The sequence below is a fragment of the Chionomys nivalis genome, chromosome 22 (genome assembly GCF_950005125.1).
Source record: "Chionomys nivalis chromosome 22, mChiNiv1.1, whole genome shotgun sequence".
Lineage (NCBI taxonomy): Eukaryota > Metazoa > Chordata > Mammalia > Rodentia > Cricetidae > Chionomys > Chionomys nivalis.
In genome coordinates this window covers 7,362,750-7,434,084 of record NC_080107.1, presented here as the reverse complement: position 1 = coordinate 7,434,084, position 71,335 = coordinate 7,362,750, and the positions used below count along the sequence as shown (strand labels likewise).

The 71,335-nt window shown below is 44.1% G+C and overlaps 3 protein-coding genes across 5 annotated transcripts in view; 1 reads left to right on the top strand and 2 right to left on the bottom strand.

Annotated features, from left to right (window-relative positions):
• Positions 1-17,545, bottom strand: part of Pde11a (phosphodiesterase 11A) — a 270,583-nt gene extending 253,038 nt beyond the window's left edge. Inside the window, exon 1 of the mRNA XM_057754935.1 lies at positions 16,595-17,545. Coding sequence (XP_057610918.1) covers positions 16,595-17,506 — 912 coding nt within the window. The 5' untranslated portion in view covers positions 17,507-17,545. The remainder of the gene's footprint in view (positions 1-16,594) is intronic.
• Positions 17,546-33,482: 15,937 nt separating this feature from the next.
• LOC130864482 (cytochrome c, testis-specific) lies at positions 33,483-42,315 on the bottom strand. Its single transcript, XM_057754941.1, has 4 exons — positions 42,217-42,315; positions 39,233-39,261; positions 37,806-38,043; positions 33,483-33,728 (listed from the first exon to the last, which is right to left on the bottom strand). Exons 3-4 carry the CDS (start codon positions 37,972-37,974, stop codon positions 33,580-33,582), a joined length of 318 nt encoding a protein of 105 aa, XP_057610924.1. The 5' UTR covers positions 37,975-38,043; positions 39,233-39,261; positions 42,217-42,315; the 3' UTR covers positions 33,483-33,579.
• Positions 42,316-46,268: 3,953 nt separating this feature from the next.
• On the top strand, positions 46,269-68,325 carry Rbm45 (RNA binding motif protein 45). Of its 3 annotated transcripts, none has more exons than XM_057754993.1 (10): positions 46,269-46,655; positions 49,170-49,292; positions 50,653-50,779; positions 52,797-52,919; positions 53,732-53,914; positions 55,491-55,620; positions 55,782-55,866; positions 56,051-56,214; positions 57,639-57,837; positions 64,268-68,325. In XM_057754993.1, the coding sequence occupies exons 1-9, from the start codon at positions 46,356-46,358 to the stop codon at positions 57,829-57,831; spliced, it is 1,428 nt and encodes a 475-aa protein (XP_057610976.1). In that variant the 5' UTR covers positions 46,269-46,355; the 3' UTR covers positions 57,832-57,837; positions 64,268-68,325. The 3 variants fall into 3 exon arrangements, with proteins under 3 accessions (XP_057610976.1, XP_057610977.1, XP_057610975.1); XM_057754994.1 differs by lacking the exon at positions 64,268-68,325 and adding an exon at positions 60,505-64,261 and having other exon boundaries at positions 56,054-56,214; XM_057754992.1 differs by lacking the exon at positions 64,268-68,325 and adding an exon at positions 60,505-64,261.
• The last annotated feature ends 3,010 nt before the right edge of the window (positions 68,326-71,335 follow it).

Below are 71,335 nucleotides of genomic sequence, written 5' to 3'. Positions count from 1 at the left end.
AAAATGAAAAAGAAGGTGCAATCACTGGCCACATGGTAGTAAAAGAGGCGGGGAGGCCTATGAGATTTACATTTTGATTCTGAAATTAAAACTGGGGTGAATCCTTATTTTAATGCTCTATCTATTTCATGTCACCAGTAATGTAAGGAAGAGCGGGAAGACGGGAGGATAAACAAAGAGACAGTCAAGGTGAGGGTGATCAGTAGGAGACAGAGAAGCCGGGGAAGAGTTGGGAGCCCTAACAGAAAGAGACCACTGAGAGGAGAAACCATAGGAAGAGGAAAGGGGAGACAGGATGAAAGCCAGCAGCACCAAGAACTCGAAGGCGTGCGCAGTAAATGTGTGTGTCCACTCTGGCGTTCCCTTGATCTGCAGAGCATTGCATGCTGTGATCTGTCTTTGGAAATGTCATTTAGCTGCTTAACGAAACTGATTACTGATGACTCCAAAAGAGCTTCAGCCTTCTCATGGGTTGAGTGTCTTTAAGCAATGGTAGATAACCCAACTGAAAATGAACCAAGACTCTGATGGGGTTTGACTTGCATGTGTGAGGTGTGAGGCCATCAGTTCAATTCCAGAAGAAAAGAAGAAGGAGGAGGAGGAGGGGGGGGGGGGAGGAGGAGGAGGAGGAGGAGGAGGAGGAGGAGGAGGAGGAGGAGGAGAAGAAGAAGAAGAAGAAGAAGAAGAAGAAGAAGAAGAAGAAGAAGAAGAAGAAGAAGAAGAAGAAGAAGAAGAAGAAGAAGAAAGTCTGACATCTTTACTGAACACAAGCACAGAATGGAGAATCATAAGTGCTTCCCAGAGACAGTAGAAATGGGAGTGGCTGCATTTGCTGTCCCCAAAGGTTTGATCATGAGCTCTCTATAGCCATTAATCTGGCTTCTGTTTCTGCCCTGCATCAGTGATCTCTCTATCTGACCTTCCATACTTTCTCCAGGGAATCATTCTGCCTTGCCTGAAAGGTACTGCCACCGCCACTGCCTCCATCGTTTAAATGAACCTGGAAAGCAGAATAAGTCACCCTTGTTCCAGCATTGCTGTCATGACCTCGCCATCTGATTTTGCCAAAGCCCCAGTCTAGTCCTATTGGAGCCACAGTCTAATCCCTACACATGTGTGTGTGCGCATGCACACATGCACGCACACACACGCGCACACACACACACACACACACACACATACATTCACTCCTTGCTTTTATCCTCCACAGTTTGACTGGTAATACATGAAATATTTGGTTCTCTGGGTCTTCCTCTCTCTAACATTCCCATGCTGGACCACTGTACTCCTGTACCCATCCTACACTAGTGAATGAGGAAACGAATGAACCCTTGACATATAAGTGGCTTAGTTCAGTGACATTCCCTGAAGGTTCTAACATGGCACTCCAACCTACTGCAGTACTCTTACTTGCTCTTGTGACCAAATTACAGCTGTGTTCTGTTTTTTTCTGTATCCGCGAGCATGTTTATAGGTGTGTGTATGTGTGTGTGAGAGAGAGAGAGACAGAGAGACAAAGAAAGAGAGACACCTATCATAACATTTGTTAGGTTCTATGCTAATATAGAGTCCTCCAAAACCAGGAATACTTTTAATAAATTTACAATTTAGTAGAAAGAGGAGTAATGAGCCAAAATTTAAATGACAAAAGTCAAAAGAATATGAGTCATTTGGATAAAGCATTATGGGAATGAGTGAGAAAACAATTACCTTCCACTCCAATCATTCAGTCTTTTAAATGTGTTGTTTCAACTTTTATTATTATTTAATTATTATTATTATTGTGTACATGGTGGAGTGATCCACATGCCACAACATGCAAGGACAACTTTGGTAAGTCCATCCGTGCACCAGACATGAGTTCCAGGCATTAAACCTGTCACCAGGCTCACACGGTAAGCACCTTGACCCACTGAGCTCTCATGGGCTCCCATTTTACATACTTACATATAAAATCATAGCATCAGTTCTGTCCCAGCATGGTCTATGAGCTGGTATCCAATGCAGTTACACGGGACCCCACACTTGTAAAGTTCTCTGTTCCACCAGTCCTGAAGCTATTCAATCTCCCCCAAAATACACAGAGGCATTAATTTGGCCTATTAGCTCAGGCTTCTTATTAACTAACTCTTACACCTTAAATTCTTGTCTATGTTAGCCATATGGCTTGGTACCTTTTATCAGTGAGGCATTCTCATCTTGCTTTTTCTGCATCTGGATGATGACTGCAGACTGAGCCTTTTCCCAGAATTCTCCTGTTCTGATCATCCCACCTGTACTTCCTGCCTGGCTACTGTCCAATCAGTGTTTTGTTAAAATCAGTACAAGTGACAAATCTTTACAGGGGACAAGACCATTGTCCCACAGTAAATGCTCTAAAGTATTCTCTTGAAATTGATAGTAATTTTCATTTTGGATGTGTGCTGTGAATATGAAGTCTGATCGTTCATGGCTCAGGAGTCCACATATTGTTCAGTCACCAGTGGGTTCTCAGCCTCCAGCTTCCTGCTCCCTCCCATGACTCCTACTTCATTCTACACAAGACCCTGAAGGGGTCATGTTGATGAGGGTTAGTGGATTCATTCTACTGTTAGCTTCCCTTCCCAGCTGGGCTCTGGTATCGGTATGAGGAGAGTCAAGGCTCCTTCAGTGTCCTAAATTATCCCTACTCTATGCTAACATACCCAGAAAGGGATTCTGGGAGGTCTCTAGCCCACCCATCCTTTGGGATCTGCCTATCTACCATGTATTGGAAGGAGGTCTGATCAGAAGGTACTATCCTGGGGAAGGAGATTTTCCTCTACCCTAACGACTTTCTTTTATTTACTTTTTCACAAGTTATGTACCCTGACCTGATCGCATCCCTTGACCTTGTAATCATGACACCCTTGAGCTTAGAGTAATAATCTCTTGAGCAAATTTTCTCCCTTCACATCTCCAATTCATTCTCAACAATAGAAAAAAAAAAGCAGGCAACAACAAAAAGATTCTACCAGATTCTCCCTGAGCCTTTCTGGTCCTGCCTTAAACCTTCCAGGTTTTTCTCCCTTAGCACTTGTTGCAAACAGAACCATGAAGAGCTGCTGGAGAGGACAGCTTACAGCTTGAAGACCTCAGACTCTGAGCAGGACAGTGATGGTATGTGTCTGGGACGGGATAAAGCCACATCGGCCAGCTACGTCGCACACCAGCATAGTGAAACGGGCACTGGAAGTTGGTGCTATCCCTGGCGCCAGGTCTACAGAACCTACCCACTTCGTTTCTCCCTCCCCCTCACCCACTGAAGGCAGTCCTGTGTTGAAGATGACGAGACCGGCAAGGGACCTCTTTGGAAGGGAGCTCCCTGTCAGTTAGCCATGCAGGAGAAAGAAATCATCTTTCATGTGTGGCTGCAGTGGGTGGAACACTCTGCCGTGGAGACACGACTGTGGTGAAAGCAACTCTTAATGTCGGTGTAAATTTGCATCCAAGCATAAAAGAAAACGTATTCTTGAACGCCCGCCTCCGAGCTTACCTCTACTCGTGTTTTGACCTATCAGCTTTGAGCCTTTTGTGACAGACTTTTTACCTCTACTCAGGAGTCCTTACCAGGGAACAAACGACATTTCTCATATATAATTTCAAAAAGTCCTGGCACTAGTGTTTTAGGACATGTACCAGCACCCCCGTTTTAGCATTACAGGCACAAATGACTGGAAAAATAAAATCTGAAACAGGTCGTGGATCGTGGGACCAAATCCAGAGTGTCTACTCCCAAACTGCTTCCATCCATTACTTCCTTTGAGTGTGTGCTGTTGCTGTTGCTAAGAAAACTGAGAGTCTATTGCTTTCTAACATGCTTTGTTCATTTAATAGCATTTTGTAAGCAATTTCCTCTGATTAAATATTCCATTTTATGATGAACCATAATCTAGTTAGCCAAGCCTTTAGTCGGACATTTTGGTTGATAATTTTACACTATTATAACTAAGACTATAATAAATATTTATATAGACAAACCTTAGCATCTGTACCCATAAAATTTTCCTTAAGATGACCTGGAATTTTTACATTAGAAGCCATGAATAGTCTTAAAACACTATATAATTACTGTCAACTTTCCCCACATCGTTAGTTCCCGAAGCCTGTGGGGTAGCAGCCAGCCTTGTCTGCAGAGATTATTGGACAGTAGCTGGAGGCTGTTAAAGATGAAGCAAGCATCTCACTTGTGTAGAGGCCAAAGATGTTATGAATTCCATGATATATATACCGTCATCTCTCAACTGGCAGCAAAGAATTATCTACTCAATCCCAAATACCAATGGTGCCTTTGCTGAGAAACACTGTGTTGGTTAATTTGCAGTGAGATATGTATGTGTGTGTTTGCTCCCTGTGGAAATGCTGGGACATCGCTGCTCCTAACTGCTCTCTCCTCCTCGTTCTCAACATGATAATCTCAGGACCATGAGCAAGAAGAGAAACTCATGTTGTCTGATGCTTTCTAAGCCAGGACTGAAAAGAACAAGAAGTAGGAGAAGAATCTGGTCTTGGTGTCACATTCCTGAAGACAAGGACGAAGCAGAAGACAGTCCTAATAGCTGATATAGTCCTAATAACACAGTACAGTCTTCAGGCAACAGTTCTGAAAACAGAGGGTAAGGAGGTTAAGTGACACCCCTAGAACGTGGGCTATGGAAATAGAGGTTTCCAGCCTCACTTTTCCAGAACTCCATGTGCAGAAAAAAAAAATAAAAATCTAGAAATGTTTCCTAGCAACTCTGTCCCAAGCCTACAATTTTTAACTCCATTACAGCAGATATTAAACTTTAAATATGTAACCCCGCACATTAGGTTGCAAAATACCCATAAAAGCCATTCACTCATTAAACTGTACACAGCCATTTAAATGATAAAAGAGTACTATCAAAAATTTTAATTGAAAAAAAAAGTAAAGGTTAAAACATCCTGGTAGCCTGATAAAGCGGTATAGACAGCGTAAACGTAAAACAAACAACACACAGCCTTTAAAGCAATGCCTAGAATGCGCAGGAGAAAAAATATAAAGGAAGCCTTCCTGTTAATTAGTGGCCAACAAATTTAAAGTAAAATTAATCATGAAGCCAGAAATGGTACTTCATGCCTGTAACCCCGCTCTCGGGAAGTAGAAGAAGAGGAATTGCAGGTTTGCAACCATCTTGAGACCTTGTTTCAAAAACAATGACAACAAAGGCTTGGGGTGTGAGGCTGATGGGTAGAGCACTTTTCTAGTATGCAACACACACACATGCACGCACACATACTTATGCATGTGTACACACACGCACATGCATGCTCACACACACGCACATGTATGCTCACACACACGCACACATACTCATGCATGCGCACACACATATGCATGCTCACACACACACACACACACACATCCCTCCATGCCATTGCCTCTCCTATCCTAATAAACTATTACCTAATAAGCTAAAGAACTTGTTGAATTGCAATCTGATCTTCATCTGCTCTTTAATGTACTTGCCAACATTATATTTTTCACAATGAATTAATCTAAGTATTCTTATTTTTTAAACTCTTTAAGATTTCAACAATAAAATTGCACACTATGAGGCTGGAGATTTAATATGGAGATTATACAGCACAGAAACCCAACATATAGTTTTGGCATTGCATATTGTACTGGAAAAATAAATGTACTGATGAATTATAGAAAGATGTTTAAAATAGCTATGTTTGTCAAATGCCAAATGTGCACTGTGATCAGTAAATGCCCTCAGTCTAATGTTCCCTTAAACCGTCAAATTATTTGTATTTTAAAATAATCATTGTCTTGTAAAAAACATCATAGCTAGATATCCCATGATGTTTCATCTTGTATGGAAAGACATAAAGACCTAGAAATTATTTTCATGAGGGAGGGAGTTTGGGCTCACAGACTCCAAAACCAAAGCATGCTGGGAGGTCACATTGAGAAAGGAGTGGGCCAGTCAGTTAGTAGAAGTGAGGAGGGCAGAGCAAGGCTGGAAGCTTTCTCTGGGGTTTTTGAGGGAAGGAATAGGTAAAGACCCTTGGCTTAGGATTGGCTGGTTTGAATAATTTTGCTAGGCTCTGAGTCAGAGAGGCCATTCTGGTTAGTCTGGTACCAAGCCCTAGTATGAAATCTTTGTTTAAAATGAAATCTCCCCCAAAGAAATATGCATTGCAGGTTTGGTCTTCGGTGCGACACGCTCACATTGAGGCCCATGAGAACTGGATTTAACTTTTTCAACAGACTAACGCATAATGAACTCAGCACTGAGTCAGTATTACGATGTGTGGGGAGAGGGGGCTATTTAAAGGAAGCGGGTCATTAACTGTTTGTATATCTTGTCCAGAGTCCTCCCAGCCTTCTTGCTTCTTGGGAGTATGAGGCAAGCAGCGTCCTCCACCATGTGTAGCTACCTCAGCTCAAACCCAAGTGACTATGGGTTGTAACTTCAAAACCTGTGAGCCAATAGAAGCTTTCCCTTGTCTGAAGTCCTTTCTCTCTGGTGTCACAGGTGAGTTAGGGCAGCTGAAACCATAACAGTAAGTGTAGGGATATGGGCTCAGAGTTGTTGGGTTCATATATCAGAGGCACCCTCGAGGGGCAGGGGTGAGTTACTGACTTTTTCAATCTCCTAGAATTCGATCTCTTAGAATTGGCTAGCCTTGGGAGAAGCAGTCTCTCCAGGATGCCCCAAGAGCCAAGTATCAAGAACATAGAAAAGCTGGCCATGGTGATGCACACCTCTAATTCCAGCCCAGAGGAGGCTGAGGCAGGAAAAACCTTAAGTCCAGCCTGAGTTACATAGCAAAACCCTGGGGGGGGGGGAAGAGAACGCTGGAGAGAAGAGAGAGAAGTGGGAAGGGAGGGGGAACACAGGAAATAGTCAACACAGATATTCTAGTTGAAAAGTCTCTTCTATGTGGCAGTTCCTAGTCAGAGTCAGGCTGTGAACTCTGGAGAGTGCACTTGGAAACATAAATTAGGACTTACATTGCTTTTGAAAATGCTTTTTCATCATCTGACGAGAATGTAATGATTTGGTTTAATGATTCGATACTTTAAAAGTACTTAAAGGGGGCCGTGTCAGGAAATGCTGTATAAGCCATTGCTGAAAAGCCAACGACAGACCCCAGAAGACAATTCCTGCTCCTGAGAGTAGAGTTTGTTCCTCTGCACTGTCAAATCTTTTACAGAAACATTACAATCAAGGCGAAAAGCTCCATCAACAAAAACAAAGCCATAGCTGTTTGGGATGATCCTGGCATTTCTTCAAAAATTACAGAGCATCAGGAATCAGTAAAGTTACATGGAAAGGAAGTGGATGCCATTGTGGTGTTAAAACAGGTTTGGATCACAGTGCTCTATAAATTGATGCCGTTCAGTTTGTCTAAGCCTGTTCCTCCCTGACTTGGTCTCGACACTCATGTCGCTCGTGAGAAAGCTGTGCGTCTTTGCTGGACCATTAGTCTCCCCTCTCTGGCTGTGCTTGCCATATTTGTACTGTTCTGTGCCAAGAAGCTGACTGTTGGGCCGGATTCCCTTGGTCCACACTGCCTTCCTGGTTTCAACCACTGTATGGCAATGGCGCAAGGGCAGGGCATGAGGAGGGCATATTTTCCTGACTTCCTCTCTCCAAACACTTGGCTTGTCCCTGGCTGGGTTCCTCTCCTCTGGCCACAAGCCCTGGATAGGCACCCCTCCTCACAACTGTTGTACTCTCTGGGTTTTGGAAGTTGCCCTTCCAGTCTCTGAGTGGCAGTTTGGAAGAGGGGAGGGGAGCAGAGCTAACAACCAGTCCAATCTATTGGTGATAACTCTAAGTAACGGATGAGAAGCAGGGCTTTCACCAGGGTAGGGCAGAAGGACAGCGAATAGGACCAAGTCAGAATCAATAGCTTGTAAATGCAACCATATGAAAACTGAATATTTATGAGACCTTTTGAAACTGTGTGAAGTATGATACCTACAACCAATAAGCTTGAAAGGGCAATGCTTCTAAAAAAAATAATAATCACAAGGCTGATCAATATAATCCCCCACATCTGTAAGGGATTTGCAAAGATAAACAAAACAAAACAAACCCTATGACAGGCAAGGCCTTGAGCTAGAAGCTACTTCACCTTTAAAAATCTTCACTGTCTGAATGAGATAACCATAAGAAAACCAGAAAATGCAGCTAGGCAGAACAGAAATGCCCTGCTGTAGATGTTTTTAGTAGTATGTTCTTAGCTACCAGTATTTGGTTCTTTTTTTGTTGGTTTGAGACAGGGTGTCACCACATATCCCTGTGTGGCCTGAAAGTCACTATATAGACCATGTTGGCCTCAGACTTACATGCGATCTGCCTGTCTCTGCTTCTCCACTGCTGGGATCAAAGGCGTGCGCCACCACACCCAGCTAGGCTTTCTGTGTATAACACGGTGTCCGCATGAACTCTTCATAGCCAAAGAAAAAATAATATTTAAAGAAGAAGAAGAAGAAGAAGAAGAAGAAGAAGAAGAAGAAGAAGAAGAAGAAGAAGAAGAAGAAGAAGAAGAAGAAGAAGAAGGGACAGTGAAGAGGGGACTTGACTGGCATAGACAAGCAGTTCAGATAACGTCCCCAGCTATTTGGGCTTTATTAGTCCTTATTTTTAATCTTCAAAATAGAGGCCAAATAGTTTAAGGATATTTTCTTGGGACTTTTCACTACTACAACAAAATACCATGATCCAAAAGCAAGTTGGGAAGAAAAGGTTAGTTTGGCCTACCCTTTTAGATAATAGGCCATCATTAGAGGAAGTCAGAACAAGAATGCAAGCAGGGCTGGAACCTGGAGGCTAATGAAGAGGCCATGGAGGGGAGCTGCTTATGATTTGCTTCCCTGTCTTGCTCAGCCTGTTTTCTTATAGGACCCAGGACCACCAGCCCGGAGATGGTCCCACCCACCATGAACTTGGCCCTCCCCTATTGATCACTAATTGAGAAAATGCCTGACAGCTGGATCTCATGGAGGTTTTTCCTCAATGGAGGCTCCTCCCTCTGATGACTCTAACTCATGTCAAGTTGACACAGAACCAGCCAGTCCAGACAGACTAAGGAGGTGGGCTTCCAGCTCAGTCATCCATGCTGTCTGAATAGGCAGGACTTGCGATTTGGAGACATATAAGCTGACCAGTGTCAGGCAGAGAGAAAGACAATCACCCGGCTCATTATCATCTCTGTTGGGTCTACTGCAGGGTTAGTGAAGGCTTGATCCAGATCTCATAGGGCTCACATGCGCGAGATTACTTAAAACAAGTACCCGGGAGTGCTGACACTAAGGAAGTAGAGCAGGTACCATTATGTCATTGTAGAGATTGGAAGAAGGCAGCCAGATGTGGAGTCGAGGTGGGATGAGACACCGATCAGCGAGTTTCAAGAAGATGAACTTCTAAGGATGAGAGAGAAAAAATGGACCAAAGCTCACTGGGGAGTCCAGGCTGTCATCAAATGTGTGTCTTAGACTCCCCAGTGCTAAGATGTCACTGGGAGCCACCGTGACTACTTAGACTGTAATGGAGGGCCAAGAAAAGGACGGGGTAATACACTTGTGAGCAGCCAGGAAAGACGGTTCCAGAACTGGCTGGGCATGAAAGTTCTGCAGGCCACAAATCTCAGCTTGAATCCCAGCTCCCTCCTGATCAACTGAATCATTTTGAACAATCCTTAAGGTAGCTAGGCCTCAGTCTTGCCTCCTGTAAAATGAAGCAGTCTTGAAAGGACTGAGTCTCACTGAAGGGCTGAGAACTGGCCTATAGTACACTGGTGAGAGGGCTTCTTGTTAATCACCAGCGACATTCCTACTGCCTCTTACCAAGAGTGTTAACTGACGCCCTACAGAGCTGTCTCATAGTTTCTCATCTGACATTTGCAAACCTGTATTTTCTGATCAAAAGTAATTTATCACTAACGTGTGAAACCACCGTTCTGCTGGAACTAACCGGTTAATAAGAAACCCTTGTGTCGATAGCAAATTCACATCTTATAAAGCCAGGAAACTGGTTTTCTTTGCTATTTTCATTCAAACACAAATAAGTACATTTAGCCTCCAATGCCTATAAATGACCAAGAACCTGAGTTTCTCCCAAAATATTATAAACCCATCCCACTTTCTTACAATTAAGCTTGCCATTTTATGACTCGGATCCTGCTTTCCCACAGGAATGTGGTCAGGTTGCAAAACACCACCCTTAAAATAAGGAACCAAAGAAGCAAGCGGTGTACCTCCAGGATCTCAGTGATTTCTCTACAAGACAGAGCAAAGCTATTCAAAGAGGAAAATTTCTCATGCCTCCTGAATACTGTATTAGACAGGAAAAGTTAGCTTCCAAGTTAAGCCTGCCTTGTAAATAAACAGGTGACCAAACCTCAAGAAGCAAAATAAATCAGTCGGATTAGTAAACATTTAGTTTATGGGTAAAGGGAGAGACTTAAGTTCACCTTAAATCACCTCTCTGGGATTTCTGGAGACCAGGACTTGTCTGCACTCCGTCCACAGACCAGGCAGCCAAGTGCGATTTGTCCTGTGTTTATCACGATCGTGTGTCTGTCAGGAAGAGGGGCTGAAGTAGGAAATGGTTCCTACTGCAAGCACAAAAATTGATTCTGGCTCTGGGATAGTGAACTTGCTTGTAAGCTTGAGGGAATTTTTTAAACACTGCGTACAGAGCTGAAATCAAATTTCATGGAACTCCTTTATTACACAGTGTTGGAGTAGGGTCAACATCCCTTTTAAAGTCAACCTCACTGCTCAACGACGAGACCATTGATGATCTGTGCCCCCCTCACCCCGTTCCCTTGTTAGAGACAGAGGTACTTTTCATCACCAGACTTTCCAGATGCCTGAAATTAATTCCTTCTCAGACTGACATTTTAAATGTAAAAATGAAGACTAAAATCAGGTGGAAATGAAATTCCACGAACTGTTAAATATTAATATAGTATTATACCTGATGATCCATTAAGTATTGATCCATAATGACCATACTACTGTAGTATAACGCATTCTTAAGTACAATGTACTACCTGACTTCTGTTTTGTTTTCTGTCTCCTCTCTAGCTCAAGCAATCAGCTGTCTCTTCTCATATCAGGGGAAGGCAGAGTAGGGTTTGGATGGGCAAAGATGGAGGAAAAATAGTCTCCCTGGCAGGAAGGAAGCAAAGCACAGAAATAGAAAGGCCCTATCCAGGCATCGAAAATGGCACATAATTTAATTAGGATGAGCTGAGGCCACGTGAAGGACTGCAATACACACTGGGCTGGAATAAAATTGAACCTCTTATACTCAGTATGACTCACAGTCAGGCAGGGCCGGTGAACATGTGGCCAGAGCCGTTGTGGGAGGAGGGGCAGACGGATGCTGCTCCACTGCCCTGTGAGACATCCTTAACACTCTGGTCTTAGAATCTGCCTTGCACGTAAAGTCCAATCAAACGAATGAGTCTGAACCCTGAGTTCAGAGATTGGGTTCTATGTGTGCTCCCATCCCATTTTCTGCCCCCAAATTAGGTCTTGGCCACCTGACCTTCACTCCCTAGCGTACCAGGTCCCATCCAGACTGCCTCCTCTCCCCTTTGCTCTGGAAATAGGCACAGCAACCTGGTTATCTCTAGGGGAAGAGCCTGTATGCCACGTCTGCTGTAGCTCTTTGCTCCTGAGTGGGGTCTGTGTGGAAACAATCGTGCGGTCCGTGCCAGCTCAGGGTGGAACAAGGTTGTGATGATCCACCCTGAGCTAGAGGCACCAGGAATCATTCAGCAGGCAATTCATCCATCCAGGGCCTCTCACCCACCCCAGACCAGATTCAAGAACTTCTCAGCCTGGCAGTTGCGATCATTTAGGATTTCTGCCCAGAAGTGGCTGTGGTCTGGAGTGCAGACTCTTGGGAACGGGAGACTGATGTCTCGGTGCCATCATTTTACACTCAACTCCACAAATGACAGACAGAGCTGTTTTGTTAATCTGGCTCCTCTCTCTGGTTGGGGTTTTATTTATTTGCTTGCTTCACTTTGTGTTAAGCAAGGGTCCCACTCTGTAGCCCAGGCTAACCTCAAAGGCACTAGGTAGACTTAGAGCAACCGATCAGATTGTGTGCACAGGAGGCTGGAGTTGCAGGAATGGGTCACCGTATCCCGATACCTCCTGTTAGGCAAATAAATGTCTGATAAAGCTGTTACCCTCTCCCTATCTCTCAAGCATAGACTCCCCAAATCACCAATGGTTTACTCTCCCCTTCACCCATATGCTCACCCACAGGACACATCCTCCCATCTGTTCCTTCGTGCCAGTCCCCGCATTGCCCATCTCTGTTGTAGTTGAGTTGCTCATTATGGCTCTGCCAGACCATCGTAACACACTCCCAATTATTCTCCCAGCTTCACACCTTCCTCTGCTCCATTCCTCAGTCACTGCCACCCAGTTACCCAATGTGCCATTTGGATCACACCAAGGAGCTTCTTGTGGCCTATTGTCAATAGCTTCTCTTATCAGATATTCAAGATCCTTGTGTCCTCAATTCACTTTTGCACACTTGAACTACATATAGCACATGCAGTCTTTTAGCTGAGTTAAAACACTCCTTGTCGCTTATATGTGTTTTGTGCTTACATTTCACTCTTTTGTCTGAAGCCATTTCATAGAACCTAAAATGCGCCCACAAGCCTGAAAATCATCTCCAGCCGGAAAACCTGACCCTTCTGAACAGTTAACATGGTGCCTTCTTCAGGGAATCGTCTACACCAACCCGGGCACTGCGGTGAACGAGACGCAATCCAGCTTTGCCATTCAAGCACAGTGTGGCAGAAAGTGCAGAGCTCTCTGCTTGGAGGCTTGGGGTATAGGAAGCAAGCATGCCCTCTTGCTTTTGTACACACACGACTATAATGGGCTCTCTGTGCCTGCCTGTGGGATCAGACGAATCAGTGACTCTGTTGTGTAAACAGAAAGCTCAGCACACCTGGAACTGTCCTGCGTCATCCCCGTGCCTCCTCTCAGTTCACCTAACAAAACAGCCTGCTGCTTTTCAGACCCAAGCCCAGCAGACACCTGTATTGTCATTATCAACACTGACACAGACTCATCTCGCACTTTCTACTAAGGTCTAATGTGCTATATTCTGGGCATTTGGAATAATCTCAAAGGGAACACCTGTTACTTAAGCGTTCTTATTTGCAACCTCTGGAGGGCAATTTATTCATTACTATATTAAAGTGGGTTGTTTAATAACTTATAACTGTCAGAGAAGAAAGGTAAATTATAGTCACTGTGATCAAACTGGATACCTAAAAGCCATGTATTTTTCCACCTGCAATTCTTTATTTTTTTCCCCCAATTTCAATCCTGTTTTTTAGGACCAACTAAGAAACGTGATGTAAAACAGAGAAAGCAAAGGAGATTTAGTTTTGCTGTCAGACTCCTATTCAACCTCAGTATCTCATTATATAGTCTACTCTTGACTTCAGGATGCCATATTCATCATCATAATTGTGTAAGTGGCTTTAATGCCTTTTTCTTTCTCACGTGATTAAGATCATTAACCTAATTACCCAATAATTAAATTTTTGAAACTCTGCATGATAGAATTTTATTCTTCTGAAGAAAAAAGGCACTAACTGGATTTGAGCAAGACACACTTTTAACTCTCTGGGCTTATAAAGAATCAAGGATGGTTATATTTATACATAGAGACTTCAAGATGTTTACAGACAGAAGAATTAATGCATCAGAATTATAGGCAAATGTGAGACTGGAGAGATGGCTCAACAGCTAAGAACCCTGATCTTCCAGAGGACCGGGGTTCAATTCTCAGCAGCCACATGACAAATTGCAAACATCTGTAAGTCTAGATCCAGCACATCCAGTGTCGTTTTCTGTCCTCTGTGGGTACTGCACGTATGTTCTGCACAGAAACATGCAGGCCGAACACCCATGCACATAAACTAACTTTTATTAAAGTTAGACCTTGGAAGGGTCAGTCTTCTTTTTGAGACATCTGTAAGTGCAGAGAAGGGAAAGGATGGGGAAATGCTAGAACAGGCAAAGGGGGCAGCAGCAATTCAGGTCCGGGAAACTTACCTGGAGGAACAAAGCACAGAGCTTTTGCTAGGCTAGGATATGATTAGCTGTCATCAATGACACTTAAGGGACTCTTCAGAATAGAAGGACATCTATTTACATATTCCTTAAATGTAACATTGGCTCAAAAACAGTTGCTTTGAAGACAGAGCTTGGATCAGGGAAAGATTAGACTTCTCAAATGTGCTCAGTCTCAAATGAGGGGAACACTTGAAAGGAGGGAAACAAGAATACAGACAAACCAGATACCACCACCACCATCATCACAGACTGATGCCATTTCTTAAATAATTGCCGTGTGCCGGGTACAGTCTTAGGAGCTTTGGTGCAGCGTCTGATTTCGTGTCCACAGAACAGCCTTTGCCGGATAGGGGTATTGTTGCCACTTTGTGAGTGGAGAAATGGAGACAGTGAGATTAATTCTCTTTAGGCTCAACTAATGATGATGATAACGTATTAACACAAAAGGGGGGGAAAAAGCAGTTTCATCAGAGAGCATCATAAGTAAAAACGAAAGAAGTCACAAGCAACCAAAAGCACACAACTGCAGAGCAGAAGTCAATGGCAAAGTCAATAATAATAACAGCAGCGACAACAAGAGATTCCTCACCCCAAACAGGTGAAACTAAAGGTGCCTGTAGCACCTTCCACCTACCTTCCCTTCTCAGGTCTCCAAAAGCTTGTCTTATTTATAGCCACTGTCACCGCCCTGGGGGAAACGGGAAAAGAAAAAGCTCCCTTCTCCCATGTCAGTTTCCAAATGCAAAGAGGCAATTTGCTTTACTGGCTGCAGAGTAAGGGCTGAGCTCACAGGGAGCCACAGCCACTGAAAACCCCATTGGCACTGCTTGTCATGGCCTCCACAGTCCCAATCCTAGGCCTCAGCAAAGCAGGCTGAGGGTACCAAGAACTCTAGACTTGAAAGTGCTGTGTATGAACAATATCCAATGAAAGTTATGAGCTGAAAGAGAACAGTTTTTAAAAAGCCATAGAAATAGGAGAAAATCAGTTATGGATGAATAAGAATTGTAAAGGCAATAAAAAGACTACTGCCCAGGGTTGCACGAATATCCTCCAGTTCAGGAGGGTATTTTGTAGCTCACACATACAACATGGGTGTGGAAAGAGAGGAAAAAGATGTGTGATCTTACAGGCTCTTCGACGCATCAATTACTGAATGCTTTCATTTCTTCCCATGACTTTTTAGGACCACAGAGAAATTGACATTTATTGAAAATCATAAATAGGTTGCTGATCCTCAACTTGTCAATGTCTTTAAGAAGAACATAGTGAATAACAAAAGATTAACAAAATAAAACACTTTCCCAGGCTCTCCTTAATGTTAAAGGGTCATATTGACAGACATGTCACAAATATATGAGACTTGGTTTAGCTCAGTTCAGCTGGTCTATGTAAAATTATAAACTTGCAGGTGAAACAGAAAAAAAATTGCAAAAAAGAAAAAGTCCTTCCCACAATTTTTGCTATTGTACTCAATGGCATCCAAACTCTAGAGAAACATATGTCTCCATGAGACAAAGATATAGACATAAAGTAACCATAGAAGCAAGGGTGAAAACTTTCAATTCTTAGGAACTCGGAGAAAGTCTCACAGAGAGTAACACCCAGCTCCGCCCCTCAGGGACCAACAGAATGAGAACTTTCAGATTCAGCAATCTCATATCAAGTTTAAATCACTGTCAAAATGAAGTCAGAAAAACCACACAACAACATGCTGGGTTTGCCTTTCCACTTGAATCTAGCATGTTTGCTGTGACTATTGCCTTGGGAATTGCAAAGAAAAAAAAAAAGAAAAAAAAAACTATACCAATGGGGGTATTCTACAAACTGAAAACCTGCTTGCTCACTTCCATCTAAAGCTGACTACTGTGTCCAGGCTTGAAGATGACTGAGCCTTTTATTTGTCCAGCCTCTCTAAACTCCACTGAAGCAGACATGAAGAAGAGCCGAATGGGCCAGAGAGTCAGTCTGTCCCATCTTTCCTGTCTTGAAACTCATGCAAATTTACTAGAGAAAAGGTAGTCATCCCGGAGTTAGGTACTCTGTTCACCTTCTAACCTTGAAATAGAGTATGGAATAGCATCATCTCCCCACCCCCTAGCCAACACCAGAGACACAAAACACCCATTTTCTTCAGGATACCACTGGGGTTCTAGAAGATAATCCTCTTTCTAACAGGTCACAGATGCATTTAAACCGTAAGACCTATTCTTAGGGATAGTATCTTGACAGAGATACATGTGGAGTTACTGAGTGATACAGAATTTTCCCATAAGCCATTGTGTTAGGAAAAGACCATTCCATCAAAGATAATATCACTCTCTAACTAAACTCCGGAAGGAACTCAAATAGCAAGACTATATTGCAAAGGGTCTAAATAAAAGTGGTCCTGGTCGTCAAAGGATGAGGGGAGGCTCGGATGCCAGGCTGGGGCTGGGGAGCAGAGGACAAGGAGAGCCCTACCTGATAGGCATCAGGAATGTTGACTGTCTCTCCGTGCTCCCCGACATAGCCAATGATGCCTTTGCCCCAGGGGACCTGTACCTCGTTTGAGTTCTCTGTGCTGCTGCACGGGAGAAGTGGGGTTCCCGCGTGCACATCAAAAAATTTGGAGACCAAACTCTTCTTGCCAGCAGCTGCCCCCTCCACTAAGAAGAGAGAGCAACGGTCAGCGTCCACCATGAGACAGACAAAGATGAGGATCTTGTAGCTTAGGCTGGTGAGGTCAAGGTCATTGGAGATGTCCTTGACCAGTTCCAGGAAAAACTGGCGTTCGTTATGCTTTTTGAGGTGGCATTTATAGTCGATGGCCGTAGGGGGATATTGAGGCAGATTCACCCTTGATTCCAGCAGGGCGCTGAGAATGTGGGCTGTGGTGGGGGGCAGAGAGCTGGCCTTCCTGAGCAGGGCTCTACGCCGGACACTGCTCATGGGCTCCTGGGCCCGGGAGGTCACCTGTTCATCGTAGGTCCTGTTCACATGAATGGCTTTAGAGCGGGCAAAGCTCTTCCGCAGCTCTTTCTGCGAAGCTTTCCGCTGCAGATTCCCATCGCCCCGGCTGCCACTGGCCCAGCTGGGGCTCAGGGGAACCCCAGTACTTTCCCCACCACTGGGCATGGGATGGCTGTTAGCAGAGCCCTGTGGTCCAGCAACACCAGCATTCCCAGTGCTGCCTCTGCCACTACCCTGAGCCAAGCTGCCAGTGCCAGCCAGGGCAGGCTTCAGGCCTGAAGCCCCCTGTCCCGGACTGTGCCTTTGTAGCCACTTGTCCACCAGCTCCTGCTTCCCTTTCCGCATCAAATAGTCTTCCAACAACTCTGGATGCCTATCCAGAAAAGTTTCCACCTCCCCGAAGTCCAGGCTGGAGGCTTCCATGGTCCAAGGCGCCCCTTGCCTTGTCTCTCTGCTCTTGGACCACACGATAACCTGTCCCGAGGCCTCTAGCTGTTGCTGCACATGTTTGCCTACACCGGTGTCCCCAGCTCGGTGCTACCTCCCTGAGGGCCAGCAGGAGGTTGATAGGAACAGCAGGATCCCAGCTGGGTGATGCCAACTCCTTCCGAGGTTCAGAGCCGCTGTCACCCACCCTACCCTTTCTCCTCTTGCTCCGGACAGGTGCCGGCCCGGCCCAGAGCGCCGACCGCGCTGCCACCGCTGCTTCCCCGGGCGGCTCGCACCACCGCTGCTCTGGCTCCCGCAAGCCGCCGCTCCGCCCGCCGCTGGAGCCCGCAGAGTGGACCGCTGTGTGCCGGAGGTAGGCAGGACACGCCCCGGAGTGAGGCTCCGAGACTGCTAGGGGTAGGAGGAGAGGAGCAGATGGGACGCACAGCAGCCAAAGTCCACGGCCCAGGGTGCCAGGCGGTTCCTGGAAGAGTCTCTGCGCAGCTCCGAGTGGGGAACGCACCTAGATGCCCCCCCTACAACGCCCCGCACGCCGCCCTAGCAGCCTCACCTCCCCAGCCCGCCCCGCTCCGCCCCCTAATTCTTCAGCTTTTCAGAAGGCCTCCGGGGAGCCCAGTGGGAGTCCACGTACTGAGAAATATTGATGATCTGTGAGGATCGGAACCCAAAGTGCACTCCGAGAAATGAGGGTCCCCAGAGTCAGCCCGGGTTTTATTTTTCTGGGATGAGACTGTACTTTTAGTTTGCTCGGTTCCTCGGACTGCCCAGCACTCTGTGGGCGTACAGTAAATTTTAATCAAACTAGTTTCCTTGAAGTTCCCTGTGTAAGAGATTCTTGAATTTAACGAAACTTACCCTCTCCCTTCTCTCGGTGATGGAGGGGAGCTGTACTTTGAATGAGCGTGTAAAACTCAGTTACTCTGATTTAGGGAGACCCCTTGGAGCAGGGGCTCGTGGACCCTTGGGCTTGAGCCTCCTTTTCTGCTGTGCACTAGATCCATTGATTCTCTTCCTCTCACCAAAGAGTCCTTCCCTTCCCTTCCTTCTCTCTCAAAAGTAACAACGTCTTGGGGCTTCCGCACCAAGATGTCTGCTGTAACAGGTTCCTCTTGGCCCTGCTCTGGCAGTTCTATGGATCTGGTTTGTCATGCTAACAAAAGATTTCGCTTTGGCATCTTAAAGAGGATCGGGGTGATGATGATGCTCTCCTGAAGGAGTGATACCTCCGCTCCTGCGGGAACAAGGCAAATGCAGAACCCGGGTCACTTCCAGAATAGGAGACCCTTCCAGAATGCTAGAGGTGAGAGTGATAGACCAGAGCCGCAAAGGAGGCAAGCAGCGATTCCCAGAGGCTCCAAGTGGAGCCCAATGTAGATGTCTTCAGTAAGTGGACATCAGAGCTGAGTAGGCAAGCTATATTAAACCTTAAATTAGTATAGAAATTAAATTCTTTCAAGAGGCCTATGGCACAGAGGTTTATTTCTCTTCTTTAAATATAGAAAATGCTGGGAAACTAAGTAAATGAACCCAGGACTCACAGCCAAGCGGTATACGCTCATTAACTTGGCTCTAGAAGGACGCACACACTCAGACAGGACACCGAACTGTCCCCCGCCTGTGCCAGGTGAGTCACATCTGTGCCAGAATGTAGAACATACAAAGAAGGTGGCTGATGAGGTAGAGCATCTTCTAAGTATCCTTCTGACAACACCAGGGGTAGAGAACACTTGCTCAAGAGTTCCTAGCCGGCCGTGAGACAGCTCATTGGGAACAGGCACTTTCTACCCGGCCTGACAACCAGAGTTCCGTCCCAGGATACACGTGGTGGAAAGAGAAGGGACTCCCTCAGATTGCCCTCTGATCTCAGTGCAGCCCACCCACCCACACAATAAGTAAACAAAAAAATAAATGTTGTTCTAAAGTTTTGATTCCAAATGCTCCTGCTTAATCAACGCAGCCGAGCAACCAGAACACCAGTATGGATTGGAGAAAGGCCCCGGTGTTTTTCTCGCCTCGTACACAACAACACTGCGTACTATGACCAGCAGGAGGAAGGAAACGGCTCTTGTTGTTTTGTAGCAACTTTACTGATGTGTGAGTCACCAAGCTTTCTACCCACTCTTTTGAAGTTATAATTCAAGGTTGAGGATGGAGCTCAGTTGGTTTGGCTAGCAAGCATCATGCTAAACACTCCATAAAGCAGGTATGTAGTACCAGGACTTTATAGTCCCAGCAGTTGGGGGTTAGACATATGGGCATCAAAGCTACATGAGATGCTTTGTCTAAATAAAATAATACTAATACTAATAATAATAATAAGGGGCTGGAGGGAAGGTGTAGCAGTCAAGAGCATTGCTGCTCTTGCAAGGAACCTGACTCCTAGCACCCACATGGCAGCTCAGAACCATCTTTAACTCCAGTTTCTGGGGATCTAATGCCTTCTTGTGGCCTCCACAGACTCCAGGCACACACTTGGTGCCCATACATACATACTGACAAAACACTCACACACATAAAACAGAAATAAATAAGACTCTAAAGACTAAATAAAGAGATACAAGTTAGTGAAGCTCAGCATATTCATGGATTATGTGTTTGGTGCTCACAGGGTGAAGGAAAACAAAGGAAATACACAGGACACCAGGATGTCGCTGATAGGTGACATGAAGGGCAAAGGTTAGAAAAGGACTGGATAAAGGGAAGAGGTGAGGAGGATGTCGTTCTGCGGAGGCGGCAGCTCGGCAGAAACCTATAAAAATGAGGTGTGTTACAGCTTGAATAACAAACAGCCTACCAGGCCAGAGAAGCACGCTCCAACAATGTGAGAAGGAACAGGTTGGAGTATTTGCGAAACAGCATGAGACCAGCTACAGGCAGAGAGCCAGAAGCAGAATGCTGGTAGTTAGGAGTTGACAGCTGCCAAGAAAGTAAGTGATGATGAAGAATTAAAGAAAAAAAATGTTTTGCACAGTGCCCAGATCACAGGAAGTGCTTAATAGACAGTAGCTATTCTGCTGGTTTTATTTGTATCAGCGGTATGTGGAAACCTTACTGCCTACAGTGGCATCTCTGGTCACTTCAGTGACATGTCAGGAGGGATGGTTAATGGCTTGCTAGAACTGGCTAACAGGGGCTTACAAGAGCCTATTTTAGCCTATGTTTCCAGTGACTGTCTGGTTTCAGCATACAGCTTACAGTTAGCCGTGATGGAAATGTGTGTGCCACAGAAGTCCACAAATGTTCCAAGACTGGATTTGAGAGTGTGAGCAAGTCAGTTGTTCTCTGTCCCTATGTGTGTGTGTGTGTGTGCGCGCGCGCGCGCGCACGTGTGTATGAGAGAGAGAGAGAGAGAGAGAGAGAGAGAGAGAGAGAGAGAGAGAGAGAGTTGTGTGTGCATGTATGTGCTTGGGTGTATGCGATATGTGGGTGCCATGGCACATGTGGAGGGCAGAGGACATCCTTTGGGTGCAGGGGTTTTACCTCTCCATTGTATTTGAGATAGGTTCTCGTCACTGCTATGAAAGTCAAGCTGACTGGGCCACAAGCTTGTGGAGAGCCCTGCCTCCACCTACCATTCCCTGCAGGCCCCTGGGGTTATAGATGCTCATGTTAGGACAACCAGCTTTTACATGGCACCTGGGGATCCAGGCTCAGTTCACTAGTTTGGGCAACAAGTGTTTTACACATGGAGCCATCTCCCTACCTCCAGGAATTTTTTTTCAAATTATTGGTTGTTTAATAGTTACTAGTATTGGATGAAAAAAACTGACTAATTACTTAATTAGTAGATAAAGTGTGCTCTAGTCCTATAACGAAATATTACTCTGCCACAAAAAGAATGAGGTGCTGATACATATACAATATAAAAAAATCATGAGAAGTCAAGATAGTCACCCACAAAGGGTCACATTTTTATGATGTCATTTATATCAAAAGCTTAGAATAGGACACTCCATTAGGGACAGAAAATGGACTAATTTCTGAATGGAAAGGAAGAAGAATGCCTGAGCTAAATGTGGGAAATTTTTGGGTTTTGTTTGTTTGTTTGTGAGGAGTCGGGTAAGGAGAATGTTCTAACACCTATGTCCTACACCCTGCCATCATTTACCCATGATTACTGTTCTGTAGTGCTGGAGATGGACCTAGGACCTAACACACACCAGGCAAGCACTCTGCCTCTGAGTTCTGCCCCTTGCCATCTTTTGTTTTTCCTTTGCAGATAGGGTCTCACTAATTTGCCCAGGCTGGCCTTGAGTTCACTCTGTATCCCAGGCAAGCCTAAAAATTACAGTCCTCCCAAATCTGCCTCCCAAGTATCTGGAATTACAGGACTGTACCATCCCTCTCCGAGGCTGGGCCATATTGTGAACTTTAAATGAGCGAATTATACCTCAATAAAATTTTTGCATACGAAAACCCCCTTTACTAGCATACTCCTAGCCATACTGCATAGTACTACTGCACATACAGGCAATACAGGCCCCAAACATCCTCAGAGATGGGATCACAGATCAGTCCTGGGATGCCTAAGGCAGAAGTTTAATAAATAGCCTTCTTGACATACTCATTACATATGCAGTTTTATCATTCGCCAGTCTCTGTAGGCAAAAGATGGAGATTAAAAACTCTGGTTTTGCTAATATAGTGTATATTTCCATTGTGACAAGACTCATGTGTCATGATCGCCTTAACCCTTTCTAAGCCCAATCCAGTGGCACTAACTATATTCACAGTGTTGTGCAGCTACCACCGCCCAGCCAATCGCTTTTTGATCTTGCACACTGAATCCAAAGCCTCTGATTTAGATCTTGGATCTCCTTTGCAAAACAAGAGGCAGGTGCTGAGAATTCTGATAAGAGTAAGAAAAGCCATAAAAGCGATGGGGGGTTGAATTTGGCATTTCTGGTTTGGTTTTGAATTGGCTGTGTCTGTGTTCCCTACTTGGCACATGAAGTCACGGTAACACTGAAGCGTTGTGTGGAGGTAGGAAACGGGCTTGAGAGCGCTGTGACAGAAGGCTGCATAATAAGCTTGTGTTGGTGTGGTCCAAGCGTCATCCTCGCTTCTTTTCACAAAGTTAGAGTCCCGACAGGAGACAGAACCCACTCAAATCAAAATGATTCTCAGAGAACTGAATTACAAAGGCTAACTTAAAAGGTAGAGTATAGAGAAATCCCAGGGATAGAGAAGGAAACCTATAGAAACAACAATAGACAGTCACCACCCTGATTGTAGGATAGAAAGAAAGGTTACCAGGACCCAGGAGACACACTTGCAAAGTGATCAGTACCTGGAAGGATGCAGAGACAGCTGCCATGAGACACTGAGAACTCAACCCTACCTCAGAGGAGGAATAGCAGGAAAAATACCTTGAGTTCATGTTTGCCTGTCCCTCCTGTCAGTGACCAGACCTAAGTAGAAGTTGGAAGATGTTGGAACCATTGACGGAACCCAAAATGGTCATCTTACCTAGGCAGAAAGTAGGGAAAACCAAACAGGAATTGCATCAGATCTGGAGCAGAAAAGGGAAAGTGCTCAACTCTACGTGGAACCTCGAAGATGTCCCAGTAAGAAATAAAACCCAACTGCATTTCCCCTTTGGAAATAACTCAAATAATTTTCTGTGTAATTCTGCCCTCTTCTGCTCATCTGCTAATTCCATCAGCACTGTTATGATTCACTCCACAGCAGCAGCTGCTGACTACAGAACACCCCCGTGAATATAAGCAGTCACGTCGAAGGGATAGGACACTGTGAAACTAGATAGGCTAGTACAAAGACTTCGCATAGTCAGTAGACTCCCCTAGGGACTAACCATACCTGAAATGCATGCTACTTCAAACATCCCATTAATCTGCTACCAATCTCTTGAATCTCAGTGAACTCCTATCTCCTAAGCTCGTCCATAACGGTTTCATCCTCTAATGCAGATGCCACTGACTTTTATTCTGTGACCTCTGGGATCATGAAGCACAGGCGGCGGCTGAAGCATAGGGTACTTATTTGCTTAGTACGATGATTTCTCTATTTCCTACAGATGTGCTGGTTAACCCTTGGCTCTTCGGTTCCTCTTTGTAGTAGAGTCGCTCAAGCGGCTGCATTCAGTGGGCTCTATTTCTATAAAGTGTTCATCCATCAGGTCTTCTTTACATGACTTCCCTCTAGGTGGGAAAACTTCAATATCGGTCCCTTATGGCAGCTGTATTTCAACTGGAGGCTCTATAACTCAAAGATTACATCGCTCAGACCAGTTCGCTGAGACAGAGGCAATAGTATGTGTACTTACAGGCATTCTTTTCTCGGAGATGCCCATCCCACAGGTGACCACACAAGCCCTCTGCTGAATCCCAGACTCCTATTTCCAATGGTTACCAAACATTTGCCCCTAAATGTCAAATATTACTTAAATGTATCAAGGTCACCCTGATTTTACCTTAATCATTTGATTCTATATAGTTTATCTCAGAAGTTGCTATAAGACAAGCCTCCATCACCTGTCCACTCTCTATCAAATGGTGTTCTCTTCTACACGACTGTTACAATATAGCCTTACTCATACATTTTTTTTATCTATTGAATTTAGTCCTCACAAGACATCCAATAGGATGATTAACTGCCCCCTAAAAGACATATGAAAGCAGAAACTGCACATATGATCTGTGTACTTGGACATTTCTGGACCTGACCACCCAGCTCCAGATAACCGACTCAAAGGCTGAATATGAGTTAGATATACTCAACTGATATCTTAGGCTTGTTACTAGCACTTAAATTAATCCATAATTTTTATCTATTTTTTTGCCACGTGGCTTTGTACCTTTTCTGAGTACAGCATTCTCACCTTGCTTCTCTGCATTTGCTGGAGACTCTCTGACTCCACTCCTCCTCTTCCCAGAATTCTCCTAGTCTGGCTCTCACACCCTATCTCTTCCTGCTAAGCTATCAGCCAATCAACTTTTTACTAGCAAATGAGAGTAACACATATTCGTAGTGTAGAAAAGGACTGTTCCATGGCAGATCTGCTTTGGAAAGAGGGTCTTAATGGATGTAATAAAGCTAAGGACATCAAGACAGTATCACCCTTGACTGACGGTAAGCCTGAAACATGATGGCATTTCCTCTCCAAAGGAGAGAAGGTGCCAAAACTCACAGAGGAGGTGGGTGATCCAAAGAGAAGGCTAGAGATTGGAGTCCTGTGTCCGCAAGTTCATGAATGTCAAGTACTCAGGCACCTCAAGCTAGACAAGAATCAGGAAGTGGATTTTTTCTCAGAATCTCCAGGTAAAGCATCAGCCTCCTTACTATCTTGAAGTTCTGGCCTCCAAAATCACAAGATGAGTTTCCTTTGCTCTGAGTCACCAAGCGTGTGGCTTCTTGTTACAGCAGCCCTCAGAAACTAGCTCCAGACTCCTCCATATTCGCCTTTATTTCATTGTTCTTCCCATTGCCTTCCAGAAACAAACCTGCAGCCCTTTCTGTTTCCTGAGCCTTCTCTTGGTGTCCTCCCAGGCCTGCCTCTCAAACTCCCCTTTTCCATTCTGACCTCTTTGAAATGTCATGTGCTCTGTGACTGCCATTCCCTGTATTTGTCCATCCCCGTGTTAAGCCAAGGCTTCATCAAATCTCCCTGAAGGATATTTGACATTGACATCGGGGAGAGCTTCAAGCATGTTTGTTCATGCTAGTCCTTTCATTAAAGTGCTTCGCACATGCGTGGTCACAAGTCATGCTGGAAATCAAGTGACTGGCTAGGAAGCTTCTTCACAGTTGGAAGCTTTCATAGTACAAGAAGATGCTGTGTAGGCTGCTCTCTCTTGCTCACATGCGCACTCTCTCACACATGCTCACTCTCTCTCTCTCTCTCTCTCTCTCTCTCTCTCTCTCTGTGTGTGTGTGTGTGTGTGTGTGTGTGTGTGTGTGTGTGTGATCAGCAATCTTACCCAGCTGCGAACCTTGCAAGCTGTTATGGAGTTCACAAACCCTAGGAAAAGACCATAGCACTCCATCCAGACTATAATTTGTTCAATTTATTAAAGCTACTAGCAGGACAGCAATCTCTTAGCCAAATTAAAGCGTGCTCCTCTAAGGAGGATGAGGGGAAGGATTTTAAAGGTAAAAGAGACAGGACGATCTTGAGTATCTGCAGGAGCAAGTCAAGAGCTGTTCTGCTCTACCAAGATTAGGTAGTGAAGGCAACCTCAAACTAGACCTTGAATGTCTGCATAAACAGGTTACAGGTGCCCCCAAAAGGCAGTTAGTCATAATCATAGCAAAGCACAAGCCATGACTATACATTTCTGGGTAGGGGCTACTGAATCAGGGTTACCGAGTACTTATCTTCCAGGGACTAGAGTCAGAGACAAACAACTAATGGGTACCAAGATGGAGGCCTAGCATAAAATGAAGTTTCTCTAGCCACAGAATGACGATACCAGCCAGCATGTCAAGATAGGCCCAAGGTACAAAAGTGGCATGATTGGACTTAAGGTTCACTCTGCAAGAGGAAACACATGCCTGGCACTACAAATTGAGCAAAGACTCCATGGTTGATATGTTCGTAGACTTGGGGTGAACCTGCTGCTATTATTTTGCTACATGGGCATAATATCAAACTGCCCTCTAAATTATTATCTCTAGCCCACAGATGGATGCAGCTCTCAGACCACATTGGTGCAGTAGATGGTTGTTAATACAGAAGCTCGCAGTTGGTCAATGTGCAGAAAGTGTCTATGAAGTGCTTAACTGCAGATAAGATCTCTATCTCTCTCTCTCTCTCTCACACACACACACACACACACACACACACTTTCGCGCGTGCGCTCTCTCTCTTCTCCATACCCATGCTCATGCAAACACATACACATACAACCTCCACATGCATGTGCATGCATGCACACCCACCAACACACACAGACAAGCACACATGCACACACACACACACACACTCAGAAGACTGTTAGATCCAGAAGCTCAGGTAGACTGGTGTGAAGCAGAATCTTGCTCTCAAGAACTCAGAGCAGCTGCTGATCCAGCATGGAGGGGGAGATGCTATTGTACCCCATCCTTAGCTGAGGAGCTGGGGACAGTTGATGGCTTCTGTGGGAACAAGAGCCCATTTCCCTTGAGGGTATGGCCCCTGGTAGGTTGAGCACATTCCAGAGGATGGCCCAACACCCATGAGCACTTAGTAATCTTTAAATTTAAGGAGGTATGACATTTTGCCAAGCTTTCAAATGCAAACTCATTTGAACTGGGGAACAAAAATTCCAAGAAGCCAGGTTATTTGAAATGCAGATCATGCTAGGTTTGGGGGCCATTTCAGCCCAACCTAAGAACTAGTTTTCTCTCACAGTGTGAGTCTTGTCTTTTTCACAAAGAGTCTAGATCACTTCTGTTCCTTTCAGCCATATCTCCCCATTTGTTGTTCTCAACGCTTTTGAATTCTGGCAACAGATTAGTATTTCCTAGGAGCCATGGAGCCCTTTAGAACAGAGACCTATCACTAGAAAACAACAATAATAATAAGTAACAAAAATAAACAAAGCAATTTCTTTTTAGAAAAGAAGACATCATTTATGCAGTTAAGGTAGCATTTTTAAAAAAAAAATCTGCATTTTAGCTCTTTTGGCAATTATCTTGACTGAGACTCTCAGATAAAAACAACAGATCAGAATCTTCTAGTCCTAGCTTCAAAGAATCTGTTCCCAAATTCTTTCATACCGCCAGTAAGATGACACAGCAATTTTATCATTAGATCCAAGACACTGGACTTTACAGGGGCCTGACTTTTCCTTGCATATATGAGTCTTAGAGAAGTCACAGAACAGACAGTGACAGCAATGTCAGCAGTGTCACAAGCTGGAATCTAAGTGAGCTTGACGTGCCAGCAGGCAGGTTACAAGCAAGTACCGAAAGCTGAAATGGGAACAAATCTGAGTATACCTAGGATGTGATCGGTCAGGGGAGCAGCTACATCAGAAGCGATGAGACTGGGCTCACCAGAGGAGTGGTCAGAAAGGAACTCATGGGAAAAGAAAAGACACATGTGTCATGGTGCTTGCTTTGTTTGCACTTATCAGTGCCTTCTTCCTTCCAAAGGGATGGAGCACAACTGCTGTGTACTTGCTATCCTTCCTGTAGGAAGAGAATACCTCTGCCTGACCTTGGCTCTCTAGTTTGGCAGTCTACTTAGCAAGTCGTAGTCAGTGGAGTATGAGCGTGAATAATGAGCACCATGTCTGTATTTAAGATGCCTCGGGAGCCTCTTCCATGTTTCTTAGTTTTCTCCTCTGACATAGGCATAAGAATGTCCAATGCTGGTACTATCGCTTTAATCAGGGTCCAGAATGGGAAGCCACGGCTGACCACAGCCTATGTGCGGTGGGGATGGAGAGATAACCATTGTTCCAAGTCCTTGAAATATTGCCACTATAGCGAAACTGCCTACTAAGAAGTCGGTATTTACACATGACATGTAGCTATAACTAAAATATGTGGTCTAATCTTCCACCCTAGAGGATAGCAGGGAACGTGAAACCAAGAACTAGAAACATTGTAACTCATACAGGGACAACTTATTTGGGGAAACTGACACTTAATGTATTAGTTGCCAGGTACTAAATCTAATGAGCTTAGAACTTCCAGGCGTGAGTGCCTAGAAACAATGTTTATTGGAGGTGTCTGTGGAGACCAGATACTGCAATGCGTAACAAATACTTACTGAATAAACTGATGATGCCTTCTGCTGTGGAATAATCCTTCTGCATGTACACTGTGAAGAGGTGTTGCTCTCATTGTTAATAAAAAGCTGATTGACCAATGGTTAGGCAGGGTTTGGGGAGCAGAGAGAATATTGGGGAGAAGAAGGACAGAGTCAAGGGAGACGTCATGAGACACAGAGCAAGCAGGATGGAAAGTATGTACCTGAGGTAAATAGGCCTCAGGGAAGCACTTAGATTAATAGAAATGGGTTAATTTAAGTTATAAGAGTGAGCTAAAAATAAGCCTAAGCTATCGGCTGAGCATTTGTAAAGTTACTATTAAGTCTCTGTGTTGTTATTTTGGGGAGCGACTGGTGGAACAGAAAAGTCCCCTGCAACCTTCGGTTGTAGCAGACCACAGTCTCACCATGGCAGATGTGGACACACATTTTTTTTTCCACCATTATTTTAATTATCAAACTGCATTTATGCAGTCAGTATTTTCACATAATGTCAAGTATCTTACAAAAAAGGATAGTTAACTAAAACTGAGGCTCTGAGCAGGATTAATACAATAAAAATTTGATTCCATGCAATTGTTTCAGATTTCGATAGGACAGACATTATGTATGGGTGGTGGTAATTTAAAGTTCATGGACCTCAGGTTTAAAAGACTTGACTATATCCAACCTAAAAGGTAGAAAAGTCAGATACTGGAGGACAAGGACCCAGGGTCTAACCCACATTTGAGGATTAGCACCGACTAAGTATTTGGTTATAAAAGGACCTCCCTTTTCTTTATTTCTTAATGCTTACTGACCTCTGTCTCTGTACCCTTACATTTCGTATGATTTTTAATTGGGGCAGGGAGTAGAGTTTTTTGTATCCCTACCTTTCCTTTTATTCTTTCCTTTTCTCCTGTCTTTATCTTTTGTTCTGTAGTTTGTTGTTGTCATTGTTTGTTGGTTTGTTCTCAGTTTCTTGAGACAAGTTCTTACTGCTGGGCTGACCTGGGACTTCATATCCTCCTGCCTCAGCCTATCAGATGTTAGGATTACAGGCTTATGTCATCATGCCCAGGAATTTTATCTTTTAAAGGTAGAGAGGAGGGGCTGGAGAGATGGCTCAGTGATTAAGAGCATTGCCTGCTCTTCCAAAGGTCATGAGTTCAATTCCCAGCAACCACATGGTGGTTCACAACCATCTGTAATGAGGTTTGGTGCCCTCTCCTGGCCTGCAGACACATACAGAGACAGAATATTGTATACATAATTAATAAATAAATAAATAAATAAATAAAAATTTTAAAAAGGTAGAGAGGAAAGATGTGGGAGAGTAGGGAGGATGTCCCACATATGCCTTCTTGAATGGTTTTGTTTTCATACTGTATTCTTAATGGAGAATTGAATTTAAATAAATGATTCCAGAAATAAAATATATTAGATCTGTCCCACCACATACATGTTTTATATATATATACATATATATACTGCCTTCTCTGCCTTTCATGTCTGTCGCCAGCTCTTGTGACTCTCACACAAACTCCCACCTCCCGCACCCTGATCCTCATGCACCACTTATTTTCTGTGCTTAAATGAGGTCCCACTGAGGACACAATCAGGAAGTCAAACAGAACTGTGTGACACTGTGGTTTCAAACTCACATGTGGACAGTTAAGATTACAAAGTGAGAAATCCAGAGAATTCCTGCCTGTGCTATTTTAGAAGGTGATGAAGCGGGAGGACTCAGCAAATAAGCAAACCTTCCACACACTGTTGTAGTAAATACAGTGGATTATACACAGTAAACACTGTTGTAGTAAATACAGTGGATTACACACAGCATACGAGTCGTATTGTACACCGTGATCTTGTACTACACAGGGTTCAATTAAACAATTACTCTTCTTGAAAAGCAATTATTATGTTGCTTCCCACATGAACGCCAGCTTTATGTCTGGGAAGTAAATGTATAAGATCTAACAATGCCCCACTTTTTCCTAAAGAGTTCTTTCTGCCCCTTTCTGACACACAAAGCTGCCAAGTGAAACGATTCCACAGTCTGACTTTATGTAAACGATACATTATTCCTTTCAGAGCTCTTACGATTGGATATTAAAATGGATGGTACTACAGGTAATAGTTTTCATCCAATCATCTGACTTCTCAGTTCTAAATTTTTCTGTTGATACAACATCAGCATAACTTTTCCTGATCTCTGGTCTCCTGCTCTGGGAAGTGGTGCTATAAAATCAAAGTATTTACTTTTTCAAATTTCATCATCATAAAATGTTTCTAGTTGCCCTAAGTATTCTTCCCCTGAATATCTAATTTAAGTTTAGGGACATTAACATAACTTGACAACTTTAGATTCTAGTAAATTTACTTTCTCTTCTTGCCCTATTAGGGCACACCTAATTCAGGTTGACGGACATTCCGTGTATTACCCTGAGGTCCCTGTTGCTCCCAAATTATGTTGTTCTGCTATGGTGTTTATGTACAGCTATGGTATCCACAGTGTCTTTGCCTAGAGAGTGTCTTTGCTGGGAACAAGAGACTCGTTAGAGCTGAAACCACACAAACTTTAGGTAGAAGCTGGGGAGGAAAAGGTTCAAATGTAGATGGCTAAAGAATCACAACCAAGTCACAAAGGCTACCCAGGGGGTTTGGGAAGACTGCAGAAGGCTGTTGAGACAGTAAAAATCAGTAAAATGATGCTGCTTTGTTGTTTTGTTTTTCGAGACAGGGTTTCTCTGTGTAGCAGCCTTGCCTGTCCTGGAACTCACTCTGTAGACTAGGCTGGACTCGAACTCACAGAGATCTGCCTGCCTCTGCTGGGATTAAAGGCATGCTGATTTAAGGAGCAACTATGAAAGATCATTTTGGTCCTGGAAAAAAAAATCAGCTCAACAACAAAGACCAAAGAACAACCAGGGACTTACAGCCCAGGAGCAGATCAGGGAGTGGAAAAGCAGTCGGAGGAAAGAAATGCCAGAGATAAAGGGGATTCTGGATGGATAAACTTGACAGGATTTTGCTGAAGGCAGATCGGAATGCTCAGGTGCCACGGATGTGAATCTGCTGAACTGATTAAGTGGGATTCAGGTTAAACATGGGTCTAAAGCTAAGGAGAGAGGCCAAGACCCAGGGCCTAGTCAAGAAGGGGATTTAGAGCAGCCTAGCTGGAGTTGGGTCAGATTAGAGTGTTTGTTACTGGCTGTGCATCTAGAGATGAGCTTAAAGCCATTAGGGCTCAGTCCTCAGGGCAGACAGCTGGGAAGGAAAAGCACAAAGGGAGCAGGGATAAACCGAGAGGGCAAACTGGTACTCTCCAGTCAAGTCAGGAGTTCACCACTGATGTGGGTGACCTAGCGAAGCCAGTCTGCCGTCAGAACAGCCCACATACCTGCTCTAGATCTCACAGAAACAAGGGGCCAGCAGGAGTTGGAGGGGTGGCTGTCCGCCAAACATAAGAGCGAACAGATGTGTGGCGAGCGTAGATTATGTGTATGGTTGTGAGATGACCCACTAAATATAAAGCCTTCTGCCTGGCCCTGCTTCCTCCCAGTCTCAAGCATAAAGCTTTTGTCACCAGCCTGACGGGGAACCATGCAGAGGATTCTGGGAGGCTCAATGTAACCTAGCTAAAGCGGCACTGAATAAAGCTGTCTGCATGGCCAGAAGCCATTTCACAGAAAGCCATCCTAAAATAAATGTAAGCTTCTCAGAGACAATTTTAATAATAAAGTGTATCACAGCACACAACTTCAATTACCATGCGCATGTGTAACATTTCCTCCAACTTTTCGAATGAATAAAACATTTCCACTAAAAAAAAAATGTGGGGGGGGGCACGACTTGCTTTACTCTTTCTGAAGTTTAATGTTATACTCAATATGTTACTAACCCAACAATTCCTTAAGCAGAAATCTACTTGAAGAGAAACTAGTCCTCATTTCTACCCAAATGCCTTTTATTATCTCAGTCCTCAGAACAGCTGCTTCTACTCCTAAGGCAAAAGCTTTTACTCCCCAAGCCTAAAGCTGCCTTCCTCCCGCCTGAAGCTTGCAGCAGGGAACAGCAGCTTGTAGCAACACCAGCAAATTTTTCCTGCAGGGCTCTGTCGATCTGGACTGAGTTATGAATGAGAATCGAGCTCAAGTTGTGTCTCACAAAGTTGACGGGCCTCACACAGACTAGAATGGGATGTGGTGTCTGATTCGAGGTAACAGCTCTGCAAACCCAGCTCTGCTCTGGGCACACCCTCAGAGACCCTGCAACCTCTCTGTTCTCACCGAAAACTCCCTGAGGGAGAGTGTGACAAGCTTAGCCTTGTCTGAAGCCACTCTCCATTCCCAGAGACAGGTGTCCACACACCACCGGCCCTGGCATCCCGGAGAAGCGCATTCCTTCCAACTTGTCAGGGACAACAAGAGTAAGCTTGAGCACTTAGCAAGTTTAATGGAACCTTCTAGAATTTGCTCCTTTTCAACTAGTTTATCTCACAGTAGCAGTACATACTGTAAGTCAAGTGCTGATAAAGGTGAAAGTTATCGGCAGAAGATCAATGCTCTGCTTCTGGCCTGAACTAAACTCTAGGTACCACTGTAGAGGATGAAGTTGACCCCTAAGACCCTGGGGTGGTGATGTGAAGCATAAATGGGGTAACAGGTGTTTTATCCTTCCCTGTCATGGCCCCTAACTACTCTTCTACTCACCTCTTTGGTATGGAAGCTGTTCCCTCCTCCCTGGGACCCCATCATTTGGATGCCGGTCCTGCGCGCTGTTCAGGAGAAGCCTCGCTGCAGAGAGCATTGTGCTCTCCACTAGCTAGAGTGGGCCTGCCCCACCACGCTTTGCTCTCATGATTCCGAGATGGGCTCTTTCTGCCTTTTGAGTAGTTGACTGGGGCTTTTCCCCTCAAAAGAGCCCAAGCCCAGCTTTGTGTTGTTTAGGATCAGAGAGCTTAAAGATGCAAATACAAAAACAAAAACCAAGATGTGCTTATCAAAGTAGGCAGGCCGTGACTTTCTCCTTCCATCTAGATTTTGTTTTATTAACCCAGGATCCATAATTCATTCATTCTCTCTCTTTCTCTCCCCCACCCCAAAGCATTCCGAAGGTTTGACTATATGTTCCCTGTTTTCCCCTTTAAAGTTAAGTAAAAGGCAAGCACAATCTAACGGAAATCAATTTCTCATGAGTGGACTATACACAATCAAAAATATCAACCTTTATTTAACATGTTAAAATTACTACAGGCTGATCAAGAAAGAGCAGAGATTGCTTCTTATTAAGCACAATATTTGAAATTGAGAACTAGTATTTTGGAAGCTGCACTTGTAATTCATGAGGATGTTGCCCGTTTCAAATACTGAATAAGATCTTCTCTCTCACTCTTCTTTTTGATACCAGCAAAGATCATTTTAGTGCCAGGGATGAATTTCTTTGGGTTCTCCAAATATTCCATCAAAGTTGCTTCTGTCCAGACAATTCCTGTAAGGTTGAAAATAAGTATTAAGTCTTCGTGGTTACTTCTTAGGGCTTTCTGTTCACTATGACCCACATATGTGAACAAAGGGTTACCTGTCACTCAACGGGAAGACTGTTTAGCTAATAATGTAGAGCCTGAACTACAAGAAAATCCCAGAAAGAGAGTCTATTCCTGTTTCTCTGTAGAGAGCCAATAGTCATGTGTTGTTTAGGACCATCAAAGATATGTCAGTGAACAACTACCCCAGTCATGCTCTGCCTCCACGATGCCTCAAGCTTCTGTAATCACGGCGTCCCTTCTAAAGAAAATCTCAGATAGCATGCAATCTAAACCAATTTTCTGCTTTAAAATTGGGCATAATGATGCCCAAAGAAGAATGTACCTTGCCCTGACATAACAAAGCTACCTGAATTTTGACTATTGAGTAGAGAGGTGGCTCTTGGGGTAAAATAACTTTGAAGGCCTGACAACCTGAGTTCAAATCCCAGAGCCCACAGTAAAGGAGAAAACCAATTCCCCAAAGTTGTTCTCTGATCTCCATATGTAAAGTGTGGCATGTATGTGCCTACACTCGTGTGCACACGCATGCATACATGCACACGCGCACACGCACACACACATGCACACCTTTACCTATCTGTCATGGAAATCTGTGATCAGAAATTCAATTCCAAGATGACAGACAAAGTTGTCCTCTTCTTCCCCGGAAAACCAGTGAAAAGGACACAAGCCACCTGACTTCCGGGTGAGGGTGAACCCGCAAGCATGGCCAGCATCTGGTACTCCACCTGTGAGGTACTGCCCACTAACCGGACCGCATCTGCAACTTCATCTCCAAAGGAAGGCCCTAGGCAAGGACAGGACGGTCCAGGACTGACACCAGCAGACGGACAAGCCGTCAAGATTGCGTCCGTACTCTACACTCCGTCTGCCCTGCTTGCTCCGCGCATTCCTATGCAGTGCCCACTGTCGACTCCCTCCACGCTTCACTCTGCTCCTGTGTCCCTCTAGTCCTCCCGTGCCGTTTCCCTTTTCCTTCTCAGACAACACGGGCAGCCATGTTTGCCACTCTTCGTCTCAGCCCCTACCCCTGGGAATGCCCGATATCATTTGATTTCCTTTCTTTGCGGTCAGCTCAGCCGCTGCTGCGTCCTCTCCCCGTCTTTGCCCCTAATGCTCCTTCCCAACATGGCTTTCGCACCTCTGCTTTGTATCTAACAACCCAGCACTAATTGCCCTGATTAGCTAATCTGTCTGTTTCTTTTTTCTTTCCCCTCTCCTCAAAGTGCCTAATATATCAGCGCACACAGTGCACCAGTGACTCTTTACTCCTCCAAATCCGGGAGCCTAGGAGGTAGTGTTCTTTTTTTAAATTATCACCACACTTTCATGGCAGGCCTATCCTTTGATAGAGCTAGTTTTGTAGACTTTCTAAACAGGACTCCAGTTCCTCGAGAAAGAAAGCCAGCAACTGATAAAAGGGACCTCATGAACTGAAAACGTTTTTGTTTTTTTATGTACAGAAAAGGAAATAACTGACAGGGCCGCACACAGCTCTGTCATCATTTTCATTTCATTTCAATTCAAATGTGGTTTATAATTAGACTAGAAATCAGGACCTTCCAACTTCACTGTCAAAACAATATTAATAAAAAGACACAGGAGAAAACAGTTTAAAAGTTTGTCAAGATGAGTGAACAGCCCAGAGGTAGAGTATGCTCCAAGCATGGATGAAGCCCTGGGTTCAATTCCCAAGTACCACACAAATTCAAGAACCATATAAATGAAAGCAACAAACGTGACTTAAAACTTGGTTTCCTCGGTGACCTAACAACTGAAAATCTAACTGCACTAACCAAAATGCAGTTCTAACACTAACTGTCCACAGTCAGCACGCATGCCACAGCCTTCTGGAAGAAGGCCTTTATTTAAAAAACTATAAGGTTTTTGGGGGAGGGGAGGTCTAGCCACCCAAAATTCTGAAATTCCCACAACCTTCTGATGTCCAATGATTCATTAAGAACAGCTCTCAGGACTCAGGAAAGCAGTACACCAAAATTATTATAAAGGCCGTGCGTCAGGGGCAGGGCCTAAGAGACCCACAAGGCAAGGACTGGAGGGTCCCAAATGCACACTTCCTGGAAATGCTTTTGAAGGATCAGGACCTCCTCTCTCTGCCAGAGTGCTGGTTGGTAAGGAGCGTCCAGTGGGGGTTTCAGTACATAAACATGACTGACAGGCTCACTGTAACAGGACAGAACCCAGTTCCAGCATCTTGATCCCCACTCTGTCCCCAAAAGTCTACCTGAAATCCCTGAGCATGAGGCACAACTATCTAACCTCATGATTGGTCCTTCCTGCAAGGTCAGCCCCTATCTGAAAATGATCTAGGAGCCCAACCAGCATCTAGGAGTGGAGTCACAGCATCAGCAAGAGTCGGGTCCTGGTCCCTGGGACTAACAAAGATAACGAAGATAATCCTTTCACTTGGAGGAAATTCCCAGATTTTACAGAGTCCCTTATAGAAACCCAAGAGAAGAACAAAATCCTTTACCATACAATACCTGCTTGCCAGTGTTATTGCACATTCTGAACACAAGGATAGTGCAGACTTGACTCAACGTCCCGAGTTTTATCCTCAGGACTTGCAAGCTGTCTGTGCTCTCCACATGTGCACTGGGCACTCGTTAATCACGCACATGCACACACACGCACACACACACACACATGCACACACACGCACACGACAAAGTGGAGATCGAAACCACGTGCTGGAGTCACCATCAGAATTTTCGTGAAGTATTGATACTGGCTACAAATTTCATGGGCCTTGAAAGCATCACGCCGGGTGAAGGAAGACAGACAAACAGTAGCTTGTTACAGGATTCCTTGCACATCAAACAGTCAACATGCAAATCCAAAGAGACACAGAGCTGTCTAGCAGCCATAGAAGAACAGAGCTAGGAGGGGTGGCTACATAATAGATGAAGGTGCTATGGTGAGTTTCGTTTTAAAAAGTTCTGAAGGCAGACATAGCAGCACGCACCTCCATCCCACACTCAGGAGGCAGAAGCAAGTGGGTCTCTGTGCGTTCAAGACTAGCTTGGTCTACATAGTGAGACCAGTCTCAAAAGAATAAATGAATAGATAGATGGATGGATGAATACGTGAATAAATAAACAAGTAAGCAAGCAAACAAACAAACAAATAAATAAAGCCAGGGAGAGGAGATGATGGTACACTATCATGAATGCTAAATGTTAATAAATTACATACTCTAAAATAACTAGCTAAATGTTGTGTGAATTTCACTCCAATTTAAAAAAATTAAAATAGCCTATGTACCTATAATTCTAGCACTTGCAAGAGGATCATAGTGAATTTGAGGCTGATCTGGGCTATAAATGAGTTCAAAGTCAGTCTGGACTATACACTGAGACCCTCGTCAGATACGAGTGCTCCGAGATTCTTGTCTGTATGTTAGGCCACAAGAACAGTTCAAAGGAGAGTTGTACTTTAAGAATATTTGCTGTGCTAATCTATGTCTATTTATATATGTCCGTGCACACACATGCCTGAAACCAGCCGTTTTGCACAGATACTATAGTTTTTGTCTAGCTGTCTTTAATCTCAATTCTAAAAAGCTTTCTCACTTTACTGCTTAACTCCCTTCTACCAACCAATACCAAATTGTTAAATATATTTTCAAACTTTATATTCCCAACACTGCTAAGAATCACCACTACAAACACAATCACTACGGCTATTGTGCCATTAAAGTGTTTTTTTTTTTAGACTTAACCCACACTTTCTCAAGATGAATGTAACATAAAATTAACATATAAAACAGTCTACATGGGCAAATTCTATGCCATGAAAGACTCGAGTCTTCTGGTTGGAGGGATAACAAGCTATCTAAATCCAAATGTTACGGCAAAAAAAAAAACAGCATTTCAGTTATCAGAAACATGGGAGTCTATTTCCAATGCAATAGTTAGGCAGACACTTCCACACCAGACCCCGAACAGTCTTTCCTGCAATAAAATCTCCGAGCATCTCCCACCGCTCCTGGCCTTTACCTTTATTCTTGTTTGCATCGGTGTAAGAAAATCCTGGTGCTTGTCCTGTCTTGCGGCCAAAAAGGCCCCAGAGGTTTGGACCAGTCTTGTGTTTCCCACCTTTCTCCACTGTGTGGCACTGAGCACATTTCTGAACAAAGATCTTCTTGCCTGCTTCAGCATCTCCCATTTTGTTCTGCGATGAGACCTTAAGTCACAGACCAAAGACAACAGCAGATTTGCGAACCTGGAAAGAAAACTGGGAGGGAGAAGGATCCCGTTACTCTGACTGAAGGGAATGTCAATAACATTAAGCAAACAATAGCGTTTAATGTACATGCGCTTTAATGCCCGAGTGCTCGAAAACACAGATGTATTACAGCATCCAGCGTTACAGACACTTCAGTCATCTCATTCGTCAGACTTTTGTTGTTGCTGATTTGATCACACTATGTAACCCTGGCTGTCCTGGGACTCTCTGTAGACCAGGCTGGCTCAAACTCACAGTGATTCAGCTGCATCTGTTTCCCGGATTAAAGGTGTATGTCATCACAGCCACCTGATCAGACTTATTTTAAATTTTTAGTCTTAGCTTCTTCATATACTCCTATTGGTATAAGCCTGGTTTTACCGCAGCCTTCAAACAATTATATTAATTTAAATGCATATGCAAAAATGCTGTGTGACATGGACATCCCTTTACTTAGAAGAACAGAACAAGCGTGATAGGTAAACGTGTTCTTACACACTCATCACAGCAGCCATGCATAGGAGATTAAAATCAATCAGAAAAAAGTGGGGCCCCTTTTGTACTTACTTTATTTGTAATCCAGTCTACCAGATTAGAACAAGTATTACATGAAAGTAATAAAAATGACATTACTGAGCTCAGGCCTCACTGGAACATGGTATCAATGCAGCATAAAATATATGTTGTTAAGTGGTGACAATCTTGTTGTATAGCAAGAGATACAAACAAGATTCTGAACTAAGGTGCTTCAGCGACCGCCAAAAATTTAGTTGGACAGCTAAATAAATGCTTCTCGTCCAAAATGGCATGAAAAGTAAATAATTACAACTCCATAAGCTGAACTTTGAAGTCTGGGGATGGCTCGGCGAGTATAGCGAACAGAGTCCCTGGCATCACCACCCAGAGTGTGCCTTTCCCCTGCTGCTATGAAGATGAGGACAGGAACTTCTTGAGAGCCTGGCAAGCCATCCTAGCAAGCAGGGCTCTGGGGTTACGTGAAAGAGCCTGTCTCTAAGAGCAAGATGGAGAAACGATCAGGGAAGACATTCCAACATCATCTTCTGGCCTCCATATAATCCTGCACAAACAGGCTCAGGCACACACATGCATACAACACACATACACACACACACAACACACACACGCACACAAGACACGCACGAACATAGAGCCACTGACATGATAATGGTTGGCCTACCTGGGCTGTGTTTCCCTACACTTTGTGTTCTGTGAAGAATGAGAACAGGGGAGTTCATGATTAAAATGGATTTAAACATAACAAATTACTATTACTAAAATCATGACATTCTTTGACAATACAGTCCCAAAAATATATTTGTTTACATAATCCCACTAAGAAACAAAATATCTGCGTCAATTAATCTGACAAATTTGAACAAAAAAACCAGTATTGAATAATGAAAGTCATTACACAAAGATGAGAGCGGTGTTTTCCTCACTTTTAAAATCTGATCAGGAGCCAATAACCATCATTAATCCACATCCAAAAAGAAGGCCCATCAGTGTGCAGCGTTTAAAAGCAAATAATTCAGCACTCAGTAGCAGGTGTGAGAGAAAAACTTTATGGAAGAGAGGTTGACAAAATTCCAAATAATAGTCAAGACACTGCAAAAATTTTCAAAACGCAGTGGGCCTTTGATTAAAGCCACGAAAGAGAGAAATTCCTCCCCAGAAGAAAACATACGACAATTTGTAAAATATGTACATTGTAACTGTAAAGTCTGTATCATGAAGAACAAAACACCAAAGTGCTCCCCAGAGTCTTCATTCGTCACCTTCTATACAAGGCAGATTGAGTTGTGCCAATCAAATATTACTAGTAATTTAGGAAACTCTAAATTTGATTTCTCACCAAAGTCACGTGCCAAAAATACTTACGTTCAGTGCTCTGTTAGCATCAGTCACCACGTGACTTTTACTGTCATTGTCTTTAGTCACAGACTATTATTGCGGGAGCAGACACTGACACTCTTGTTCCAGGTAAAATAAAACCAAGATATTCAGCAATGGCAAGAAAGAAACTGATTCGCCATGAAACTAGCTGATACTCTAGCGGTATTTACTTATTTATTGCTGTCTTTTGTTTGTTCGAGACAGTCTTTTTATGTGGCCTCGGAATCACTGTAGTTTGAGCTGGCTGGCTACGAACTCGGTCCTCCTGCCTCAGCCGTCCGCATGCAGATTATAGGCTCCGTGACCACAACTGGCTTTTACCAGTACTTTGTATGCAAGAAGAAACAGGTAAAGGTGTGACGTGAACTAAGAGAACCGACTATTCACCTGAGTCTGAAGTAGTCTCAGTACTAACGAACAATAAGGATAAGACACACTTGCATGCCTGAGTTCTAAGCCAAGTGTGCCGTGAACTCAGTGGATCCCCACAGCTCTGAGTCGGTTACTGCTCATATTTCCCTACATCTGAACAAAACAAGGAAGGCACATGGAAATCAACCTGGTGCAGGTCACAACTGAAGAGTGGTGGAGAGAAAGAATGGGAAGGAGTAGCATTAGATCTGTAACCCTACAAGTTTGCCTCCCTTTGAGTACTCTGTTGAATGCAGTAACTAAAACACTATATATGCTTATTTTCCCCCCAAATTATCACTTAAAGATTGAGTGAAATCAGCCACACCAGGACAGACCTCATGTTCAGTAGTTGATCAACATACATTGGACTCTAGTTTTTTATGTGTGTATTTTCATTTGGTTACAGTTTGGTGTGGGTTTTTGTTGTTGTTGTTGTTGTTGTTACTTTGGGGGTGGTGTTTTATTTTATTGGTTTGGGGGTTGTTACATTGGGTTTTTGTTTGTTTATTGAGAAAGGATAAAGTTGGGTGAGTAGGGATGGGGAAAGGATCTGGAAGGACTTGGGGAAGAGAAAGAATATGATCAAAATATATTTAAATTTTATTTTATTTGGTTTTTCAAGACAGGGTTTCTCTGTGTAACAATCCTAGCTGTGCTGAAATTCTCTGTAGATCAGGCTGGCCTCAAACTCAGAAATCTGCCTACCTCTGCCTCCGAGTGCTGGGATCAAAGGCATTTACCACCATCTGGCTGAAAATTGTTTTAAATAATAAAAAAGGAAGATTGGATGATTTGTTGTTGTTTATTTGTTTTTCGTTGTTTTACATTTTAGTGGTGCTAGGGATCAAACCTAGGGCTCACACACACTAGGTAAGTCTCCTGTTACTTTTCAGGCCGTAAGTAGTTTTTAATACTGCTGTCTACCAGGGACTATGTCTAACTTTTCATGACCAGAAGAGAAATGTCAGAACAATGAAGGCACCAAGAAAGCCTTTAAATTTTACAAAATCCAAATAATTCCACTGGTGGAGGAGGGAGGGGAAGCTCACTAGAATACTTTAAGGATAAATAGAAAACACATACAAAAACCCACAAAACAGAATTTCCCATGTGGTTGTATAAGGCAGCCCCTGGCAAGGCTGAAGCATGCATGTGTAGCCTATACATGGTGGTTCTTGTTGAACTTGTCCATATTGGATTTCATGGTCTTAATTCATAAGGACTACTGACCAAATGGCTCAGCAGTTAAGAGCATCCAAAGGTCCTGAATTCAAATCTCAGCAACCACATGGTGGTTTACAACCATCTGTAATGAAATCTAGTGTCCTCTTAAGGAAGAGACCTGGTCAGTCGTCCTCATCAACTTAGACCATGAAATCCAACATGGACAAGTTCAACAGAACCGCCAATACGGGCTGCCCATTCATGCTTCAGCATTGCCAGGGCATAAACTTCATTTTCAATTTTCTTTGTATAAGGTGGGGCGAGATAACGTGACCGAGGAAATCTCACTCTACCAGCGCTTCACCGGTATCTACAATCACAGCCCTAGAGAGTGGCCGTACCACTATGAGCTGGAACAAGAATCCAGCTTCCCAAATGCCCAGGCCTCCACATCGATGCCAACCTCTGCCCAACATAAGCGGAAAGCTTTTCTGAGCCATGCTTCCCACCCGGGTATCAGGGGCACGACAGGCAGTCCTAATCGACAGGATACTGGATTGGCTCTGCTGGGCTGGGGACCGTTGAACGCTCCTCTCTGGGTACATCTAGGCCCTCGTTGCATCTGCCCACAAGCAGGGCTCACAGGGCAAATCTGCCCAGCCCACGCTCTTCTAATCGGCCAGCACCTACCACAATCACAGCAGAGGTGCCCTGTGCCACCCTTGGTCCCCTGATGCAGTGAGGCCAAGATCTAAGGTGCCGCCTCTGTGCCCGAGTACTTCTCCTAGAGACGGGATCCAGCACCAGCTGATGGCCGGCTCCATCCTCGCTGCTGATTGGCTGAAAGATCCCGCGGAACTCCCAACTCTCGCAGAGGCTGGATGGCCTCCAAATCTAACTGCCTCTGGTCTGATATTTTGTTTGTTCAACCTTTACCTTAAAAAAAATCTCTGTACCCTTATACTGTATACAAACGTGGAGCAGCATCTGTTTTATGACTAGGCCAGGAACATTTGGTGGCTACAATCAAATCACATTAATGAGATGCTTGCTGTTAGCAAAACATCGTATCAACCAAACTCAAACGGCAAATACTGAACCCCGCATGCCCAACCGTTCATGAATTACAATTTCACTGTGGCCAGAGGTTAAAATTACAACAAACTTGAATTATCGCAATATAAACTCAATGTGGTGACACAATCCTGTACACCTACCCTCAAGAGACTGAGGCAGGAAGATCACCGTGAGTTCTAGGTCAGCTTGTACTACGAAGTGAGACCTTGTCTCAAAAACAAGAGCTAGTTCCAGGACAGGCTCCAAAACCACAGAGAAACCCTGTCTCGAAAAACCAAAAAAAAAAAAAAAAAAAAAAAAAAAAAAAAAAAAAAAAAGCATTAAGAAAAGCATTGCCAATAAACGACCTGAAAATTCAATAACATAGGAACTGACAGCCGGGTTGCAAAATACTAATCACCACGAGCAATTTAGAGAAGAAACTGAGATAGATAAATTAAAAAAAAAAAGTCATAGGAAGGTGACAGAGAAGGGAGGGCTGAAATAAAGGGCAATGGGACTAAAGGGAGAAAGGCGAAAAAAATCAACGTTGTGTTCAGAAAATATAGTAGGGAGATTGCCTTCTCTGCGGTCACACGATCATATCAGTGAGCCGTAAGTGATGAGTCTGGGACAGAGAAGTAAGAATATCAAAATAATTTTCTATAATGGTCGAATAATCAAAGTTCTCGGAAACGCACTAGTAAGAAGTACGTGCGTTAGGTTGAATACAGGGACTGCAAAGTTTTCACTCCCTAGAGCAGTGCTGTCCCACAGCCCTTTCTGCTGTTTCAGGAATATTCTGTGTGGGCATTGTTAGAAGTTACAGACTGCTCCTGATCACTGGAAATATGTCTAATTAGACGAAGGAACTCGATCTGTACTATTTCAATCATTTTTAATCATAAGAAACTGTATTTTAATTTAAATAGCCATAGTAACCAAATAATTTATTGAAACCACTCTAAATGACACCTATGAGTTTTGCCCTGCAGTCTACACACTTTAAAGATGCCATCTAATTGAATCAGATGCCTTTCAAAGGCATGCAGACTGAAGGAGACTAGTATTTCGTGTGTGTGTGTGTGTGTGTGTGTGTGTGTGTGTGGTGTGTACGCTATAGGCCAAGCTAATTTTCCAGTGCTTGTCTTTAAGGAAATAATAATATAAGCTTTAAAACTTCAGGGTACAAATTAGTATAGTTTACTTATTTTACAGCCTTTGCAGTCTAAAAAATCTCCCACTAGGTGGCGCCAGTGTGCAAATGGTCTTACTGGTAATCATTGCGCTTCCTTGCATCAGTAAAAGGATTCCTTTCTTTCACTTGCCTTGACAGGTCTTTCTAAGACGAGGGACAGAGGAAAGATATGACAAGCTGCTTCCTGTTTCTTTCTAAGCTCCATGGAAACAGAACACTCCCTTTGCAGACACAGGGCATAATGATAACTGTAAGAGATGACTGTAACCCCTGTGTCAAATTCATTGTAACAATCCGCAATTCCTGACTCTTAGCATTAGCTACACAGCACGGAAGATGTGGACACTAGAGTCAAAGGGAACTAGAAGATTAGCCTCTCCTCTGTGTTTGCACACATATTGTTTCATTTGGTCCCTGAACTATTAACTCTATGTATCATTACAGAATGTTAAACTGTTAACTTTGAGCAGAGAAGAAAGAATGGTCATTTGTTTACTACTTTGTCTCTTGTGTCTTCAACACATAATTAAAATTTAAAAACATTATTTTCCAAGCGTGGTAGCACACATCTAATCTATAATCCCAGCACTTGGGAAGCTGGGGCAAAACTTTAAAGTTCAACGCCAGCTTGTACCAGAGATGAGACTCGGTGTCAAAATATTGTTAAGGGGCTGGGCAGACGGCTCCGTGGTCAAGACACACACCAATGGCAGCTCACAGATATCTGTAAGTTCAGTTTCTGGGGATCCAGTGCCCTCTTCTGACCTCCACAGGTGTTGTATCTAAGTGGTGCACAGACACACATGCAGGAAGAACACTCAAATAAATAAAATAAAAATAAATAAAAGTCTCTAGAAAAATGTATTAAATTCATTAAAGTTAATGAATTGAATGAATGGGTGGCTTCACTACTTGCATCTGACAGCTAACTGCTCCACTAATTCTAGTAGCGTTATTTCTACTCTACAATTGACATGTCTGGAGCAGGAACTACGCAAGGCGTTTACAGGATCTGTGACAAGATGGTTCTTGTTCTACCACCGAGTGTCTAGCTCCTGGCCCACAGTTGGAGCCCAGATCTTACATCCGGGATGTGGGCACTTTAGGAGCTGTACTCCTAGCCCGCTTTTGCGGTTCTTTCTTTCATTTCATTCCGGGGCTAGTAAAGGCTAACTCAGTCTTCGGCTCTAACTGGCTGCTGACCTCCTCATCAAGGCTCGTTAACAAGCCCTAAAAGCCAGCAGGTATTTCCCACTTCACTGGGACCTCTAATTTCTCCTACTTCCTAGGTGAGCAGCCGCCACCCCCCTCCCCCGGAAGTGCTTGTTGGAGATGAGCAGATCAAACAGAGGGTTATGTTACCCCAAGGGCCTGGTTCTGTGACTTGAGCCTCTTAACTTTGGGCCTCAGGTTTCCCACCTCTAAAGAATGGGGCTAGGATTCTATGCTTGTTAAGACCCTGTGCAGCCACCAGGCTCTGTGGTTTTAATTGTCTTAGTCAGGTTCCAATTGCTGTGAAGAGACACACTGACCACCGTAACTCTTATAAAGGAAAGCATTTAACTGGGGCTTGCTTACAGTTTCAGAGGGTCAGTCCATTGTCACCATGGTGGGACGCATGGCCACAGATAGGCAGACATGGTGCTGGAGAAGGAGCTGAGGGTTTTACTTCCAGATCCTTGGACAGCAGGAAGAGAGGGCCACTGGGTCTGGCTTGGGTCTCTGAAACTCCCAAAGCCCACCCCCAGTGATGCACGTCCTTCAACAAGGCCACACCTCCTAATCCCCCTCAAGCTACACCGCTTCCTAGAGACCAAGCATTCAAATCTATGACTCTATGGGGCCATTTCTATTCAAACCACCACAAACTTTGTCTCTATTGACTCTTAATTGAGTTTATGGTCAAAATGGTGACAAAGACTTCCTGTTTTCACCAAAACTTCAGACAAGCTCCCCCAAGTCTTCTGCTTGACTGTCCCCAACTTCTGGCTCTCTATCCTCGGGGCATCCAGAATGAGGACAAATCCTGATAAATCAGTTTCATCGTGGTTCCTGCCCTGATGTCTGAGCACTGTTAATATCTACTGCTCTGGCCAGCCTGCAGCGTGAATTCCATGAAGCAGGTCTAACAAGAATCTCCTTTATCCCAATCTCACTAATTCTGCCTAAGAGACTCAGATTACAGGCATGTGTCACCACTTCCAGTCTCTCTCTTACGAGGGTGAAGAGTAATCTTTTCGTAACGACACCATTTTTGGCTTAGAAGAAACCAGACGCCAGCTTTGGGAAGGCTTAAGCATCTGGCAGGTGGGGTCTTCTTGGCCACAAGGCAGCTCGGTTTGCACAGGCTAATCCTCTTGTTAGCACGGGACTGAAATTTGGGGCTGTTCAGAGTCCACCGTGGCGCCAGGGGGCGCTGCAGAAGGTTCCCGGAAGCCGGACTCGCTCACCGGGGACCGCACCTGCTTCGGGGCTCCGCGCTCTTCCGGAAGCGGAGGTGTGCACCCGCCGCGGCGGACTGGTGGGCGAGCGGGCGGATCGAGCAGGCCAGGCTCCCTCTCCTACGTGGGGCACCATGGACGACGCCAGCAGCTCCGCGGGCAGCGGAGGCTTCCGCCCCGGCGTGGACAGCCTGGACGAGCCGCCCAACAGTCGCATCTTCCTAGTGATCAGCAAGTACACGCCCGAGTCGGTGCTGCGGGAGCGCTTCTCTCCCTTCGGAGACATCCAGGACATCTGGGTGGTGCGCGACAAACACACCAAGGAGTCCAAGGGCGTCGCCTTCATCAAGTTCGCCCGCAGCTCACAGGCCTGCCGGGCTATGGAGGAGATGCACGGGCAGTGCCTTGGCCCCTACAAAACCAAGCCCATCAAGGTGCGGCACTGGGGTTAGGGTATGTGAGGTGGAGATGCTCGGGTTGGGGTGTCAGGGCTAAGGGCACTCGGGTTGCTGTGCCCGGGGTTGGGGTGTGTCAGCGGAAGCGACGGTTACAAAGTACAGGGGATATAACAGTACCAGCCTATAGCCACAATGTTTATCAAAGTAAAATTATGTTGTCATAAGTAGAAAACCTAGAAAACGATGCAGAGGTTGGGGAGTTCTGGCTTTGGTTTTACAAGAATACCGTGTGTGTGTTCATGGACTGTGGGTTGGGGTCTCTCCTGCTGCTGCTGCACCAGGTTGCGGTGTTATCTGCTAGGGAAGGGATGAAACTGAGAACAAGACGTTCCCTAGGTGATTCACGTACTGTGTGGACACATTCCTTTATCAGAGAGTAAACAAACACTTCAGGCTTTAAAATTTAGAAATTTGTGAGCTGATGGCACCTCTGATCTTCTTTTACCTTAGGTCCCTTTTTTTCCTTCCAATATATGCATTTTCTTGCTTCCCTGTATCTTCCTTCGGGTATTCATTATTGATGTATCAACTAGATTGACTCAGAGGGGGCATTTCTACCCATACCCCAGTAGTGCTTGGCCTAGGATGGGAATTATTGAAGAAACAACTACAAATAGACTACCTAGGGACATGCCTCTGACTCCATTTTCTTTTCTTTTTTTCTTTTCTTTTCTTTCCCTTCTTTCCTTCTTTCCTTCCTTCCTTCCTTCCTTCCTTCCTTCCTTCCTTCCTTCCTTCCTTCCTTCCTTCCTTCTTTTTCTGTAGTTTTAGAGCCTGTCCTGGAACTAGCTCTTGTAGACCAGACTGGCCTCAAACTCACAGAGACATGCCTCTGCCTCCCGAGTGCTGGGATTAGAGGCATGCACCACCACCACCCGGCTTCTGACTCCATTTTATAAGCAGGCTCCTTTACCTCTCTAACAAGCTGTCTTCTGAGTAAGAGTGACAACTCTTGTGTCCCTGGGTCCAGTGCTCTCTCTCTTCCACCAAAGTATACAATGACATGTTTTTGTTTTTTATTCGGTATCCCTTTTGAGATTCTGCCTCCTGCAGCCTTCATTGTCCGTGGCTTTCACATACCCTCCTTAAAGGAAACACACACTCGTATGCATGCATAAAACCTCATGAGTCCTTGTGTATAAGGGGATCTATGTCATTTCAAATTATAAAAAGTGACATTACCTTAAGAATGTTATGGTTATAGCTGCACAAACAAGTCTATAGCCTTAGTCATAGATTTTAACATTCCTATGGAAATAGAAAAAAACAAAGACAACTTGATAAACAAATATTGTACTACAAAGCAAATTAGATTCAGATTCACTTCCCTGATAATGTTTTAGTAAGATTGAACTGCCAATAGAAAAGTAGAACCTCTGGTGAATTTTCCATCTGCATGTAAAAAGCTTTTGGAGATTCACAGAGACAGATCAGTCTGATAATGCTGCCTGTGTCTAAAAATGTAGTGTTAGAAAGCAGGTAGAGTGGCCAGACTTAACCCCAACTATATGAATAATTACATTAAATATAAACAAACCAAGCATCTCATGGAGAAGATCATCACCGGGCATAGTGGCACATGCCTGTACTCCCTGCACTCAGGATGCTCAGGCAAGCAGTTCTTGGGTGAAATGTCAGCATAGGCTCCACGGGAAGACCGTGTGCCATCCAAAAGAAGATGCCATAAAACAAAAATGAACCAAACACAACTAAGTGATGTTTACAAGAGAAAATGCTTTGAAGATACCGTGCCATAGAAATTTTTAAGAAGCTCGTATATCAGTGAGGATAGATATCCGTATGTAGAATATTAATAGATAATCTCATAAAGATGAACATACAGCAATCCCATGTGCTTATGCAGCCAATAACAGGGCTTCGAAATACATTCAACATTTTGGGGTGGGAGAGGGGCTCTGAAAATCAGACCCGTGACTTCATAAATGCTAGGCAAGCACTCTACCACTGAGCTGTACCCTCAGTCTGGAATGTCTTTGACAGGACTAGGAGAAAGAGGAACATAGAATCTGATTTATGTACAGTCAGCATCTGATCAAACAGATAGACCATGACAGGTATGCCAACACTGTGTCTAACCACAAAGTCTGCATCCGTTCAAACAGTGACCTGCTCTTGGTAGTCAGAAATGCAAATGAAAGCACTTGGAAGGCAGAGACCTGCGGATCTCTGAGTTTCAGGCCAGGCTGGCCTACATGCAGGGTTTTATCACAGCCAGAGTTACATAGGGAGACACTGTCTCAAAACAAGACAAAAGGGAAAAAGTGCAAAAACCAAAATGTGTTTGGAAAGAGCAGGGTAAAGATTGATATTGTAGTTTTTTAAATCACTGTAATAAAGATTTTTTTGAAAAAAAATTATAAGATCCTATCACATTGCATTTCTGAGTTGAATACTTGTATTATAAAGTAAGTGTGCTTAAGGGATAGGGATACAGTTATCATTATCCTGAGGGCTCTGTGTGTTTCTTAGGTTTTCATTGCTCAGTCCCGATCATCAGGAAGTCACAGAGATGTGGAAGATGAAGAACTCACAAGAATCTTTGTTATGATACCAAAGTCCTATACAGAAGAAGACCTGCGGGAAAAATTTAAGGTCCTTGTGTGTTCTTATCATAACTCTGTTTTTAACACTGTACAGCCACAAACATCTGGGCAGTAACAGTGACCATCCCCTCTGCCCAGACTTCATCCTAAAGCATAGGCTGAGAAAATGAAGTGTGAAGCCAGAGAGTTTTCATTAAAACCACACAGCTAATAGGCGGTGGCGCCAAGATTTAAACCCGCTCTGCTCCCAGAGCATGCGCTCAGACTTTACAATTTCAAGCACTTCTTGGTCCTCACTTCTCTTGCCTCTCTGCAGAGTGAGTCGCAGGCCTTAGTCAGGCCCCAGTCAGGCCCCAGTGCGTGGGCTGTGTTGGCATATCATGGCCTGTGCTGTGTTGACATGGTGCTCGTTCAGAGGGAGGTTATTCCTTCAAGTGGTTTTGTCCTAAAATTTGGCTTCTACACAGGTCATATTTAAGGGAAGCCTTTACGGCTGTAAGCTACTACTCAGAAGAAATGATTTTTGAAGATAATTTTAAGTCTTTGTGCCTTTGTGTGCAGTGGCTACATGTAGGCTTTCCCAGAAGTTACTCAACGGTATTTTAAGTTGTTTTGTTGTTGTTGTGGTGGTGGTGGTGGTATTTTCTTCTGTTTTTTTCTAAGAGGGAAGTGAAACATTTACAAGAGAATTCTGTAAAATTCATACTAAATGACATGCCATGAGTTTATGATCCCATGTGTCTTCAACTGTAAACATTAGTGTCTTTCTCACATGGGACTCATCATCTGAGGGAACTATCGTGTTTGACTTTGAACTGCCCCTCAGAAGAGCATCCAGACATTGGTGATACTATTAGCGACAGCTAAACAGTTTCAGCTAGCATTGCTGCGCGTTTGGTATTTCCCAGGCGCTTAGGCATTTAACACCAATTAGTCCATTTAACCTTTAGCAATCCATTGAGGTCAGTGCTGCAGAAGACACTGGCACAGAGAAGGTGAGTCACCTGCCTACTTACTAAGTTGCTCAGTTAGGATTTGAATCTCCGAATCCCAGTTCCAAAGTCCTCACAGCCCTCCTCTACTGAGCAAGATGGTTTAGATAAGTTCTTTCTCTCCCGGCTCAGTTTCTCTGTGATATAGGCAAGGTATGTGGGTTTTGTGGGCATGGCGTCACTGTCTGCGAAATCTGTAGTGCAGAATGTCGGTGTAGCCTTGATGGATTGCTTTGCTTATACACGAGACACAAGTAGGTAAAAATTTAAATTTTGAAGTGTCTTTTCTGTCATTAGTTGTGAGCCTCCTGAGGTCATGTCTGTTCTGTCATTGGCTGTGAGCCTCCTGAGGTCATGTCTTTCTTTTCTGTCAGTCATTGGCTGTGAGCCTCCTGAGGCCATGTCTCCCCCTCGCAGGTGTACGGTGACATTGAGTACTGCAGCATCATTAAGAACAAGGCCACGGGAGAGAGCAAAGGGCTGGGCTATGTGCGCTACCTGAAGCCGTCCCAAGCTGCCCAGGCAATAGAAAACTGTGATAAAAGTAAGAATGATTTTTTTTAAAGCTTTATTTTATGTGTGCGGTTATGCCCGAATACACATCTGTATTCCACATGGATGCAGTGCTTGCAGAGGCCAGAGGAGATCATAACCCCTGGAACTGGAGTCCCGGGTGGTTGTGAGCCACTGTGTGGGTGTTGGGAACAGATCCCAGGTCCTCTGTAAGAGCAAATGTGTTCCTAACCACTGTGCCAGCATCGTTCCAGCTCCAGATCTGTTTTTTTGTTTGTTTGTTCTTTAACCTTGCTAAAAGGCCTTTAAAAAAAGAATTCTCGATATTATAAATAAGGGAGTCTTTGACTAGATTTTTGCTAAAGTTAAATAAGTAGTGAGTATTTCCATGTGATTCAAAGAGGGAAACATTTTGACTTAGGAATCAGCCATGCACAAAAGCCATCCTGGTGACAGAGCTGACAGGATGTAAGCACAGGGCATATTCGGGCTTGTTATTTGCATAGGTTTGGGGCTTTAAAAAAATTAGTTTGTAATTTAAAGTACTAAAAATTGATTGACCCGTAATTTAAAGTACTAAAAATTGATTGACCCTTTTAGGTTTTAAAAATATTTTTCCTTGTTGTTTTTTTAAGATAGATTTTGCTATATAGCCCAACCTGACCTTGAACTTGTGATCCTGCAGCCTCAGCCTCCTGGGTGCTGGCTTTATAGGCATATGCCATGTGCCCAGCAAATCTTATTCTTTGTATTTGTTCCTATTCAGCCTAAACCCTAACCAGGATTTAATACATTAACAAACATACAAGTTAAGGATCGGGTTGGTGAGATTTGCTATCACAGATAACTGGAAGCTATAGTGATAAATTATTGCACACTTTGACATTATACATAAAGTTGACTTTGAGAAATGAGAGGTTTGATAAATTACCGAACTTTAGACTGTTATAATCAGTATCTCCAGGAAGGAGTTGCTGTTGATCAGTAGAATTCTTAGGTGCTTCTAAAGTCCACAGCACAGTTTTCTTCTTAATTGACTCCCTATGGTATGCTCCTCAGCATGCCGAGAGGAAGATAGAAATGAGGTAACTGGTAGCCCCAGATGGAAACCTCTATGTCTGTATTGGCTAAGACCTAGAAAATAAAGAATAGAAGAATACTTTTAAATGCTGAAAACAAGAAGTATATCTTGTTTTCCATCACCTCCAAATCCCTCAAGCAGCCATAGCTCCTCCAGAAGTGCTGCATGAGTTCAAACCAGCTAGTCCGTCATGCTCACGCTGTTGAGCAACGTGAATGCCATGACCCCTTGACGTACACCCATGTTTGCATAGCGTGGATAAGCGTTTTGTTTTAGAGGGTTTGTGGAGCCTTCCCATTTTGTGTAGGGGCTTGGGGAGAGTGCGGGGTGTCATTGAACCTGGAACTCACCAGTTGGCTAGCCCGATCTCCTGCTTCTACCTCCCTGATGCTGGAATTATAGGCATGCCTGGACTCCCCTGGTTTTCGTGTGGGTGTTGGCAGTCTGCATTCAGTGACTTGTCTCCCCCTCTTCCACTGTTTGAAGCTAATTCTTGGACCCCTAAGTAAGAACTCTCAATCTAGAACAAGGGGACCAGTTACAGAACTGTCGTGATTAAAGATGTAACTTAAAAACAGGCAGAGAAGTTAATGTGCAAAGCAACATATTAAGCACATATAAAGGAGGCAGGTTGGTAAAAGGTTAAATGTGAAGATGCCCAGTGGGGTTTTATTCCTAAGGAAACTGGGCAAGTGGATGATGGCCATCTTTTCGGGGGGTGGGGGGGCACAGCATTGCTGACCTTTCTCGTCTGTGTTGATGACCTTTACTCGGGGGGTTCTCGGCTTGGTTTTGTTTGTGGTTTTCTCATTTACTTTTTGTCCTTTACCATGAAACGAAGAAGTTGGGCTGATGGAGGTGGTCACGGTGTAGATTCTGTTTTGTATAGTTGTATTTCTAAAACTAGGTCAGACCCTTATGTTAAATTTGCTATGAAGCTTGAAAATTCATGGCTTCTCACTTTCAGGTTTCAGAGCACTCTTGGCTGAACCTAAAAATAAAGTATCCGAGTCCTCGGAGCAAGATTATTACAGTAGCATGAGGCAGGAGGCTCTGGGCCATGAACCGAGAGTAAACCTGTTTCCCTTCGGTGAGTGGATAGCCGTTACCGCTGCATTAGCAGCGTTGAGTGTGTGATCTAATTTCATTCTCAGGTTGTTCTTTTGTCAGCAACCTGAAAATCTAACCGAGTGAGTGAAAATCTTATATGTAGTTTGTCTTGTTTTTCCTGAGAAGTTGTCAGTACTTCTAATATCCTTAATACTTCACCCTTATTTTGTTTAACTTATTTCCAACATAGATTTCTCTGGCTAGCTACACATTATCTACATACTAACCTGTGTCCCTACTACTATGTGTGTGTGTGTGAATTCTGCCTTTGTACAGCCAACCAAAAGTACAAAAATGTTGCACAGGTATCTGTTCAATATGCTGCCTTAAAGTTTGGCTTACAGAAAGGAGACTAGCAAGAGTAGAAGCTAGAAGAGGCTGCTGGGAAGTGGTGAAATCAAGATCCCTGGTTGTCATTGGCATAACTTTTCAGATAAAATTCTTGCCATATTTCACAGTTTTGTATACTCAACTCTATCCTGTGGTTTTTAACTAGACATTCCTGTAATTGTTCTGTGTTGAAGTTTAGTAGAGAAGTTGTCTGTTTTCTGGTCACGTGTTCTTTATGGTTGTAGAATATTAAAATACTACAAAGTAGGGACAATAGATATGATTAGAGTGCATTGCATACGTATATGAATTTCTCAAAGAATAAAATTAAAAGTGTATTTTAAAAAAAGAATACCACAAAATACAGTGTCTTTGGCACAGTACACTTCAGATAGCCATGTATAAAATGGTTACATGAATTTTTAGTGTATAAAAATGTAACGATTTACATTGTGTGTATAGTTGGAGAACAACAGTCTGAATTTTCAAGCTTTGACAAGAGTGACGGCGGCCAGGAAGCTGTTTCTAAGCGACTGTCGGTTGTGTCGCGTGTCCCCTTCACAGAAGAGCAGCTCTTCAGCATTTTTGACATAGTCCCAGGCCTGGAGTATTGTGAGGTTCAGCGAGATCCTTACTCAAATTATGGTAAGATGATTGTTTTGCTGTTGTTAGGTTTACCGTGGTTTTTGTTGTTGTTGTTGTTTTTATCCATGACACATTTTTGTACTGTTTATGTTCCAAGAAGTTTATATTTTATTTTTTTCTAGTTAATTTTTGTTCTTTTGTTAAACACACATATGTTTACTGTACAGTAATTATTTTCACGGTGACGTCTTTCTGTGGGTACACTGCTCTCTTTAATCTCATCACTACCCGTTACCCTCTCCAGATCCTTTTTTTCTACTTTATAGTTAAATCCAAGGATACCTTTGTAAATAAATTCCCAAGAATGTACCTTCTTTTTAAAAGTCATTCACCGTAAAAATATTTTAACTCACAAAATAAAGGACTCTCTACCCACTGGTGAACAGCAGTGCCCAGTCTAGGTCTTTTCTTACCCTTTGGATTGATGCTAGCAAAGTCATAAAATGCTTAAGGTTTCCTCCCCAGGCACCCTCCAAGTCTCCTTTTCTTAAACTCTCTTGCGTCCTAAGGGTTCTGCATCTCTGTACATTCTCGAATTTGCTGCAGAATAAGGCATATCAGTTCAACCAGTGCATCATTCCCCACAGGCCTGTCAGCGGGTGTTCTGATCCAGGCAGTGACTTAGCTGAGTGTCCCCCTCCCCAGGTGTCTCTAGGCTTTGTAGAGTTGACAGTGATCTGTACAGAGGAAAATGATGCTGCGTTTCTCCCCAAGTTGGTCTTAGAAACCTTTTGGTTCTGTCACAAGCTCCTGGGCTCGAGGATGAATCTTCCCTCCCTTCAGTGCTGCCCCCACAGTTGAAATTTCATCAAAGGCATGTGAAATGGGCAACTTGCAGCCTAAGACCCTGCCACCAGCCTGCTGCTTTCACGCGTACTGCCTTCCTCTGATGTTTCAGCCAGCTGAGTATACAGTGTAACTAACAGGGGAAACTACTCATTTCAGTGAATTAAGGGTTTCCGTTTTGCCAGATGGTGGTGGTGCACACCTCTAATCCCACCAGCAGAGGCAGGTGGATCTCTGTGAGTTCAAGGCCAGCCTGGTCTACAAGAGCTAGTTCCAGGACAGGCTCCAAAACTAGAGAGAAGCCCTGTCTCGAAAAACAAAAATTAAAACAACAAAAAAAGAGTTCTGTTTTTTATGTATATTGATACTCTATTAAAAAATTTTAAGCTGGGCCTGGTGGTGAGTGCCTTTAGTCCCAGTCCTCACTGGGACACAGAGGTAGTGGGATTGTAAACTAAAGGCCCTGGCTTGGCTTACATATCCAGTTCCTGCTGAGAAAAGGGGGGCGGGGTCTTAAAATTCAATTCTTTGGATGAAATACATGCTGGGACCATATTTTCTTAAAGTACTATGTTTCTGTTTTACCAAAATTTGACTTACACTTCAATGCCTACAAATAATATTGCATGTGTGTTTAGCCGGGCTTTGTCCTCTGTTCCCTGTGATCTCATCTGTGTTAGTTGTGTGATAATCTGAGTTCTGTATTTTTCACCATTAAGTACATTGTAGCTTGGGCCTTATGGATACCCACCAACTTCTGCCTTTTCCATCTTTGCTTTTTCTATTTCAGGTCATGGTGTGGTTCAGTATTTTAATGTAGCATCTGCTATTTATGCAAAATACAAATTGCACGGATTCCAGTACCCCCCTGGGAATCGGCTAGGGGTCTCCTTCCTGGATGACGGGAGTAACGCGGCAGAGTAAGTAGCATTCCGGGAATGTCCTAGTGTGGGCGGACAGGACAGTGGCTTGACGACTAGAGACAAACAGTTGACCTCAGTGAGGAAGTCACACCAAGCAAGTCACCGTTAAGATGGTGACTATTCCTGGTTTTCTGTAAATTGTCGGTTGTTCTTTCCAGTCTCATCAGAAAAATGGCCGCCCAGATGGTGACGTCACAGCTCACGTCAATGGTGTGGAGTGACCCAAGTCAGCAGCAGTTTCTGGTGAGTGTGTGAGAGTGTGACCTCTGTAATGCGGTCAGCAAATATGACATCTGTTTATTAACAAAGAAAACATTTTCAGAACTATTATAAAGACCTCATGGTGCTGTGACGTACATCTTAGCTCTGGGCCCCAAATCCCCGAAGCGCGATCTTATTTCTCTCCTCTGTGCCTGCTCTTCCACAGCAGTTTGGAGGAAGTTCTGGGTCACAGGTGCCACAAATCCAGACAGATGTTGCACTTCCGTCGTGCAAAAAGAAAGCCCCTCCCGAAACGCCCGTGAAAGAGAGACTTTTTATCGTGTTTAATCCTCATCCTTTGCCATTAGACGTGTTGGAGGATATATTCTGGTAAGATTTGCTCTACAAAGCTACACGCTGGCAGGTAAAAACAAGTACATTCGATGCATTTAAGCAAGTAACCACCAATCTCATGATCCTGCCGCTGAGAGACAGTCTGTTCCGAGGTTTTAAAGACTCCTTAGTGGTCTTTTCAATTTACCGTCATTTCCTTTGCTGCACCCCCCTGGCTCAGCAGTTAAGAGCACTGCCTGCTCTTCCAAAGGTCCTACGTTCCAATCCCAGCAACCACATGGTGGCTCACAACCATCTGTAATGGGATCTGGTGCCCTCTTGAGAAAGAGACCTGGTCAGTCGTCCTCATCAACTTAGACCATGAATGAAACCCAGTATGGAAGAGTTCAACAGAACCTCCATATATGGGCTGCCCATGTATGCTTCAGCATTGCCAGGGCATAAATTTCAAAAAATTCACTTCTTTGTTGGGCACATATCCTAACCTCTACCAGAATTTCCTGGTTCCCCCCACCCCCCGTTTTGAAGACATATGACACGCAGGATGGTCTTTAAGAACTGCGGTGTAGAATGGACAGATCCCTCGTCCCTTGGGAGAAGATGCTCGCATAGGCCTGTCTGCGCATTTCGTGTTCCTCGTGTTGTGATCCAGGCAAATGAACGTTTGCTAAAGATCTTATATTTGCCAGCACTTGATTGGCTCCTGAGGATTATGTCGTGTAGAGCAAATCACTTGGTTATAGGGGATAGATAATATGTAATAAGTGTAAAAAGGAAAGGGGAGGGGAAAATGCCAATTTCGTTTATTTTAATATAACTATATCTACCTTACCTTTTTTTTTACCCTAGCATTTTTTTTTTAAAAGACATTTTCCTTTGCCTTCTAAGAATATTAGTGAGGTAAGCAGATAAGAAGCATGTTAAAGATCCACACAATATCAGGCATGTAGTGATAGTATGTCGACCTTCATGTAACTGATTAATTTAGCTTTAGGTTTGGTTTTGTTTTTGAGCCACTTCTCTGTGCCAGGCAACCCCTGGACTGGGGTGCAAATTGTGAAGTAAGCAAACATTTTATTACTGTCCTGAAAGTTAAGTTCATGCCCACCTGGGAGACGAAGTGGAACCCTTGAGCAGCCGTGGGGTAGCCTGAGTGGAGAGAGAGAGGGCAGCCATGGGGTAGCCTGAGGAAAGCATTAGAGTTGGGAGGGAGGGCAGCCGTGGGGTAAGCAGAGGCAGGAAGAGCATGTTGGAGGTGGAAAAGATGAAGAGGCTGTTGGAGAGGAGGGAGCCCCCTGGCAGAGCTAAGAGAGTTCCTGAAGAAGGGGCTGTTTGCAGAGTACCTGATGTAGCCGGGTGTTGGCCATAGGCGCTGGGGAAGAGTCAAGAACTTGCTGTATTTAGAACTTCCTGAGCACGTCCGTCTGTTTCTGATGCTCTGGTCTTTTACTGTGTTTCAGCCGTTTTGGTAACCTGATCGAAGTTTACCTTGTGTCGGGAAAAAACGTGGGCTACGTCAAGTACGCAGATAGGATAAGTGCCAACGACGCAATCACAACCCTGCACGGGAAGATTCTGAACGGGGTCAGACTGAAAGTCATGCTGGCCGATTCCCCACGGGAAGAACCCAAAAAGAGGCAGAGAACTTACTGAGTCTTGGTGAGTCTTTCTTACCCACTAGCCAAGGAGTTTGGCAGGAATAACGTCTGTAAGTACTTGTGAATTTCCTCTGGGGACTTTAGAAGCTAGTTAAAACCATGTTGGCTTAAACCCTATAAATAAAGCCAAGTTCTTTCTATAATTTATTTATTTATTTGTTTGTTTATTTTGGGGAGGGGGTTTGAGACAAGTTTCTCTATAGCTTTGGAGCCTGTCCTGGAACTTGTAGCTCAGGCTGGCCTCGGACATGCAGAGATCTGCCTGCTTCTGCCTCCCGAGTGCTGGGATTATAGGTGTGCACCACTGCCTGGCCAATATATTTTTTAAATTTAAAAAAAAAAGTTTAAAGTCAGGGTTGGAAAGAGAGTTTGGCTGCTGAGGGTGCTTGCTGCTCTTCCAGAGGACCCATAACAGGCTGCTAATAGCCACCTATGTGTATCTGAAGGTCTAGGGCAATCCAGTGCCTCTTCTGAACTCCACACACATTCAGTCCTGCGTACACACCCACACACAGACACATAAATACTTAATAATAGAATATGTCTCTAAAAAGTAATCTTCTGACTTCCTACTAACGAGAAACAGTATGAAATAATATATATATTTAGACCTTTTAAACCTAAATATTGGTGTCTTTCTGAACTCAAACTTACGTGCATCCATGTATTTATAGAGAACTCTGACCATTGCTAAATCCTTCTTTCTCACGAATACTGAGCAACATAGGGATTCGTTGTTGTATTTTTAAAACTCAACCTTTTCCTGTGGTGGGTTTTAGCTATGACTTAAGGGAGACGTCATCTTAGATTGTTTTACTCTAACGAATTCTGAGTTTCCAGGACGATCTCTTTCCTGTTTCCCACACTCATCACCCTCCCAGCCCTGCTGCATGTCAGCTGTGTCCGGTTCATTGCTGTGCGCTCGTAACTGTCAGAATTAAGCACTGTAGGCCTCACCACTGAGGCCCCTGCTTTTGTAAAGCAAAGAGAGTTGTTAGTTCCTCCCTCATAGAAGCCATTTGGCAGTGAAAAATGCTCTTGTATGTCTTGTTTAATGACAAAATCTACACTCATTACTCCAAACACTTTGCCAGTGCAGCCCTAAAAATACTAAATCACCAGCGAAAGAGAACTAGCAAGCAGATTTTGTTTACTAAAAAATGTTATTAATTTAATTCTGTTTAAATGAACAGTCCTTTAAAATGTGCTGCAAAGATTACACATCCTATGTCTAAATGTTTCAGCATATCAGTGACAATGACTGCTTTTGTTCAGGGGATCTTTGTCCTCCAAAGGGGCAATAATATTAACTTCCTAGTACAAGAAAATGCATGAAGTACTCTCATAGTTGAGCCTTTCCCAATGATAATTTACATTTTAAAGGGAATTGTTGGCCTATAATCTCAGCACTCGGGATACTGGAGCAGAAATGCTGATGAGGTTAGCGTGGGTGTGGAGGGAGAGCGTTAGAGAGTGTGAACGAGCTTGCAGCAGACTTGGACTAGTCCCACCTCTAATACCTAAGTCTGTGTAGATCTCTTCACGTCAGAGGCCTGGTTTTCCGCTAGATCTGTCGTGAGGCCCGGAGACAGCAGCATCCCTGGTAGAGCGAAAGAAAGGCTTTGTAAATGGTACTCAGACTCGGACACGTGTGGCTTTAGCGGAGCCTTTCAGATGTCCTCCCGTCCAGGGATGGTGCACAACTACCTCCCAGGCCCCTGGGACCCTGAGACCCAAGCTCTAAACTATGGCAGCTTCTTCACGCTGCTGTGCGCTCACCTGGCTTCCCAGTCAGAGGAACCGCACAGCTGTCGGCATGGCTGGCCAGCACCCTTCCCCATTATTGAATCAAGATACATTTTCAGGGCAGAGATCAAAAGAGGTCCCATAACTTGAAAATGGTGACGTGGTTAGGATAGAAATAGCTACAATTTGGGTGTCTTCTAATTGCACCATGGCATTGATTTTTGCTACCCACCCTCTGTTTACCTCAGCTATCACAGTGAGACTTTCTACCTTTTGGGTTGCATTAAGTAATTATATTGGCCAAGTTTGGTGGCCTGAACCTATAGTTACCATTCTTGGGAGACTGAGGTCAGAGAGTCAAATAAATTCAAGAGTGGAAGGCCAGCCTGGAAGACATAGTGAGAAGCCTGTCTCAGTCAGTGAATGATCTTGTTTTCAGGTTCAGCACAGTATTATGATAGACCCCGACACTTTCCATAGCTGTAACAGGAAGAACTTCTTTGGTGTGGTTGGTACAAGGGCTCTTGAATGCTGGTTGCTTTTGTTTCCAAGGAATACGCCTGGGACTAAATGAGCCACACCTAAGAAATAAGAATCTGGTTAAGAGTCAATGTTGATTTGGAGATAAGTCTTGTGTTTATAATTTTTTTTCTCTTTCTATTTGAGGCAAATAAAAATTTTAATATTTCACAGCATCTTGTTCTAAGTTAATTCACAGAACTTTCCCTCTAGAAATCCAGTCCCTGCGGGCTCCAACTTTCTGAGTAAGTTTGGTTTTGTTTACTTGGTGGCATTTATGATTGAACGGATCAGACTGGCTGTATAGAAGCTAGAGAACCCCCGACAGTTTGGGAATACTAACTGCGAAAGCTATTCCCTTCCAGGTGATGATTTTCTCACTTGTATTGTGTTCTTTCTACAGAACAGAGACTAACTAATGACGTAGTCCTCAGCTGACTGACTGAAACGTGTGACTGGACGAACTCCCTGTGGACGGTTGACAGCTTTTTTTTCTTTTTTTCACATATCTGATAGTCTACACACCATTGCTTCCTGGGATTTCTGACTTGTATTTTTGTCCGACCTTCATGGTAAACTAATATAGTAATTGTTTCCTAGAAGAATATGTTGTTGTGAACAGCAGAAATAAAGCTTTCATAGAGAAATATGTTGTCATCTATAGCAGAAATAAAGTTTGCTTTGCATAACTAAAACATGACTTATTTATGTGAAAGACGAGAATGAAGAACTAGTAATAGGCATTCAGAATTGAAATAAGCGGCCTGTTTTGTTGATTTTGAGATACGTATCTTCACAATTTAATATCCGGGAGTAGAAACGTGCCAGTTGGATGAACCAAGCAGACTGGCAGTCTCTTCCCAGTGAGGCGCAAGTAAAGGTGTTCCTTTCAGCCGCGTGCATCTTAGAGTCAGTGAAACAAGCTACACGCACAATCCACACATCCCTCATCCCTCCGTCGACGCCGCAGTGACACAGCGGAGACATTGTAACAGGAAGAGTGGAGTGCTATGGATTTGCTGCTAAACCAAAACTTGTTGGTAGTTTTGTCAGCGTTTTTAGGATTATGAAGTGTCAATGATTTAAACATTTATAGGGATTGTTTTGGTTTTTTACATGGGGTTGTCATTTGTCATGTAATAATAGGCTTAGAACCCCTGAGCCTCCTGTCTCTACCTGCCAGGTATTAGGAATATAGGTCTAGGGTACCACACCTGACTTAAATTTAAATAGTACCAGTGGCTTAGAGCAAATGAACTTTTTTTTATTTATAAATATAGAAACATAATGGCCAATCCAAAAATATGATATACAAGCAATTATCACAACAGACTATAATAGAAGATGGACTCATTCTGAAATGAAAATTAGAAATTAGGAACCTATCAGGTGTGGCATATCATGTCTGAAATCCCAGTGTTCTGGAGGCTGAGGCAGGAAGATTGCTGTGCATTTGAGGCCAGCCTAGCGGTGAGATTCTGTCAAACAAAGCAAAAATAAAATAAAATTGCAACTGGTCTTCCCAGACAGAAGCTGAGCCAGTGGTTTTCTGTGAGCCTGGAGCCATGTTTTTTAAGAGGCAGAGCTTGCTGTGGGAAACGAAGACTTGAAGTAAAGAAAGCTGAGGATTCGTTACCAACAGATTCATTCTTCCCAGACTTACTTCCTGTACACAGCTCACTTTTCACGGTTGAAATTATTTACAGGCTGTCTGGCTTTAACACTAACAGTTATGATTGAATTCCCTTTCAAAAATACTCCTGTCCAGGTGTTTATACTGGGCAAAAATAGCACATTTTTAGACAAAGGAAACGCCCTCTGCCTCACACTTTTGGCTTACCCTCATAGTTAGAGATAAAATTCAACATCTTCCAGTTTTTTGTTTTTGTTTTTAATTTCTGTGTACTGCCACATCTTTTTTTTTTTTTTTAAGATTTATTTCTTTATTATGTATATAGTATTCTTACTGCATGTATGCCTGCAGGCCAGAAGGGGGCACCAGACCCCGTGACAAATGGTTGTGAGTCACCATGCGGTTGCTGGGAATTGAACTCAGGACCTTTGAAAGAACAGGCAGTGCTCTTAACCACTGAGCCATCTCTCCAACCCCCATCTTCTAGTTTTTAATCCGCTGTCTCGCCAGCCCACACAGAGGCTGGTCCTTTATCGTAGCTGCCGTATGTAAGCCTTCCTGCTGTCCAGCTTTTCCAGTGTGCTTACTGAGCCTGCTTCCTCAGTCTGCACAGGTGCTGCGATGGCTTGAGCAGAAATGGCCCCCGTAGGGTCATGGAGTTGAGCACACAATGACATTGTTTGGAAGATTTTGGAACTTTTTCGAAAAGTCATAATCGTTAGTAGCAGAGTTTAACAGGTTGTTCCAGTAGGAGCTTGGAAGGTAAAGCAGAGAGAAGTTGAGTGACTTTAACCCCAGCACTTGGGGAAGCAGAGGCAGAGGCAGGTGGATCTCTATAGAGTTCGAGACCAGACTGGTCTAGTGAGTTCCAGGCCAGCCAAGGCTACATAGTGAGACCCTATCCCAAAGACTGGAGTAAAATATAAGAATACCAATATAATGCAGACAGTAGAGACTACCTCCTGAGGACAGGGACTCTAGGTAGCAGCTGGCCTGGAGGCTAGTCACGTGATGTTCTGGAAAAGAAACTGACTGCATCCCACCTGTGTTTGAGAATTTTCATGAAGCTGAATTTAAAAGCAATGGGCTAATTTTAGTAATGGGAATTTCAAGACCTCCCGACATGGACTTCTGTGAAATAGTTATTACTGGTCACTCTTCTGAAAATCTGCAGTGAAGCAAGAAGTGGGAGAAGAAAAACAACTTACTTCGGAGTGGAAAATCTTAAGATTGCAGCCAGGACTTGTGCTAGGAAAGACTGTAGCTGTTAAAAGAATTGGTACCCTTAAAGAGAAGCCCCTGACTGTACTCTGTACTATCACAGGAAAGATGTCCTCGGGGCAAGATCCCACCCAGCTAGTGCTCTGATTCTGTGGGGTGTGTGTGTGTGTGTGCGCGCACGCGCGCGTGTGCATGTGCGCGCGCGCTAGTGGGAGGGGTTTGGGGTGTGTGTGTGTGTTGTGGTAGGGGTAACATTAAAGGTTTCACTGCTCGCAAAAAACAATAAGTAGGGAATGTTTTCACCCTCTCAGAAAGGCTGCTACCACTGTGGCCGGAATAAGTCAGGATTTACCCCAAGCACTCAGCCAAACTTGGCAGGTGTGGGTTTCCGGAGACAAGAAAGAAGCAAGGACCACACAGGCCTGGATTAATGTCACTCCAGGTTATATCCCTCATCTGAAGACTTGGTGCTGGGACCTCAGATGAGAGAGAAGATGGGCGTTTGTCTTTCTGGGTCTGGGTTACCTTACTTGATACATTTACCTGCAAGTTTCTTGATTCCATCTTTCTTTACAGCTGAATAATATTCCACAGTGTATACGCACCACATTTCATTATCCATCTGTCAGTTGAAGGACATTTAGGCTGTTTCAGCTTCCAAGCTATTATGAATAGAGCAGCAGTGAGCACGGCTAAGCAAGTGTCTGGAATAGGATGCCAAGATCTTGGGGTGTATGCCAAGGAACGGGATCACTGGGTCGTAAGGGAAATGTAGTTTTAGCTCTTGGGGAGGTCACACTGATTGCCAGAGTGGCTGCACCAGTTGGCAATGTAGTGGATAGAGATTTCTCAACAGGTTCCCTAAGTGATTCTGATAGGCAGCCTTTGGTTTTTCAGCATGCAATATTCAATTTTAAGCATTTTCTATATGTTGATCTTTGGTTTAAATTGCTGAAGAACACTAAGAAGTTATGTTTTCTTACATGAAATTTTTTTGAAAATTGAGGGTCTCCTTTTCCTTAGTTTAATGTCAGTAAATATGAATTGCAGTAAGAAACTGATTTGTAATAAATATAAGAAGTCGTACGTAGTGGTATAGCCTCACTCAGGCAGGCTTTCTTACATACATGGTTATTAAGTTCTATTAAAAATATTAGCAGGTTCACCCCATCTCAGCATCAGAAAAAGAAACTTAGAGTTATTTTTACACGATTTTAGAAAAGAGGGGAAAGATAACGTTCCTCGTTTGATAACAAGTTCCGTTGTAGTGTCTGGAGGTCTAATAAGTGGATTGTATCATTTCCTTTTCTAGAAGGAGTAACTCAGGAGCACATGGACCCCGGGAACTAAAGGTATGGCGTGGCTAGAGAGTCCGACAGAAGTGTGGGGGTAAAATGTGAAGCTGCGGTTTTCCCTGCCAGGCTCCTACTGTGAGCTGAGCAGAGGTGATTGACGGCTGCATTTGCTCCTGAGGATGAGAAACGAACATGCTCAGAGAAAATGCATGTGTGCTTTGAAAATGCACAGTCCCTGCCAGTCCCTCTGAGCGGCTGCCCCAGAAAAGGGAATTCTGAGGTCACCCAGTAGGAACTGAAGGCTGCATGTCAAGGTCTATGGACCTAGCAGAGATGCAGGCTAACCAGGGCCACAACAGAGTAGCGTTTGTAAAAACTGCCTACCTGACCATACCGCTGCAAGCTCGGGAGAAGGAAGACTTGAGGGGTTATTTTAAGAAAATGGTTGTGTTTGAGATATAAAACTCTGTGACAAGGTAAGTACTGCTGCCCACAAAAACTGGGGAAATACTGAGCACAGACAATGGAAGTGACTATTCACAGACACCCCGCAGAGTTGGTGTTCTGTGAATTCTCTGCCGCTGTAAGCAGTGTGTAGCTAAACGATTTTCTCATGTAGAACCTGCACATTGGGCACAGCCTCCAGCAGCTAGATTAGATTGTTAGGGTGTTTGTTCTCTTGTGTTTATTTTTTAATGCTGTAAAAAGAATTAAAGTTGTATACTTCAGTCATTTACCAACTTATTCCAAGGTGTGATTTATCAAAATATAACCTTTCTTTTTTTAACCTTTTATCTTAAAAATAAATCCTGCTGTGTTCAGCTGTGACGCTAGAAAGTAGCGTTCCTGTTCTTACTGCGGGTCAGAAAGGCTTCTTTCTTTACCATGCTAGTAAACGGCTCACTAAAGAATAGAGTGCCGCATGACATTTGGGGGACGGTGGAAGAAAAACAAGTCACAAACTCTAGCTGATAGGATCGACGTCAGGAAGAGCCTAAGGTAGTGCAGAGTGCACTGGGTGGTTGACCTGCCTTGGCAAGTAACACGGTTCCACCAATATGTCAGAAAGAACTGGAAGCTGCCTCCGCTCTCATTACGAATGCCCTCTGAGGGTTCCCCCACCATCAGGTACCATCTCGGCTGGAGTCTCCGTTGGAAATCCTGCTTGTCTCGTCACTTCTATCGTAATTCTGGGCTTCCAGGCAATAAGGTTCCGTGTGAGATGTTTGATGTAATCGGGTTTCTCACCCAACCAGGACTTCCCCTGTAGTAAACTCCAAAGAAGGCTCCCACAGAAAAGGGTCACAGTTGCTGCCCTGCCATGCCCCTGCCATCCTGAGAGACGTGCAGTGTGCCCACCGCAGTGCCTGGCCTCTGCCCAACAGCTCAGCCTTTTAGAGCTTGCTGATGTTGGAATCTTCCGGTGACCCCAAGAGCAGGTCTTCTCACCTGTTTTCCCATCTCTTACAAATAGACGATAATTAGCAATGTAGACACAAGTACTGCCATCCTGTGCTCCTCCCAGTGGACCACGAAACACTCAGTACAAACAAAACCAAGTTCCTGTCAAGCAGAGAAAGTTGGTGATAGTGGAAACCAGAAGGAATCTCTGCTGCTCCGGGCAGTAAAGGATGAGACCTCCAAGTGACTCAGTCAGATGTACATGTCAGCAGCTCGTCACTGAAACATGTCGCTGCTGTGTGACGATGCGTGTGAGAAGGCCATGCTAGTCCTTTGGGATACCTGTTGAAAATTCCAGGACAGAAAGAGCAAAGCCCCAGCTATAAAGCCAAATCCACCAAGAACGGAGGCTATGAAGTCTTTTTCAGGGGCTGGCTTCTGCATCTGTGCTTAAACACTCGTCTGGGATATGAGGCCCTAAATCAACCCCTAGGATTTCAAAAATAAGTTACAGCAATAAAAAATTGCTTTTCAGAGGCTGGAGGAATGGCTTAGCTGTTAAGAGCACTGTCTGCTCTTCCAAAGGTCCTGAGTTCAATTCCCAGCAACCACATGGTGGCTCACAACCATATGTAATGAGGTCTGGTGCCTTCTTCTTGCCTGCAGGCATACATGCGGACAGAACACTGTAAATAAATATTTTTAAAAATCTTTAAAAGATTGCTTTTCAGAATGATATGAAGTGCTGGTGAGCCTCAAAGGAAGTTGGAGGTGGGTGCTACCCTTCGGAGCTATCTTTATCAGTAGACTGTGCTTAATAACCTTCCATCGAAAGGATTCTAACCCAAAATCACCAGGAAAACTAAGCTCTAAAACACCCTCAGGCCCTTGGTGCTTCCATGTATCCAACCACTGGGGAGGATAGCGAATTTGTAATCCCTGCACCCGAGGGGAGTTTGAGGCCAGGCTGAGCTGCATCTGCAAAAACAACAGAAAACCTCCTCCACTGGTTACAGTGAGAGGAACCATGGCGAGGAAACTGATTGCAGATTGATTTCTTGATTAATAGATATTCCCACCGAAGATAAGAAATTGCCAGAAGTCTGAGGTAGAGTCACACTGTACAGACCAGACTGTCCTTCGACTTAGATCCTCCAGTCCCAGTCTACCCACTGTTGGAGCCACTGGTGCTGCTACCATGCATGCCCTCTTACCGGTTTTAGAAGAATTCCTGGTGATCGAAGGCCAAAGCTGGGCCTTGCGGCTCATGCCTCTAATCACAGCGCTTGGGACAGAGGCAGTACTCACAAGCCAGTATGTTGCCTCCATAGTGAGTTCCGAGCCAGCCAGGGCTGTATAGCAAGACCCCATACTCCACATGCGCTATTCTAGAAGAGGAAGAGTGGCAAGAGGGAACTCACAGCCCCATTACAAAGATTGAAAGAGGGTGGTGGACAGGAGCTGTGGGGTGAGCAGGCAGGACGGCTCCACAGATAGAAAGAGACCTGAGCCGGGCGGTGGTGGCGCACGCCTTTAATCCCAGCACTCGGGAGGCAGAGGCAGGCGGATCTCTGTGAGTTCGAGGCCAGCCTGGTCTACAAGAGCTAGTTCCAGGACAGGAACCAAAAGCTTCAGAGAAACCCTGTCTCGAAAAATAAAAAAAAAAGAAAGAAAGAAAGAGACCTGAGTTCACAGTGGGTGAGAGAGCTAATTCCAGAAGGTACTCTGTATTCCTTAGGCATGTCGGGGCACATGTCACACACACAGACGGCAGAATTTAATGTTTTTAATTTTAAAAGAACTGTGAAAAATCTTGAGGGTTTATTCTCTGCAAAGTGACAAGTTGGCCTGCTGTTTAAGCAGCTGAAGACCCAAGACTCCTGTGTCAGAGACACAGGGATTAATCTCCCTAGTGCCATCAGCAGCATGGCTTCATGTTTTTCACGGCGTTCTCTTCTCCTCTTAGGGTGAGGAAAGGAAGGCCAGATAACAGGCTATGCATGTTGCAAACTTGTATCAGAGCCAAGGAAAAGAAGGTCAGATACAGGCTATGCATGTTGCAAACTTGTATCAGAACCAAGGAAAATGGGTTGAGGGCCGGAAATCCTTATAAAAGTCTGTAACTTGACTTGTCCCTTTGCTCTGAAAGGATAGATTATCTTTACGATGTTGAACAACCAATCTATCTGGTTTTTGCTCCAGAGGGAGCCACTGTCTTTGAGGCTCTTCACTGCCTAACACGTTTGGAAAGAACTGTGCTTTGTTGGCAAGGCAAGCAAAGCAGAGACCCATCCTCTAGTCTCCAGTGGTAGGGCACAAGTCCTGGCTTTTTCTAGAGGGTGGGTGAGTTTGAAGAAAGGATCTCACTGTGTAGTGCTGACTGTACTGGAGCTCACTGTGTAGACGGGGCTGGTCTTGAACTCAGAGATTTTTTTTGCTTCCTCCTCCAGAGTGCTGGAATTAAGGGTGTACTCCACTACACCTGGCTTGGTTTTAACTACTGGATTTTTGAGACAGGATCCTACTATGTGTCTTAGCCCTAACATGAAACTTGTTCTGTATTCCAGACCAGCCTCAAGTTCTCGGTCCCTCTGCATCAACCTCCCAAGTCCTGGGACTACAGGTGTGTGCAGCAAAACACAAACAGTATATTTAACACATTAATAAGATGCTCTTGCATTTTCTTTCTGAATCAGCTTTTAAGTTTAATTAGGGCTTGAGATTGCTCCCCTTTTCTGATCCTGGGCTCAATCACATAGCAGACTCTAACTTTCCAATTTTCAGGGTTCTGGAACAATCAGGTGCAGCCACCAGCTAGGGCAAAGAGGAGCCTGTGGCCCCTGCTTCTCTGTGACTGAGGAACTCTAAGCATACCTCCTAGCAAAAATGAACCATAGCAATGTATTTCTTACATGGCATATAGGATGGTTTAAAATAGACTTGAATATTCTCAGGAATGGAGGAATGAAGGAACGGGACTGTAATCCCACCGTCCAGGAGACTGGGTCAAGAGAGTTGTGTAAGTTCAGGCCAGCCTGGGTTGTTTGGATAAGACCCCATCTCAACACAACAACAACAAAACATGGGGGGAATAGTGGAAGAAAAAGAAAAAAATCCCAGGTGGCACCAGGTATGGTTCACTGGCAGAGCACTTGACCTTGTGTAGATGATGCCCTGATTTGAGCCTCAGCACCACACAAAAACAACAACAACAAAAAAATAAACTTTAAATGAATTACCATTCTCTTCCTTTATTTGTCTTTTTTGTTTAGTTTGAAACAAGGTCTAACTTAGGCTGGAGGTTGGGCTATAGATGTGTGCCACATACTGGCTTTTCAATAAATTCATTTATAAAGCGAGCTTCACATCACAACTGGCTCACAGGAATTGAAGCCTTTAAACGATTGCTATGAGAACCAACCAACCCAAAATCTGGTTAAACTCTGGAGGCCACCAGCGTGAGCCTGTGATGCTTGTTGTTTGTTAAGCATTGGGAGGTAGGTAGGTTTAAACTGAGACACATTCTTTGAGGTCAGCTGCCCTAAATGAAAGGGATTTGAAAAGAGACTTTCACATCTGATTTTGTATCTTTAAAATGTGACCTCTGGGAATCAGCTAAGGCATCTCACCACACCCCTATATGGCCCACTCAGCTAAATCATCTCACCACACTCCTACATAGCCCACTCCTTCCAGTAGAAATAATGTCTTTAGAGAGAGTCATGGGGAAAGAGATCTGACTTGCCGCAGGAGTACAGCATTTACTGTTAAGCTAATGTGCTCATAGAGAAGTCTCACCTCCATAACACCACTGTGGACCGGGAACTGTAGAGTTCTTGGGGTTCAGAATGGTCTCCGTGATGGACCATGGCACTGGGTTTAGTGCCCGTCCCACCCAAAGCAAAGCAAAGCAAACAAAGAAAACAGCACTTGGGAAGTGGAGGAGGAGCTCCAAGAATGTCTGCCGTGTTGAGGACTTCATAGCAAGGCTCTGTGTCAAGAACAGAAAGAACACTGAGTCCTTGTTTTCTCTGCTTATCTGGAGGAAGGCGGGCTGGTCTAAGGAGGACTAATATAGTGACAAGGGAAATAAGAATCTGGCCTCTAGGCTGAGGAAGTGTGTTATAAGTCTCATTTGACTGTTAGTCCCCAGGGAAGGAAGGGTGTGTGTGTGTGTGTGTGTGTGTCTGTGTGTGTCTGTGTGTGTCTGTGTGTGTCATGGTCACCCTCAGGTATTGGCATCTCTGTCCGTTACTAGTACTACCTGGACAGAAAGGAGAAAGGAGAAGGGCCACCATTCCTTCTCATCATCCTAGTGAACAATAGAATTGCTAATGGAATTTTGGGATCCCACCTGAGTCATCGGGGGCTATAGGGGAAGCTAGGGTCCCCCTCTTGGGGTTCTTAGCCTCATTAATAAAAGAATTTTGAGAATGGACTCAAACAGAAGCTTAAGAACAATTTTATTAGCGTTTAAAAGAAAAGCTCCCACCCCACCCCCACACACAAGATAGTTGTGACTCTCAACAGCTCTCTGGAGAATGGAGCTGAGAAGTAGGGGATGGGGCAAACTGTGTGAACCTACATGGAGATCAGAATATGCCCAACCAGCAGCCACATGGCAGGTAGCGAGGCTTTAGAGAAAGAGTTAGGAGGGTCTAAAAACTTGAGGAAACCCACACATTAAGGAAAGCTTGCTTAGGAAAGGGATGGAAAGAAGAAAGAACTTACTTTCCCAAATAGTTCAGAAAAGCCAGTAGACTTGCAAAGCTGTGGCCGACCGATTAGGTACTGCCCTAGGAATGGAGATTCTGGGCAGGAAAATTAAAACATCAGTCGTCAAAACACTAGTCATTCCATCTATCTTGACATCATGACTTAAGGTGAGTCCTCCTTCCAGGGAGTGGTCCCTGAGCCGAAGTGATTGACCTGGTCCAACAGGAATGTCAGTTCACCTGGAGATTCTATACTCTTGACCAGGGAACTTTTTCTACTCTCATCCAATGACAATAAGTCTTATTGACAAGTCATTCAAAGACCAGCGTGACCTAATCCATCAGATACCCAGCCCATCAGAAAAACCAAGGTGGCGGTACCTGCTTAAGGCATTGTTAATGCTATTACTCCTTGCCGTAGCCTCCTGGAGCCTTGTCCCCTGGACTCAAGAGCCCTCTTTCTGACCCCGTGCATGCTTCAGTACAATCTATTCCAGCCCTCCAACTAGGGTAGCTCTTCTGAGACATGAGTCAAATAATCTCACTCCTCTGAATGAAGTCCTGTGGGCTGTAGCATCTCACAGGAAATTCAAAGCCCCCCCCCCCAGTAGCTTACAAGCCCTTTGTGCCATTGTCCATTTCCTCCATCCAGTACGTCTACAGGGCAGACTGGGATGTGACTGGGAGCCTCCAGGTGACCTTCCTCATCTCTTTAACGCCTGTGTTCAATTGTCACCTCAGCACAGCCCTGATTCATTATTTTTATTAACTGCCTATTTGACAATCCTTTTCCATCTCCATCAATATGCTCTACTTCCTCCCCTTATTAGCTATGAGTTTCTGATTTATTGCATAATTTATTCATCTGTCGAGTCAATTGCTTATTGTCTCACTCTGCTAAAAGGTAAGCTCCATCAGGGCACGTGTTTTTTTTTTTTCTTCCTCATATTAACTCCGTTTCTATAACAG

Bases quoted from the DNA above. Each gene is read 5' to 3' on its own strand.
- LOC130864482 (XM_057754941.1), bottom strand. From the start codon at position 37,974: ATGGGAGATGCTGAAGCAGGCAAGAAGATCTTTGTTCAGAAATGTGCT. The intron at 33,729-37,805 runs GTAAAGGCCAGG...TCAACCTTACAG, and splicing joins CGATGCAAACAAGAATAAAG to GAATTGTCTGGACAGAAGCA.
- Rbm45 (XM_057754993.1), top strand. From the start codon at position 46,356: ATGGACGACGCCAGCAGCTCCGCGGGCAGCGGAGGCTTCCGCCCCGGC. The intron at 52,920-53,731 runs GTGAGTGGATAG...TTGTGTGTATAG, and splicing joins AGTAAACCTGTTTCCCTTCG to TTGGAGAACAACAGTCTGAA. The intron at 53,915-55,490 runs GTAAGATGATTG...TTTCTATTTCAG, and splicing joins AGATCCTTACTCAAATTATG to GTCATGGTGTGGTTCAGTAT.